Source organism: Equus przewalskii, chromosome 9 (genome assembly GCF_037783145.1).
Source record: "Equus przewalskii isolate Varuska chromosome 9, EquPr2, whole genome shotgun sequence".
NCBI lineage: Eukaryota > Metazoa > Chordata > Mammalia > Perissodactyla > Equidae > Equus > Equus przewalskii.
This window is the reverse complement of record NC_091839.1, coordinates 14,362,957-14,427,977: the sequence shown is the minus strand read 5'-3', so window position 1 is coordinate 14,427,977 and position 65,021 is coordinate 14,362,957. Positions and strand designations below refer to the sequence as shown.

General features: G+C 41.7%; 2 protein-coding genes and 1 long non-coding RNA gene across 42 annotated transcripts; 1 reads left to right on the top strand and 2 right to left on the bottom strand.

Moving 5' to 3' along the window:
• Window positions 1-4,541: 4,541 nt before the first annotated feature.
• LOC103550916 (zinc finger protein 234-like) lies at window positions 4,542-17,810 on the bottom strand. Of its 3 annotated transcripts, XM_070632887.1 has the most exons (5): window positions 17,426-17,810; window positions 14,103-14,194; window positions 11,955-12,081; window positions 11,328-11,420; window positions 4,542-6,352 (listed from the first exon to the last, which is right to left on the bottom strand). In XM_070632887.1, the coding sequence occupies exons 2-5, from the start codon at window positions 14,115-14,117 to the stop codon at window positions 4,962-4,964; spliced, it is 1,626 nt and encodes a 541-aa protein (XP_070488988.1). In that variant the 5' UTR covers window positions 14,118-14,194; window positions 17,426-17,810; the 3' UTR covers window positions 4,542-4,961. The 3 variants fall into 3 exon arrangements, with proteins under 3 accessions (XP_070488988.1, XP_008518334.2, XP_070488989.1); XM_008520112.2 differs by lacking the exon at window positions 14,103-14,194 and having other exon boundaries at window positions 17,426-17,501; XM_070632888.1 differs by lacking the exons at window positions 14,103-14,194; window positions 17,426-17,810 and having other exon boundaries at window positions 11,938-12,057.
• LOC139085473 (uncharacterized) lies at window positions 17,547-24,261 on the top strand. The gene is made up of 3 exons (XR_011543790.1): window positions 17,547-17,778; window positions 20,562-20,655; window positions 23,859-24,261. It is a non-coding gene; the product is annotated as an uncharacterized lncRNA (long non-coding RNA).
• Window positions 24,262-24,634: 373 nt separating this feature from the next.
• Window positions 24,635-47,425, bottom strand: LOC103550906 (zinc finger protein 45). 38 transcript variants are annotated; one of them, XM_070632840.1, is made up of 12 exons: window positions 47,337-47,415; window positions 46,533-46,703; window positions 45,236-45,459; window positions 44,678-44,763; window positions 42,100-42,286; window positions 41,948-42,012; window positions 37,649-37,805; window positions 37,490-37,559; window positions 36,245-36,291; window positions 33,692-33,818; window positions 32,468-32,587; window positions 24,635-29,108 (listed from the first exon to the last, which is right to left on the bottom strand). In XM_070632840.1, exons 9-12 carry the CDS (start codon window positions 36,257-36,259, stop codon window positions 27,280-27,282), a joined length of 2,091 nt encoding a protein of 696 aa, XP_070488941.1. In that variant the 5' UTR covers window positions 36,260-36,291; window positions 37,490-37,559; window positions 37,649-37,805; window positions 41,948-42,012; window positions 42,100-42,286; window positions 44,678-44,763; window positions 45,236-45,459; window positions 46,533-46,703; window positions 47,337-47,415; the 3' UTR covers window positions 24,635-27,279. The 38 variants fall into 38 exon arrangements, with proteins under 38 accessions (XP_070488941.1, XP_070488948.1, XP_070488952.1 ...); XM_070632847.1 differs by lacking the exon at window positions 41,948-42,012 and having other exon boundaries at window positions 32,468-32,563; XM_070632851.1 differs by lacking the exon at window positions 41,948-42,012 and having other exon boundaries at window positions 32,468-32,563; window positions 45,246-45,459.
• Window positions 47,426-65,021: the final 17,596 nt, after the last annotated feature.

Sequence of the window (65,021 nt, the reverse complement as noted above, 5' to 3'; positions counted from 1 at the left end):
ATGCATAAATACACTGAAGCATGCTCACCAAAATATGAATAGTGGTGAGCTCCTACTATCTTCCACCTTCTCCTTTGGCCTTTCCTGTACTGTTGTCAATGTCCAGGCATTATTCTTCTAAGTAAAAGAATACCAAACTTATACTTTGAAAATTTTAAAAAACTCTCAAGAATTAAATATTTGTACTAAGACACGACATATGTAACAAAATGTCAAATCTCTAGATGAGTAAGACAGAGTTCTGAGACTGATTACTTTAGAATCAGTGTGTCAAAAAAAGGAGACAACGTGGTATTGAACTCAAATCTTTACACAGATATCCTATCAACATGGTTAGACTTTAATAACTTGGGAAGACTCTCTCCTTTTGCAGAGAAAGGACGATGGTCTTTAACAGTCCCCACCATATGTAGCCAAGTTCAAAACTAAGATAGGGAAATCCCCAGGGTCCACAAAAGAAAAGGAAGTGAAGTTGATGGCGACAAGTGGGAGCTGAACCTGAAAGGTCCCACAAAGGCTTAGGGAACTGGATCCAGAGCTCGAGCTTTAATATTGAGGGTGGTTGGGAGTCTAGGCCTTGTGCACACTGGGAGACATAATCGTGAACACAAGCCAGCTCATCGCAAGTGTTACCATTATCTTGGGACCACCTTGAGGACCCACGCCATGCACGTTAGGTGTAAGCCACACTTGTGGTCTTTTCAATTTTAGGAGACTAGTACTTTTGGTTTAATCTGCTGAGGTTTGTTAGTTACCTTGGAGATGACTTAATCCAGTCTTTGGTGACAGTTTAAAAGAAAAAAAAAAAAGACAAGTCCTAGATTTCTGATACTAAGTGTGCAGAAAAGTTAATATAGCAGTCCCGAGACCACGATCCTCAGAATGGTCTGCTGGCAAGGCTGGACTTTGGCGGGTGTCAAGCAACATGAATTTGGGAAGAGTTTCCACCATTCCCTAACTGTTTAAGAGCTGTTCACTGTGCCTAAACTGCACAACGTGACTTATTCTGAACACCTGCTCTCCTTATTGAAGACTGGAATTTCCTTACGTGGTAAGCAGATGGTACCTACATGACCAGCCCCCAGCAAGAACCTTAGGTACTGGTCTCTAACAAGGTTCTATCATAGACACTTTGCACGTGTGGTCATAATCCAGTGCTTGTGGAGTTTAAATGGGTCCTATGGAACACCATGGGGAGAGGACTCTCAGAAGCTCGTGCCTGGTTTCCCCTTCATTGGTTTTGCTTTGTTTCCTTTCCCTGTAATACAGTCCTCAATCCAATTATATTCTGAGTCCTCCAAGCAAATCACAGAGTGTGAAGGTGGTCTTAGGGACCCCCAAACCACTATGCAAACTGAGACAGCATGGATCTTAACAAGCACCCAGTATCGTGTGGAGATATAGCCCAGGAAGCAATTATGAAAATGAATCTATTAGATATACTTTGCTAAGTCCTTTAACCTAATACACTTAAAATATCAACTTTTGGCTTTTTAATTTGATGCACTCTGATTTATTTTTTCTTTTGTTCCCCTTGCCAGAGTAGAAAGGTATTCAAAAAGATGCTGCTAAGACTGATATCAAAGAGGGTACTGCCAATATTTTCCTCTAAGAGTTTTATGGTTTCAAGTCTTACATTCAAGTCTTTAATCCATTTTGAGTTAATTTTTGTATATGGTGTAAGATATGGTCTACTTTCATTCTTTTGCACATAGCAGTCCAGTTTCCCCAACAGAACTTATTAAAGAGAATCTCCTTTCTCCATTCTAGGTTCCTGGCTCCTTTGTCAGAGATTAGCTGTCCACAATGTGTGGTTTTATTTCTTGGCTTTCAATTCTGACCATTGACGTATGTGTCTGTTTTTGTGCTAGTACCATGCTCTTTTGATTATTATAGCTTTGTAGTGTATTTTCAAGTCATGGATTGTGATACCTCCAGCTTTGTTCTTTTTTTCTCAGGACTGCTTTGGCTATTTGGAGTCTTTTGTTTTTCCACATAAATTTTAGGATATTTTGTTCTAGTTCTGTGAAGAATGTCATTGGGGTTCTGATTGGGATTGCAATGAATCTGTTGATTGCTTTAGGTAATATGGACAAAATGAAAAGACAACCCATCACCTGGGGAGAAAATATTTGCAAATCATATATCCGAAAAGGGGTTCATTTACAAAATAAAGAACTCATACAACTCAACAACAAAAAACAAACAACCCAATCAAAAAATGGGCAGAGGACATGAACAGACATTTTTCCAAAGATGATACACAGATGGCCAACAGGCACATGAAAAAATGTTCAGCATCACTCATTATTAGGGAAATACAAATCAAAACTATGAGATATCACCTTACACCTGTCAGAATGGCTATAATTAACAAGATAAAAAAACAAATGTTGAAGAGGATGCAGAGAAAAGGGACCCCAGACTCTCATGCTGGCGGGAATGCAAATTAGTGCAGCCATTATGGAAAATAGTACGGAGATTTCTCAAAAAATTAAAAATAGACATACTATATGATTCAGCTAACCCACTATTGGGTATTTATCCAAACAACTTGAAATCAACAATTCAAAGAGACTTATGCACCCCTATGTTCATTGCAGCATTATTCACAATAGTCAAGATGTGGAAGCAACCCAAGTGCCCATCAATGGATGAATGGATAAAGAAGATTTGGTATATATACACAATGGAATACTACTCAGCCATAAAAAAGACAAAAATCATGTCATTTGCAACAACGTGGATAGACCTTGAGGGTATTATGCTAAGTGAAATAAGCCAAAGACAAACACCATATGATTTCACTCATATGTGGAAGATAAACAAACACATGGATAAGCAGAACAGATCAGTGGTTACCAGAGGGGAAGAGGGTTGGGGGAGGGCAAAAGGGGTAAAGGGGCACATGTGTATGCTGACGGATAAAAACTAAACTATTGGTAGCAAATGTGACGCAGTCTATACAGAAACTGATACATAACAATGTACACCTGAAATTACAGTGTTATAATCCAATATGACCTCAATAAAACAAAAACTTTTTTAAAATAAATAATTTTTTAAAAAAGATATCACCACAGTGTCCAAGAAGTGTGGAATGGCATCCAAAGCTGCTTTCTCCTTAGAGGCACTGCTGCTATCATGCTATGTTCCCTACCCACACACACGTTTTCTTCAGTCTTTTTGATAACTCCATGACATATGTATACCCACTTTATTTCTATCTCCAGTATTTGCCTCTCCTCGGCTGACACCTAAAGACGCATCAGATGCACTAACAGCAAAGATAGCTGATCACACTCATTAATTTATCTGTGATTCAAACAGAGAATTTTTTGTTTTTGAATATTGTTGAGTCCTATTTCTTAACTTTGATCTTATATGTCATAAGATAATGTAGTGCAACCTTACTAGGAGCCCTTAACTGTAAAGGATTCATATTAATTAACAATTTTTCAAGTTCTATTGTATATAATTTACCAGTTTGATCAAATTGATGCTCACTGGGAAATTAAAACACATAATTAATGGAATTACAAAATGGAAAATGCCACCAAATACTCCTTGCCAGAGATCCTTAATAAGACTATCTCCTTCCACACTATGTATGTGTACACACAAAACATACACACACACACACACACACATGGAGATTTATGAATTTGATTATACTACGAAGGCCACAGTCTGATTTCACAAACCCCAAATTATGTTCTTCTGTTATTACATATCCTTGTCATCACTTTAATGGTCCCACGTTACTATGGGAATATATAAAATTTAAACAAATTCCTATTGATGGACACTTGTTATTTCCATTTTAAAAGTTACGTGGCGTTATCGAGGTAGTATTCACCTTTTCTTTGTCTGAATCTCATAATCCTACATTCCTATACCATGATTTCCAGACCAGAGTTGCACCTTACATATTCTGCTATATATTGCTTTTCAAAAGATGTTTTTACCAAAAAAGAAAAGCATGTAAATGTCATTCCCACACCAGTATAATGAATACATTTGATGAAATTATCAAATCCCAACAAGTATTCCTGGTATTTATTTCATGGGGATAAGGGACGAATATAGAAGTTGACAAACTAAATGCCCTTCAAATTTGGCATAGCCTCTACCAGAGACGTTAGATAAAAAGAAACACTACAACAATTAGAAGGCAGTCATATCAAAGCCTACATGGAAACTTAAAAATTAATAATGAATTCAAGATTAACTAAGAAAATTTTCATCACTGGTAACAAAATTTGACACCTTGAATGTGTTACTCTGAACCCTTGCCTTAAGTGTTGAAAAATTCCAATTTTGATATGTGCAGACCCGGTTAGTGCAAAGTCAAAACTGTTTCGGTCTGTACTGTGAGAAAAATGACAAAAGAGTTGAAGTTATACTGTATATATCAATGGAACCTTGATAGAGACCCAAATAATAAGAACCCAACCTCAGAACAGATGCTGGGGTAGGCCAGGAGCCAACGGCAGTACAATACTACCAAAATAATGCTGTAGAATGCAGTGCCCAGTGTCTTTTTGCATTTCAACTCATGTTTATTTCTCTGAATTAAGTTTATTTTTTGCAGGTTTCCTCTTCCAGATACAATTTTTAAATATTGTACATTTTCTCCCTTTGGTTCACTTAACAAACAAGTACTAAGCACACATATAAAGTGCTGATCAATGTTAATGTGTAACAATGCGTAAATTCAGCAGCAAATTCCTTGCCCTCATGGAGCTTACATTCTAGTGGACATCAAATTTAATGCCCATCATTAGTTTTCTAAGTACCTGAACAAATTATTCTTTCTAAGGCCTGCGTCTTGAGTGATGACTATAATTGTGAAGGTTCTGATGAAACCCTTACTGCTCCACTTGTGTCGTCTTGGGATCACCAGGATATGCTGAGCTACAGTCGAAACACTCACTTTAATGAAACCAACATTTTCCCTCCTATGAGGCTGGATGAAATTTATCACCAACATGGATTCTGTGATGAATTTTAAGATATGAACTTGAACTGAAGTGCTTACCACATATCGCACACTTGTACGGTTTCTCTCCTGTGTGAACTCTCTGATGAGACTGTAGATGTGCACACTGACTGAAGACCTTGCCACACACCTCACATTTGTATGGTTTCTCTCCGGTGTGGACTCTCTGATGAAGTTTAAGATTTGAGGCCTTACTGAGGTGCTTACCACACTCCCTACATGTATATGGTTTCTCTCCTGTGTGGACAGTCTGGTGTATGTCAAGATCCAAGCTCGTCTTGTAGCCCATCCCACACTCCTCACATTTGTATGGTTTTTCTCCAATATGGACTTTTTGATGAGCTTGCAGGTGTGCTTTCTGACCAAATTTCTTCCCACACTCCTCACATTTGAATGGCTTTTCTCCACTGTGGACTCGCTCATGTGTCAAAAGATGTGAAACCCATCTGAAGCTCTTGCCACATTCCTTACAATTATAGGGTTTTTCTTCTGTGTGAATCCTCTGATGGCAATAAAGATTTGCCCTAGAAAAGAAGCTCTTTCCACACTCCTCACATTTGTATAGCTTCTGTCCCATGTGGACTTTCTTATGGATATGAAGACGTGAGCTCCAAGTGAAGCACTTCCCACACTCGTCACATTTGTACGGTTTTTCACCTGTGTGGACCACGCAATGACTATTAAGTGCTGATCTACGACGGAAGTTCTTACCACATATATCGCATTTGAATGGTTTCTCCCCAGTGTGGACTCTCTGATGGTCCTGAAGATGGTAAGCGTGAATGAAGGCCTTCCCACATTCCTCACACTTATAAGGTTTCTCTCCTGAGTGTAACTTGCAATGAACAGTAAGTGTTGGTCTGCGACTGAAGCCTTTCCCACATTGCTCACATTTGAATGGCTTCTCTATGGTGTGGACTTTCTGATGAGTTTGCAGACGTGAGCTCTGACTGAATTCCTTACCACACTCACCACACTTATAGCGTTTCTCTCCCATGTGAACTCTCTGATGAATACAAAGTGCTGAGTTATGAAAGAAGCTTTTTCCACACTCACTACATGTATGAGACTTCTCTCCTGAGGTTAACGGTTGATGAAAATCAAAGTTGGAGACATCACTGAAGAATTTTTTAGACTCATTTCCCTGGTAAGTTTTCTGGCCTGTGTGAGTTATAGATAGTCCTACCCCAAGCTGGCCGGGTGAATCTTTTTTGGGGAACTGAGAACTCTTTATCATGGAATCTTGACACCTGGTTAAGTCACTTGCAATTTGTTGCCAGATTTTCCAGCAGGAAAGTTCTTCGTGTGGTCCTGCTTCTGGAACAGTCTCCAGCTCATGTTGGATCTTGCCTACAAGAACAGAGAATGCAGAGATGTGGACAAGTAAAGGTTTTGTTCAGTGTCTTCAAGATTTCACATTTAGGAAAGGGCATGACACTTTAATGAATCCAGGGAATGGCCACTATGTCCTTCAGGTACATCATGATCTCTGGTTTACATGCCTACAGAAACCAAGAGGTAGTCCAGTAGGCTCCTATCCACTAAGCATCAATGAAACCAATTTAGAACCACACCAAGTCTCATATGTGAGGCACATGTTAGAAATCAAAGACTTAATAATAAAAATGATAATATGATACATAATGTTAATCTGTTGCTATTTCGACTGAAGTTCATAATCAGTGTAAACTCTTGGGTGGTAAATTATGCACCAAAAAAATTATATACACAATGAAGTATGAATCAACACAAACTTTAAGAAAAAGCAGTAACACAATCAATACTTTGTATATTTGGGTTTATGCTAGCTATCCTTAGGGAGTAAAGAGTTTAATCTTACCAAACAAGGGGGCTGGCTTGGCCTTTGCTCTTGACATCTGAGAGATAAGTTCCAAGCCTGCAGAATGTCATGTGTGAACAGAGCACATGAGGGTCTTGGGTCACACTGGATATGTAATAACAATATGGTTTAGGGAGGAGACTGACCACATTGGAAAGACCGAGACTATGATTCCAAGTGGGGTTTTCAGTTACCCAATGGTGTAGACCAGAAGACTGAGAATAACCATATGAAACTATTCAATCTACACTGGCCATGTGATGGAGCTCCGGTAATTACTCTGGACACAGAGGCTCAGGTGAGCTTCCCTGACTGGCAATACCCTGTGTACAATTTTACATCTTCACGTTGTAAAGTAACACAGTAACACGTCCTTGATTCTATGGAGAGAAGACAATGGAAGCTCTGCGTCTGGTTCTTCCCTAGACTCCCTCTTGTGTGCTTTTTCTCTTGGTGATGTGAGGTGTATCCTTCCCTGTAATAAACACTAACCCTGAGTATAACAGCACTCAGTGAGTTCCATCAGTCCTTCCAGAGAATTATTCAAACTGAAGGTAGTTTTGGGAAGTCCCCAAACTTGCAGTTGGTGCCAAGTGCGGGAGGTCTGTATAAACTGTCCATCTAAACTTTGTAGTTGGCTAAACTCTTTGTAATCTTATATATCAAGCACCTAGAATTGTTTATATCTATATATTCAAAGTATTCCTGCAAATTCTACACGATACATGTAGTTCATCTTATTTTTCTATGTTGATACACACAGTAACTTAGAAGATATCTGAAATAGAAAAGGGACTGGAAACTGCAGTTTTGCTGTGAAGCTGAAAGTCTGTACCCCACAGGAGTACACAAAGGGTGATACTCCTGACGAAAAAATTAAAGAAGGAAAGACTCACTAGGGGTGGAAAGAACATACGAGGGCCTCAGTAATGGTTTCTTCTGAGGGTTCTGGACTGTCTCTGTTAAAACAGAGTGTGGGAAAACTTTGGATGGAAATAAATTGGGCTTTCACATCAGTTTTCAGATTGAAAACTGCAGCCTTTTAGTTAGCTATAAAATAAATTTAAAATCATGCAATAAGCATTCGGAAAAAAGAGTCTAGATAGAAACTCTCAGAGCATCATCACTAACAGGAATGAGGTCATTGCATGAATCGTCCTGCAAAGTCATACATATAAATCTACACACGTGAAATATTTCTTTTGGTTACACTGAAAGATGCATCTCTTAGTATGGCTTGTGCTCTAAAACGTTTGAAAACTCGGTTCAGGAACTTAGCAAGTCCTTAATTAAATAAATTGCTCAAATGAAAAATAAGTTCCAAGGCTGGAACCTTGAAAAAATACTACTAGGTGAGTGTGCATTTCTTGGCAGGTACTGTAGTTTATGGTTATATTTAATAAATTATCACCTTTTTTTTTAAAGGTTGGCACCTGAGCTAACATCTGTTGCCAATCTTCTTTTTTCTTCTTCTTCTTCTCCCCAAAGCCCCCCAATACATAGTTGTATATCCTAGTTGTGGGTCCTTCTGGTTGTGCTATGTGGGACGCCGCCTCAGCATGGCCTGATGAGTGGTGCTAGGTCGGCACCCAGGATCCAAACCAGTGAAACCCTGGGCCGCCAAAGTGGAGCACGCAAACTTAACCACTTGGCCGGCCCCAAAGTGTCACTTTTTAAAATGTTTTTTTTCTGGGAGGACAGAGAAGTCTCTCTGAGGATGTGACAATCTTGAGTTGGCAGTTTTCTGATACTTTCCAGGTTATAATTTTCACCAATTGAAAATGGAACAATAAGTCTCTATAAAAATAAAAGGAAATTATGTGAATCATTATTCTTTAACATTTGTTTAATGGCCAAATCTGTAGAAAATAAAGGCACAGAAATATACACCATATTTTCGACCAAAGATGATCAGGAAGAGACAACATTCAGCTGTGGGACTGGTGTTACTTTCATCCTCATTCTCCCACTTCTAGCACATGAAGGGGAAACCTGGCAACAATGATGTGGGTGTAGACTTTGTAAGGAGCAAATGGGCTGCAAAACGAAAGGCAACTTGCACAGTGATTACTGCCTGAGAGCTCAGGAAATACAGATTTTTTTTCCATTTGTAGGGGAGCTGTTTAGGAGTAGACATCAGAATCCCCATTAAAAGAAGGTATTTCTTTAGAAATACCAGATGATCCAGCTATTCTACTTCTGGGTATTCATCCAAAGAACATGAAATCAATAATTCAAAAAGATTTATGCACCCCTATGTTTACTGAGCATTATTCACAATAGCCATGATGTGGAAGCAACCCAAGTGCCCATCAACAGAACAGATAAAGAGAAGATGAGGTATATATACACATACAACATAATACTACTCAGCCATAAAAAAACCCACAAAATTGTGCCATTTACAACAACGTGGATGGACCTGGACGGTATTATGCTAAGTGAAATGAGTCAGAGGGAGAAAGACAAATACCATATGATTTCACTCATATGTGGAAGATAAACAAACAAGCATGGAGATAAGGAGAACAGATTGGTGGTTACCAGAGGGAAAGGGAGTCGGGGGGAAGGTGAAAGGGGTAAAGGGCACATATGTATGGTGATGGGTTAAAATTAGGTGGTGAACACGATGCAGTCTATACAGAAATATATTAAGGTACATCTGAAATTCACACGATGTTCTAAGCCAATATGACCTCAATAAAATAATTTTTAAAAAACCAAGTACTTCTCCCCAAAAACGAATATGCTGCCAATGGACAGTTCCAGGAGAACCACAGGGAAGGCATGTTCCTCAGTGTGGTCACAGCCACAATACTTAGAAGTTTCCCTGGGATATGGATCAAGTGCACACAAACACACAATCACACTAACAGCATCTAAGCAAGTAGAAACTGGATAGGCAGCCATTTGAAGACAAAAATATTCTGCACTATCTTTAATTCACTCTGGTTTATTTATCACTTACTAGCCGTCTCCATGAGTCATGGAGTGACCTGGGGTAAAAAGAAGCTTGAAGGCCTATGCACTGGTTTCTTAAGAGAGTTCTGGATCATCTCTTTGAAGACTTTCTTTTTGAAAAGTGTGGAAAAGCTGTGGATTTAGACAAAATGATCTTTCACATCAGTTTTTCAAATTGAAAACTACACGCCTTTTGTGAGCCGTGAAATAAATTTAAAAGCTTGTAATAAACACTTAGAAAAATAAACAGGATAGAAACTATCAAAGCATCACCACCAGCAGGAAAGACAGTAAGATCTGCCTAGCCATTAACTCAGTAAATATTTACAGATATCTGCCATGTCCCAGGCCTATTCTGGGCACTGAGGATACAGCAATAAACAAAACAATTAAAATTCTTCTGCAGATTATATTTCACTGGGGGGAGAGAAGTGATGGACAAACAAAAATAAATGAGATACGATATAAGGAAAGTAGAGTAAAAATAGAATGGTATTTTAAATAGGGTGGTCAGAAGGCCTGTCATGATGTTAAAAGTGAGCAGAGAAGGAATGAAGGGGAGGGCCAGTAGGCTCTTAGGTGAAAGAGTATTCCAGGCAGAGAGGAGAAGTAAAGGACCCTGAGGGAGCAGCTTCCCTAGTAAACTTGATCGTGGTTCCCGAAAGATGCCCAGGTCCAATCCCCAGCACCTGTGAACATGTATGTTACACAGCAAAGGAACTGGGTTGCCAGTGCAATTAAGGTTGCTAATCAGCTGATTCTAAAAATAGGAAGATCGTCCTGTATGGTCTGAGAGGGACAAATGGAATCAGAAGGGTCCTGAAAATCGGAAGACAGAGGCAGAAGAGCAGTACAGGAAGAGTGTGGAAGAATGGTCAGAGAGCGCACCACTGCTGGCTTCGAAGACGGAAGAGCGGGAACAAGCGCCAAGGAACTGGACAGGCCCTAGACACTGGGAACCCCAGGAAAAGGATGCTCCCCTAGAGCTCAGAAAGAACACAGCCCTGCAGACACCTTGATTTAGCCCAGTGAGATATGTCTGACTTCATGCCTAAAGAACTAAAATGTAATAAAATTTTGTTGTTTACAGTAATTTGTTACAGCAGCAATAGGCAGTATACAGTATCGTTGGCAGGTCTGAAAAACAGCAGGGAGGACAATGTGGCTGGAAAAATGGACCGAGAGGGAAAGGATAAAAGATGTACTCAGAAAGAGTGGGGGATGCCGAGCAGACCACAGGGGACTCCAGGAACCACTTTAAGTGGTTTTAACTTTAGGGAAAAAAGAAGCCATAAAAGATTCTGAGCGGAGGAGTGGCAATCACACTCCCTAAGGATCGCTTTGGCTGCTGTGCGGTGAACAAAGGTAGGATGGGAAGGGTGGAAGCAGGGCAACCAGCATGAGGTGGCTGTAACAATCCAGGAAAGAGGTCGGGCAAGCTAGAACAAGGCGATGGGACTAAGGACGGAGAGAAGTAAAACAGGTGGGGGAGCGGCTCCAGGACTCGCAGCTGCCTGTTCTTACCTGAAGTCTCTTTTCTTTGCATTGCTATCTTCATCACACATAGCCTTTCTTCCATGACTAAGTGGACCACATCGTGTTTGAATGGTTGATGCCCTGTGAACAGGCAAAGTCACATACTTAAAACCAAGACATTCTAGGTAAAACTTACCGGAAGATTAGGTTCCCACTGCATACTTTTCAAGTAATCAGAAGCAGCATTTTTCAGACTTTTTTTTCATGACCCATTTAAAGAAATAGCCTTCATCAAGACCCATACGTATATGTAAAATCAGGTAGGCAATATTTTCTCCTCAGTTTTTTGGAGTGTGAGAAGGACTGATGTTATCTAATACATTTTATTTCATTAAAAATTGATAGTAAGGTTCAATAAATTGGTTTTATAACTCATGACTGGGTCAAAAAGAGCTAAGTTATAACAGCATACTCTCCATTTACAGTTCTTTAACAAAACACAAACTTGCCTGTTGAAAAAACCCAAAATAACTCCCACTCTGTGTCCCCCATCTATTGGGAAAGTCAGATCCCCAAAGTCAGGGAACGATTTCAAGGGCCCCAAAGCCTTGAAAACCCCAAGATACAAAGCCACTCCTGGGGGCTGATGTTCACGCACAGAGCGGCTGTCCTCACCCACAGACAGCAGGTTCCGGAAGTTCTCCAGCATCACGTCCCGGTACAGCTGCCTCTGGGTGGAGTCCAGCAGCCCCAGCTCCTCCTCATTGAAGGTCACAGCCACATCCCTGAATGTCACTGCCTCCTACAACACCAAACACATGTAACCTCAATCTTACAACCAGCCTCCTCTGGGAGAGCCACAGCGCTGAGCAGGCTCTACCTTCTCGTCTGTCACTTTCACTCAAACAGAATGGCTAACGTTCCTGAGTCTTGCTTGGTTTCCTGTGTGAACCTGAGCAGGCTTCTTCTACTTTACATATTTACGTGGAAAATGAAATCAAGAACCTCCTTTTCTAGCAGCTCTAAGGAGTAAAGGCCGAGACAGAACTGAGTGCTGGCAAATCCAGCAAGATTGGACATTTTAAACTAACGTTAGACCTCAGTGAATAACTGGAGGCAACCAAGGGGTCCTTCAGGTGGTGAATGGATAGACTGTGGCCCATCCAGATTGGAGCATAATGTGGCGCTAGAAAGAAATGAGCTATCAAGTCATGAAAAGACATGGAGTTATCCTAAATGCAGATTAGTAAGTAGAAGCCAGTCTGAAAAGCTACACATGGTACGATTCCAACTGTAGGACGCTCTGGAAAAGGTAAAATGACGGAGACTGTAAAAACCTCAGTAGTTGCCAGGGGCTGGGGGAAGGGAGGGATACACAGGTGGAGCACAGAGGATGTCTGGAGCAGTGAAACTACTGTGTATGATACTATAATGCCGGGGACATGTCACTATACATTTGTCCAAACCCACAAAATGTACATCATCAAGAGTGAACCTAATGTAAACTATGGACGCTGAGTGATAATGTGATGAGAGAGGTTCCTTGATTTTAACAAATGTCCCACTCTGGTGGGGAGGTTGATAATGGGGGCGGCAATGCATGTGTGGGGGCAGAGGGGATATGAGAACTCTCTGTACCTTCTGCTGAATGCAAAACTGCCCTAAAAAATACAGTCTACTATTAAAATAGACACACAAACCTAAGGTTATATATTACTCCAAAAAAACCTAGTTAATGCACGAAGGAATAAAAGCAGATCAGTAAAAGACATGTAGGGTAGGACTCAGACACAGGAAAGACAGAATCTAGCTCTTCCTGTGTGAAAATCTCCAATAATATTTGTGTAAAGCAGCATTTAACAGTCAACTGTGCTGTGCTGTATTTAAATATTCTACCCTCAAATCTACTTTTCCAGTATTGAGCCTCTAGTACATTGAGGACAAAAACTAGGCAGATTGTTTGGAGAAGCGATTTTTTTGGAGAAAAAGGCCGCAGGTAAGAAAACTGTCACTGCATTATTGATTAAAACAACAGAACTCCTAAACCACCTTCAAGTCTGTGAGTGGCAAGTAGTTAAAAATAAAAAAGCATATCAATTTAATAAGAGTATGATGTAACTATAAACAAAAACTGTTACATAATATTAAATGAAAAAACCCAATTTAATATTAGATGTATATCATAAGTATTAATAAAGCTATACATGCACAAGAGAAAAAGAGTATGAGAAAATAAAAATAGTTAATGTAGGCGCTGGCCCAGTGGTGTAGTGGTTAAGTTCACACTCTCTGCTTCAGTGGCCCAGGGTTTGCCGGTTTGGATCCTGGGTGCAGATCTATGCACCGCTTATCAAGCCATGCTGTGGCAGGCGTCCCACATATAAAATAGAGGAAGATGGGCACAGATGTTAGCCCAGGGCCAATCTTCCTCAGCAAAAAAGAGGAATGGCGGCAGATGTTAGCTCAGGGCCAATCTTCCTCAAAAAAAAAAGAAAGAAAGAAAAAAAGAGAAAGGGCTCCCATTGACCTGAGTTGGGTAATTGGAGCATCAAACAAATAAATTAATTAATTAAATAATTAATGTGTCAGCAATGAAGTAATAAAGTGGGGGATTGGTGATGGTCATTCCTATTAATTTGTCCACACTTATTTTTGAAATAAAATAAATAATGACAATAAAACAAACACTAAAAACAAATACAAGGTAAACAGGTCTTTAAATGCCTCGTGTTCTCTTTGAGTCACCCCAAGAAAGAAAAAAAACACATGGCATTCTGAGCAGTGAGATGGATTTTATCAGCAAGAAAGGCAAGCCATATGCACCTTGAATGTGGTCATTTTTTCTTCCTACTTCTGGAGACGTACAGGCTCCTGAGACACAGAGTCCTGCAGGGCAGAACTGTGCCTGGTAGTATCTGGAAAGGCAGAAAAAGGACATGAAAGGGCGACCACGGATGCTGCTTACCTACATGAACGCTTACGTGAATTAGCCAAGGAGCCCTTCCTTGCGGTGGCTGCTGCTGTACCAGCCTGAACAGCAGATCGTGACATGGGTCCTGGACTCCTGCACAACACACGCTGGCACCATCTCCAGGGCTGCCCTGTGTCTCCCAAGGTGGCAATTCAGATTCGGAGGTGATGGAAATTGAGACAACAGAACGTGCCCAGCATCTCTGGGGCACCGATGTCTGGGTTCAAATCCTAGCTTGGCTTCTCACTGGCTTGTCATCTTGGGGCAAATTAATGTCTTCTCCTCAATGTCATCTCCACATGAGATATAATACTTTCAACTCATGGCACTGCTGAGGGCTGGACAGCACTCTGACTACCATCTGGGTCTCTCATTTTTGTACTGTAGTAACAAAGATGACACTCTCTAACATGAAACTGCTCTTAGAAATGTGATTTCTACCAAGACATCGCATGACAGCGGGACTTCTGATGTGACTGCTCTGTTGTGTGAAGGCCCCTCATAATCTCTGAAAAAACTGTTAACTCTGCCTCATTGTCTTCCCTAATAATGTGTTACCTTAGGCAAGGACTTTCAAATCACTGTGGACAACTGTTTCCTTTTAAAAAATATCAGTTTCTAGGTTTTTTAGGAAACACAAGATTCTGGAAAAAGAAATTTGGAAAACGGTTTGGGCAGTTTCTCAGAAAGTTAAACCTAAAGTGACCAATCAACAAAGCAATTCCACTCCCGGGTATGTATGCAAGGGAACAAAAGGCGCTCCACACCAAAAACTGCACCTAAGTGTCCATGAAACTGTTACTCATTAGAACCTCAAACGGGAAACCACTGACATGGCCACCTCTGGGTGAATGGATAGAGAAAGTGTGGTATGGCCACAATGAAATATTAACAGGCAACAGGAATGAAATTATAATATATACTACAACACGGATGAAGCTTGAAAACAATTGTAAGTGAAAGAAGTGAGTCAAAAAAGACCACATCTTGTATGATCCCATATAAATAAAAGATTCACAACATAGAGACAGAAAGTAAGTCAGTGGTTACCTGGGTAGGGGGTGAGAACAGGGATTAACTATAAATGGGAAGGGGGGGGGTCTCATTGCAGGGATAAAAATGTTCTCAACTGAGTTACGGTGATAGCTGCAACACTCAATGTTACAAAAATCACTGAACTGTGCACATGCAAAGAGAAAATTCTGATCTGTAAAATATATGCCAATTACGTTGTTTATAAGAATCGTTTGATAAGCTCTATCTCATTTAAACTTACCAGACTGGATTCTGAGTCCCTATTGCATGTATATTTGAGTGCATGAATAAACAACTGGGAGAAAAGGGAAGCTCATCTTTAGAGTAGAAAGCCCACTAATAAGTCTGTCTCCCCGTAGGAAGCTTTAATTACAAAAAGAAAACTAGTACCTTCATTAGAGAAATGGACAGACAGCTCCTTCGGCAAGTGAACACAGCCGTCATCACCAATACAAAGCCAAAACATCCTTTGGCTCCTTTATGGTGAGTGACAGGGCAGCTCACCACTCCTGTGGATCCCTGCCAAGGATGCACAATCGGGATCCAATCGTGAAATGTATCAGTAAACTCAAATGATGGACTTTCTCCAAATTAACTTGCCTACACTCTTCAAAAACATCATGTGTGAACAAAATAATGAAGGCTGAGAAATCATTCTGGGTTGAAGGAGACTATGGATTAAAGGAGAAACATGACAGCAGAAGGCAATCCACAAAATTGGCCTTAATTGGGGGGAAAAACAGTTACAAGGATTTTAAATGAAAAACAGAACAAATTTATTATGGTCTGTGGACTAGGAACAATGTATTAACAATACGATTAATTTTCTTGTTTTGATCATGAAACTGTGATTATGGAAAAGAATGCCCTTGTTCTTAAAAAACATACACAAATATTTAGGGGCAAAGAGGTACCATGTCTACAGCACAATTCAAATTCTTCAGGAAAAAAGAGAGATGATAAAAGTGTGAAGAAAAAAATGACAGCTGATAGCTGACCAACAGCTAGGAACTGGTGTTTTCGACTCATCATAATAATTTTGAGGATATCAACAGATCTCAGATACAACCACTCAGTGACAAGGATGCAACGAGAAATGCAGTGCTTTTTGAGAAGACCAGAGAAGGAAAGGAGGCTCTGAAATACCAAATTATGTCTCTGCTAAAAAACCAAATTCAACTGAGTAAATTTTAAAGATCTCATTGGCTTTATTCAACAATTCATGAATCGGGAACCACCCAATCCAGCAGGTAGAAAGGAGTTCCCAGCAGCTGTACAAAATGAAAGATTTCTATAGGCAAAGGGGAGCAGGAACAAGGAAGCTGTACCGGCCAAAAAAGCAGCTTGGTCACCGCAAGGTCACTTTCCTTTATGGGATGGCAGCGTCCATTGGGCAGATTGCTCAACTAGTGCTGTTCAGACCATTCCTGCTAAGAGTCCATTTCTGGCGGAGCCAAAATTGTCTTTGTGGTAAACCCCAGTTTGGTGACATGGGGCTTAGGATAAGTGCCCCCACTATGAGCCTGTAGTCTTGGTTTTAACATCTCTGTCCCTGAGAAATCAGAAATATTCAGTCCTCCCCCGCCCCCGTCCCTTCCAGCCAGAAATGGTTTGGGAGCAAGCCTAGCTTCCTACAGAGATCAAAGAGAAGTGCGGGCAGCGCGGCTGGAGCTCTTCCCCCTCCGGATTCCCGGCTTTCAGGGAACCGAGCACTTCCCCAAACTAAACAGAACTCGTAACGAGAGGCACCCTTCGCCACGTGACAGCAGCTGTCTGGAGACTTTTCTTTACGCTATCTCATCTATTCTCAAGCCACCGTGCTAGAACGGTAGCAATGCCATCTCGATTCTACAGAAAAACACCGGAGGCAGAGAAATGCAGCGAGCTTGTCCGGCGTCCCACTGCGGGAAACGGCAGAGCCGGAGGGAGTCGCGCGGCGCGGGGAGCGCGGGAGACTCCAGCCAGGCGATGAGGGACCCACAGCCCTAACGCCAAGAGGCTCCGCCCAGGGGAACGCCGCCCGCCGCCCCCGCCCTCAAACCGCCGACTCGGACGCAGCTTCTGTCCCCTATGTCGATGTCCGGGTCCTCTGGGACCTAGGGACGTTCGGGAAGGGCAGCGAAACGCAGGACCTACTCACCGCGGCGAGGGGAAAGATGCCGGCGACCTGGCCGCCGAGAGCGGAAGTGCACGAAACCCCAGGCTACTCTGGGAATGCACTTCCCAGAATTCCCCTGTCCCAGCTGCCTGTGCGGAAGTGTGCGGAGCTCAAGGGGCCGGTGGACTACACTTCCCAGAAAGCCAGAGGAGAGCACCGTCCGCATTCTCTCCCACCTCAGGCGGAAGTGGTTGACTCCTCGGAGATGTTGGACTACAGTTCCCACAATACCAGTGGGGGCAAAGTTCACTTTGTTGGCTTCATGGCCGTAATATGGATATCTACACGGAGGGCTAGCGTTACTCTCTCCTGAATCCGTGAGCGGAAAATTTTCGGTAGACACAGACTTCCTGAAATCTAAGTGTCTGCCGTTATTACAGTATTGTTGGAAGAGTAAACAATGAGCCACGAGATAGAAAGTTAAAGCAAGGAACTGGGAAATAATTTAGGGGCAATAGGGGAGCTCAAAGACGGAGGGTAATGTTTAGTATAAGCAGACTGTATGAGAATTAAAACTGGGAATTTTAAGAAAGAGCGAGGTAGAATGGTTTTGGACAGGCAATGATGTGCAAAGAAGGTGTTAACCTCTACTCTTGACGTACTGGTCTCCAGAAATGGACCAGCTTAGGATCCCTATTGCATTAGCTGGGAGCATCCAATGGGACATTGGCCTCTGAACAATGTTGTTTTAGAGCAAAGCAGCTGGGACTTTTGGTCGATGGTGCTGCCTGTAATTGGATATTTGTCTTGGATGCCACTGTGGACCAAACTGAATCCCAGAGTAGCCCAAATAAAACTCAAAATTATTGTGGTGGTTACAAAAATAAAAATTGGTTCCCTAAAACAAGGCTCCCCCACCAAGATCCCATTCAAAAGTTTTTTGTTTTGTTTTTTTGGTACTGGAGATTCACAGCTTTAGACTCCCCAGTCATTTGAACTATGGAAAAGTCCACCTCAAAGACGCAAGCCTTACTTCTGATAGGCCATTCAATTGCTACTCAGTCCTAACACCATCCTAGTATCTCTCTACCTCCCCCAGCTGCCATGCCACCCATTGATCTACCCAAGGCCCTCCTTCCGTAGCCTCACTGAACCCTGTATCTGTGAGAAACCCCTTTAGCAACGCCCATCAATGGCAAGTCCTAGCAGTCTTTGATGCTCGCTCACTTCCTGGAAATACATCCTGATATACTTCATTGGTGGTATTTTGATCCCCATAAAATACTTAATAAAATTTTAAGTATTTTACTAATATGGAATACCATATTAATGGTATTCCAGGTCACATTGGTGCCTGGTAACCCTTCAAATTATGAAAAGGGAAAACTCTTCACTTTTAGGAATGTCGCTGTACACCAAGTGCATGGAATTCAAACACCTCTCTCTTATAGGCAGTAATAAACTTTTTGTGGCCCCAATGAAATTGCCCAACTCCATCTTAGATTAGATGCTCTAACTAATGGACATTTATATTAGTTTAAGCCCTGTGATATTGTGATATAATAAGAAATATGTTTGGTCTTCAACCCTAGTTCCTGGCACAGAGCTCCTGAATCCTTTGGAATTTCCTGAGCAATAGGAGCCTCTTTTGTTCTAATGAGGCAACTCTTGATGGGTCCCTAGATAGCTTCACAATGGGGCTGGTCACCAGAAAGACCAAGGCATGATGAGAGGGTTGCAACTTTCAGTCCCACACCCCCTGACCTCCAGGGAGGGGAGACGGGCTGGAGATTGAGTTCGATCACTAATGGCCAACGATTTAATCAATCAGGCCTACACAAGGAAACCTCTGTAAAAACCCTAAATGACAGGGTTTGGAGAACTTCCTAGTTGGGAACCACATCTAAGTGCTAGGAGGGTGACATGCCCGGAGAGGGCATGGAAGCTCTGAGTCCGCCACCCACACCTTGCTTTATGCATCTCTTCTATTTGGCTGTTCCTGAATTGTATCCTTTATAACATCCTGTAAGTATTAAGTAAACGGTCTTCCTGAGTTCTGTGAGTTGTTCTTGCAAACTAGCAAACCCACGGAGGGGATAGCGGGAACCTCCCATTTGTAGCTGGTCTGTCAGAAGCACAGGAGGCCTAGGACTTGTGATGGAAGGCTGAGGTGGGGGCAGTCTTGTGGGACCGAGCCCTTAACTTGTGGAGTCTGATGCCAACTCTGGGTAGTTAGCGTCAGAACTGAATTGAACCACTGGATATCCAGGTGGTGTCAGAGAGTTGGAGAAAGTGGTGAGGAAAACTCCCACGCATTTGGTGTCAGAAATGTTGGGAGTAAAAAAAACAGAAGCTCAAATCCAATGCCCTTATCACTGGCCATCCTAAATGGACCTCAGCGAATCTGCCACTCCCTATTAAACTTGTAGACACCCCACAATGTCCCATTAAAGAAGATCTGAAGGAATTAAGACCCATTTTTAATGATTGGTGGCAAAAGGAGTCCTCATTCCCATCATTTCTCCCTTCAACAGCACTATTTGGCCCATCCTTAAGCCTAAGAAAAATGAATGGCACTTCAGGCAGACTACCACAACCTCAATGCAGCACTACCTCCAATTAAGACCCTACACCAAATATCATTGAAATTGCGTCCCAGTCATTGATCTAGCTAATATGTTTTGTTCTGTCCCATTTCGCCAGCATCACAGCCACAATTTGCATTTACCTTTGAAGGTCCTCAGTATACATTTACTCATTTGCCTATGGGCTATCTCAGCAGCTCCCCATGGTTCACAATTTATGCAGCCAGGACTTGCGAGGGTTTGCACTGTCCCCAGGCGCTCATGGATGATACTGGTCTAAAGGAAGGCATTGCCCCAGGCATTTTAAATGTTTGCCAGACTTTGATCATGGCTGTGCCATCATCACTGAAAAGATCCAGAGTTTTACCACCTCTGTCAAATTTCGCGGCATAATTTGGCCCATGGAAAGCGGCTCTATGTCAGCTCCTGTCAAGCAATAAGTATTGACTGTTTCTGCTTCCACCTCTTAAACAAGCTCAATATCTACTTGTCCCATGTGGCTTTTGGCAGCAACAATTCTCCCTTTACAATAGATGTGTGTTTTTTTAAAACCTATTTATAAAAGTCACTAAAAATCATTTTGATTTGAATAGGGGCCACCCCAACAACAGACCCACCCAAAAAGCCATCCAACAAGTGATGCCACTCCTCCATCTGGTGACTCCTTTATGGCGGAAGTCCTAGCACGTAAGTCTCAGGCCTCTTGGACTCTCTAGACCATACAGGACAGCCAACAACTCTGTTTGTGTTTCTGATACAAAGAACTCCCCTCAGCAGCTGAGAGTTATGGTCCTCTTAAGAGATAACTCCTAGTGTTATCTCCTACTTAAGAACCCTTAAGTTCTTAAGCTCTGGGCCCTACTTAAGAATGAAACCATCACAGGCCCTGAGCCCATGCCCCTTTAACAGCAGCTGCCTAGAAGTTCTAGGGTCATAGAAGTAACATTCCACAAGCTTCAACCAGCCACTGAAGCCTCCTTGCTAAATAAAAATAGTACCTAGCGGCTACAGCTTGAACTGAACCCGCAGGCATATCCAAACTACAAGCAAATGTGGCTTCTCCTGCCCTCTGTCCTTTGCCCAAGTCCATGGGTCCAGGAGAACTCACCCCCTCGCAGCCCCATTGGCCATTTGTGGGGCCCCTTGTGGGATAAGCTGAGTCCAGTATAAAGGGAGTCCGCTTATTTCACAGACAGCAACACCACATCATTCATGATGGAGCCCAGTGGAGAGCTACCATTTTCCATCTCATGGCTGGGACATCCCCGATAAATGATGAATCCAAGGCTTGGCTCAACTCACAGAGCTGACTGTAGTCACTTTGGCACTGAAGGACACTCTCAACAAAATTATGTCAATTTTTCTTATTTTTACAGACTGCTAGGCTGTTTGGTCCAGTTGATGGGCTCAAAACAGATGTCACACATAGGCCCATCCCCTATGGGTCCTTCCACATTGGGAATATACTGCCTCTCAAACCTCATGTATTACAATTCTCTCATCTTGACTCCTACCAAGACCCTGGCTGAGGCTCTATTAAATGCCATAGCTGTCCAACTTGTTCCCATTTTTCAAATAAACTTAAGTATTACCCTCATCATGGGCCCCAGGCCTCCATACTGTGAGCCAAAATGTATGATAACATGCCACTGGCCCTAACACCAACCCTACCCTCTCAATGTGGCAACTGATGTCATGGCCAATGAAGGTCTGTACCAAGAGGTAAATGACCCTTCTCTGTCAAATTAATTTTACTGGGTCATTGTGCCAATGTGCTGACACAAATAATTTTGCCTTCACAATGACTGATATTTATACCTGTCTACTCTTGGCTTATCCACAGAAAGGACAGAAGACAAAATGTGGACTTGCATGGGCAGAGCTCTTAAGGCTACTTATATCCAACATATCATGCATATGCGGCCACCCAAAATATAGCCAAATGTGCCCCAGGGCATCCATCAGTCTTCAGTCACTCTCAAAATAATCCTCCAATGTAGAACTTTGCCTTGAGGTCTTGGAGTTAGCTAATGACTCAAATTAGGAGTCTCCATCCTCCACTATACAAAGGCCCTTACAGGTATCGTCCCCGGGCTACCATAGATGACAGAACAATCATCAGCTCAGGAATAAGGATCTCAGCCCAGGAGAACAAAGGACCCCCCAAAAGATGACTTCAGCAGAGCCAACAGTTCCAACCTTGATCCTGACACTCTAAGATGTCCTCTCACCACACTTTCATGCCAGAGCCCATCGAATAAAGATTCTGACACCCCCTCTGCTCCAAGCCCAACACCTGGTTCTTCCACTCAACTCATATCCCCTCCTACATCCCTTATGACTTCTCCAACTGCCCTTTCTTCTCACTCATCTTCTGGCTTATCCCCAAAGTTTCAATCTATGCAGCTTTGCTTACACTTTGCTCCCAACCTAGCCAATATCAACATGACTGTAGACTGCTTAACTGAAGCTCCAACCCTCCCTGCTTATGTAAGTCTCTGCAACCTCCATATTCCCTGCTCCTACACAATGTAAACACACTCTGCAAGAAGCTAGAGCTTGTTTGCAGACCCTTACTTACCTAAACTTAACCAAGCCCTGGTGAATGACAGCACACAGGAACCTACCGTTGCCTGTTACCCATTCCACTGCATCAAGGAACACCCAGCAGGTTTAGATTTGTGCTTGACCCTTTCTATTCCCTCCTCTTGTGTTGTCCTTTTGGTGCAAGCTAATACCCTGCAAATTAGCCAACTTAAACCCTAACCACCACTTAATTTCACCCAAAGGTGAAATTATACCTGCACAAAGGTCTAAAACCCCAACTCCTTCCATGACCAACAGTTGGGACCTGGACATAATTGCCTCTTTAGCTGCCTCCACACCAATTTTCACCGTGACCCCCACAACCACATCAGCTCCAATCCCCTTGTCCAACAATCTCTGCTTCACTCTCCACCATTCCCTCATCACTACACCACTTCCTCCTTTCCTCAACTTGCCAGATAAGAACTATAAAACAGTAACAGAAACGTCACCCAAAAGACAAACCAATGCTGGGCCTGAGACCAGGAACCCCAGCCTGGGAACCACTTATCCAATTAATCCCCACATCCTTGGAGGTCTTTGCTATCCATATTAACTACTTACCATCCTCTCTGGTCACCTTGCAGCTCCTTAACTTCCCCTGGCACTTCAACCTCACCAGGTTCTTCCTCATTAACTTTCCCTTCACAATTCCCATGCCCTTCCTGGCTTCTACCTACAATTGACATTATATAGAACTACTGAAACTAAATGGCCCCAACATATATGCACTGATGTATGCCTTTCCCATAAAAGGGTACACACAGGCTATCTTTTTATTTATTATAAATTGGGCCTCATCACAATCTTTGGTATAACAGGTACAATTCTAAGTCTTTTCAATTCTACAGCACAGACTTGGCACTTAGAAGCCAGCCAAACAATGTCACAACTCCTGGAAGACCACATATACCAAACACCCCAAGATTTAGAAGCCCTTAATGAGAGAAAACTCTGTAGATGCTATGGTAGCTGATAACATATGCATTAGACTACCTACTGGCATCCCAAGGTGGACCTTAAAGGGAACCTCTGGCTGTATGTAGGTCACTAATAGAGGAAAGGTCTCCAGAATAGTTCAACAGATAAAACAACAAACCAAAGTAGTCAATGATTTTACTAATTACTAAAATACTCCAAGAGATTTCCTGAACCCCCATTGATGTCTTCTGGCTCCTTCTGCCCAGATTAATGTTATCTGGCCCCACATTATCTTTCAGGGAGCTAGCACAATAATTGCTGACCTAATTATTTTGGGTCAACTTTGCAAGTGTGGCCTCTCTCAAATACATGTTTATTTACAGGAAAACCTGGGAGGTGGCCAAACTAGCCCAAATGTCATGGGTGAATTGTGAAGACCACAGGAAAGAAACATGGACACTTGACTTAGTGCCAGCAGCCTGAGCCTCATCTCCTGCTCCTGTCTACCACCGTCTTCAGAATCCTGATGGGTCTACACACCACCTCTTTTAAACTTTGTGCAGGCAAGACTTCCCCTCTAGAAAGTGCCTGAACACTATTCTGTCTCTCTGTTCTGGACCTTCTCCTAGAAAGTCTCCCCCCCACCTCTGATGATACCAAAGGACTACTGTCTTGACTTTTTGTCATCGAAACCTAATGTTAGGGGTGGCTTCCTTGTGTCACACTGGAGTTGCTGTACCATGCACATCAATTGGCAGGGAGAAATAAAACTTTTTCTAGATGACATGACTGTCTACACAGAAAACTCCAAGAAATCTACAGAACAACTTGAACTAATAGGCAAGTTTGGCAATGTTGTAGGATACAAGGTCAATGTAAAACAATATGTTGTATATACTACCAATGAACAATTGGAAATTGAAATTTGAAAAATAGTACGATTTAAGTTAGCACCAAAAAGCACAGATTACTTAGGTATAAGTCTAATAAAATACGTGCAGGACTTATATGCTGAAAATTACAAATAACTGATGAAAGAAATAAAAGGAGTCCTAATAAGCAGATATACCATTGTCAATGGTTGAGAATAGTCAACACTGGTTAGCTGTCAATTCTCCTCAAACTCGTCCACATATATTCAATGCAATCCCAACAAAAGTCTGAGCAAGTGTTTATTTTTAAAAACCACAAAGTTGATTTGAAAAATTATGGAAAAGCAAACAAATTAGAATAGCCAAAATAATTTTGAAAAAGAAGAATGGAGTCAGAAGACTCATACTATCTGATTTCAAGACATTATATAAAGCTACACACTGGAAAGATGATAAAACACACAGACCAATGGAAACAAACAGAGGCCATAAAAAGACCCACACAGATATTTGCAAAGGGCTTTTCACAAAGGGGCAACAGAAATTCAACGTTGAACAGAGTTAATTGGATATTCATATGCAAAAAAAATGGACCTTAACCTCACACTTTATAAAGATTAACTCACATGGATCATAGACCTAAATATAAAACCTGAAACCATAAAATTTTTACATTAAAAAAGAGGAGGAAAATCTTTGTGACCTTGGTTTAGGCAGAGTTCTTATATCTGAAACCAAAAACACAATCCATGGAAGACCCAAAGTGAACTTCATCAAAAATCAAAAAAGCCCCATCTGTGAAAAACATTGTTAATAAAAACACAAACCACACACAGGGATAAAATATTTGCAAAACACATGACTGACAAAGGACATGTATCCAGAACACATAAAGAACTCTAAAAACTCAAGAACAAGGAAATACTTTACCCAAAAACAATAGGTACATGGATAGCAAACATTTATAAAGACGCTCAACACAGTCATTATGGAAATGTAAATTAAAGCCAAAATGAGACACCACTATAAACCTATTGAAATGCTAAAAACAAAACAAAACCCTGATATGCATTGATGGTGGGAATGCAAAATGGTATATCCATTTTAGAGAAGTTTTTGTTTTTCATGAAGCATAGTCTTACCATACAAGCCAGCAATCCCAGTCCTAAATATTTACTAAGAAAATATATGTTGACGTACAAACCTGTATGTGAATGTTCATAGCTGCTTTCTTCATAATTGCTAAAAACTGGAAACCCAAATATCCCTCAAATCATAAATGGATAAATGAATCCATTTATGGCATCCATCCAACAGAATGCCACTCAGCAATAAAAGGAATGACTGCTGATACATACATCAAGATGGATGAAGTCTCAGAAGCATTAAGTGCAAGAAGTCAGACTCCAAAGATTACATACTCTATGATTCCATATACATGACATTCTGGAAAAGGTAAATATACAGAGAGGAAACAGGTCGGTGGTGGCCAAGGCAGGGGGGAGGAGGTGCGATGGGTTGGCTACAAAAGGGTAGAGGACTTTCAGGGCAAGGGTGCTGGAACCATTAAGTTTCTTGATTGTGGTGGTGGTAATAACGACAGCATTTGCCAAAACACAGAATGGTACCAAAGAGTAGATTTTACTGTATATAAATTATTCCCAAATAACTTTTTTTTTGAGGAAGATTAGCCCTGAGCTAACATCTGCTGCCAATCCTCCTCATTTTGCTGAGGAAGACTGGCCCTGAGCTAACATTCATGCCCATCTTCCTCTACTTTATACATGGGATGCCTACCACAGCATGGCTTGCCAAGCGGTGCCATGTCCACGCCTGGGATCCAAACCGGCGAACCGCAGGTCACCGAAGCAGAATGTGCAAACTTAATCACTGCACCACCGGGCCAGCCCCTATTCCCTAATCATTTAAAAAGAAAGGTTAGCTTGTTGGCTTTTCACAGATGCCTTTTATCTCACTGAAGAATTTTTATCATGAATGGATGTTGAATCGTGTCCTATGTTTTCTTTGCATCTATTGAGATGATGATATATTTGATCAAAAGAATCCAGACACAAGAGTATACACTGAACCCGTATGAAACTCCAGAAGAGACCTAACTATCTGTGGTGTAGAAATCATGGTACTTATTGCCACTAGAGGTGGACTGACTAGAAACAGGCACACGGAAACATTCTGCTTTAATAGAAATATTGTACACATTGATCTTGGCAATGACTACACAGGTGTGTGCATTTGTCAAAATTCATGAAGCTGTAAACTTGAGATTTATGCATGTTACTGCATGCGAATTATACCTCAATTTTTAGCATAGAAAACTCCTGGTCACAACTTGCTGAATTATTTCTGGACCCAGTAACGCGCTACAAATTTGAGTTTGATAATCACTAGTTCACAGAAACTGCATGGTTGGGAAAATGAGCCCATGTGGTCTAACAGAAATGCCTTGCAAGGCTGGTAGAATTCCTCTTCTAAGTACAATTTTATACAATTTTCAGAGATGAACTGAATAAAAATTCCTACGATGACTGTTCTCCCTTGTATTCATTTGACAATTACTGAAGACCTACACTGTGTTAGGCACTGAAAAGGCAGAGTAGATTTGACAGTCAAGAAAGTCCCCATGCTCTTGGAGCTGAGACGCTGGTGGAATCAATTTGGGCATTCCCATCTTAGTACTTTTGGTTAACTCCAGATCAGATGCATCCTTCTTCTGTGTAACATCTGCTAAATGTCAAGGCTCTCAATGAACTCCTCATCTCCACTCTCATGAGGCTTCTCTGCTGTGTGGTCAACCAACCACCATGACATGTCAAGCTCTGGGTGACTCTTATGGAACAAATATTTTGTCTGCTATGATAGCTCTGATAATTGGACTATTTCAGCACCCATTGAGGTATGAAAACACACAATTTTATAGAGCTTCTTTCCTGTATGAATTCTCTGATGAGGCTAAGTCCTTGTCACCCTCATCATCAACATGGACTCTCTGATGAATTATAAGACTTGAGCTCCAACTGAAGCCCTTCCCACACTCCTCACATTTGTAGGGTTTTTCTCCAGTGTGGACTCTCTGATGGGCTTGCAGGTATGAGCTCCAACTGAAGACCTTCCCACACTCTTCACATTTATATGGCTTCTCTCCAGTGTGGACCCTCTGGTGGGCTTGAAGGTATGATCTCTGCCTGAAGCGCTTACCACACACATCACATCGGTATGGCTTCTCTCCTGTGTGGACTCCACGATGCGCCAGAAAATTTGAGGCCCGACAGAAGCCCTTCCCACATTCCTCACACTGGTACGGCTTCTCTCCAGTATGGCACCTCTGATGGGCCTGAAGCTGTGAACCCACGCTGAAGCCTTTCCCACACTCTGCACACTGATATGGTTTCTCTCCAGTGTGGACTCTCTGATGCACCTGAAGACTTGAGAACTGGCTGAAGGCCTTCCCACACTTCTCACATTTATAGGGTTTCTCTCCTGTGTGGATCCTACAATGAACGTTAAGATCTGAACTCCGACTGAAGCCCTTCCCACAGGTACCGCATTTATATGGTTTTTCTCCAGTGTGGCCTCTTTGATGGGCCAGGAGATTGGAGGCCTGACTGAAGCCCTTCCCACACTCCTCACATTTATAGGGTTTCTCTCCCGTGTGGACTCGAAAATGGATGTTAAAATCTGAGCTACGACTGAAGCCCTTCCCACATGCATCACACTGATATGGTTTCTCACCAGTGTGGCCTCTCTGATGGTCCAGAAGATTTGAGGCTCGACAGAAGCCCTTCCCACACTCCTCACATTTGTACGGTTTCTCTCCAGTGTGGCTTATCTGATGGGCTTGAAGGTGGGAACCCACACTGAAGCCTTTCCCACACTCCTCACATTTATAAGGTTTCTCTCCTGTGTGGATTCTACAGTGAATGTTAAGATGTGAGCTGTAACTGAAACCCTTGCCACATGCATCGCACTTGTAGGGTTTCTCTCCGGTGTGGATCCGCTGATGAGCCTGAAGTCGTGAACGCCAACTGAAGCCCTTCCCACACTCTTCACACTGATAAGGTTTCTTTCCTGTGTGGACTCTCTGATGGACTTGAAGATACGAGCGCTGACTGAAGGCCAGCCCACACTCCCCACATTTATAGGGTTTCTCTAATGAGTGGACTATCACAGGAGCCTGACAATGAGAGTTTTTCCGGACATTCCTCCCACACTCCTCAAATTCGTGTGGATCCTCTCCAGTGGGGACTCTCTGATGACGACGAAGAAATGACTTCTGACTGAAACCCTTCCATGACGTATCACATGTGGACGATCTCTCTCTACTGTGGACTCTCTGATGGGCTTGAAGACTCGAAAACCGACGGAAGGCGTTTTCACATTTGTCACATTTATAGGGTTTCTCTCCTGCATGGGCTGTTGGGTTAATTTGAAGAGGAGAGCCCTGAATGAAACCTTTCTCGCACTCCTCTTGTTTGTAGGGTTTTTCTCCAGTTTGGACTCTGCAGTGAACTTGAAGATGTGAACTCCGATTGAAGCCTTTACCAAATTTCTCATATTTAGAGGGTGCACCATGTTGTTTTTCCAAGTGAGACCCAGTTCCTTGAATATTTACTATGGAGTCTCGACATCTGGTTAACTCTTTCATAACCTGGTGCCAGATCTGTGAGTGGAAAAGCTCTTCATGGGGCAGGCTCCTCGATCCAACTTCTTGAAGGGTCTCCATGTCATTCAGATTCTTGTCTCCTAAAAGAATAAGAGAATTTGGAGATAGGGCACGTGAATGCTTTGTTCAGAAATGTCAAGGTTATAAACTTAGGTGCAGAGGCTTTATTTAACCAGGAAGAGGTTCCATTATTCTTTATCATCATGTATCATGTTCTCTGGTTGACTTGCCTCCAGAAACCAAGAAGCAGACCACCGGGCTCTCATTTACTACACATTACCGAGATCCATTCAGAACCACACTAAACTTCATAAGTGAGCTGCCAGTTAGAAATTTGGTGGCTGCAGAGCAAGAAAAATACTTCCTAGGGAACCTTTACAAAGACGAAGCTGTACTTTACCAAAAGCCCTTCTTCTTTGGCTGCAGCAGGCGTCTCACAAATAGTTCTACATCCTTCTGCCCGCTGCACGCACATCTCACCAAAATGCTCAAAACGTCTAGTAAAACCCTTACAGAGAGATTATCAGAAGACATCCCCAGGCAATGCTGCAAATCTTCACTTTGAATTATTTCCCTGGAGGTTTACTCCAATGTCAGGAGCCCTTGTGGCATTAGACTGGTTGGAAAGACACATGTTTGGGAGAAAACACCTTATCACCTAAATTCCTAAAGCTCACAGTGTGAGCAGAGTGGTCCTTCACACCCTGCTGGAAAATATCCTTCAGGAGGACAACTGGGGGAAGAGGTTTAGGGTAAGAACACACATTACTCTAAAACCCCACAGCAAGTAAAGTTCCTATAATCTCCAGGGGGAAACAAGTAAAAAATCAGAAGCTCACCTTTTATAACAGAGCGAGAACTTGTGAGGAGGAAATGAATAGGGCATAGCATTGATTCTCAAAGTCAACGCTGGACAGGAAGAATTATGTTCTCCTTGGAACTCTGTCCCACCAATTAGCCACAGAACTTGTGACTTAGTTCTTTTCAGGGCTCTCTTCAACTAACACCTTATCAGTGAGGCCTTTTATCACCCAATATCACACAGCAAATTCTCCCTATCCACTCTACAGCTCTGGCCATCTCCACTCACCTTACCCTGTGTTGTTTTCACCTAGCACATACTACCGTCTGACATACTGTATATGTCCTTCATCTTTTTTATGTCTCTTCCCACATGAAAGCAGTATCTACAAGGACAGGCATTTTATATTGTTCACTGCTTTATCACCACTCCCAGAATGCCTGCCACATCAGTGTTCAATAAATATATGTTGACTGGCGGCCGGCCCCGTGGCCGAGTGGTTAAGTTTGCAGGCTCTGCTTCAGTAGTCTGGGGTTCGCTGGTTCAGATCCTGGGCGCAGACCTACACACTATCAAGCCACGCTGTGGTGGCATCCCACCTGGAGGAACTAGAATGACTTGCAACAAGGATATACAACTATGTCCTGGGGCTTCAGGGAGAGAAAAAAAAAAAAGAGGAAGATTGGCAACAGATGTTGGCTCAGTGCCAATCTTCCTCACCACCCTCCCCCACTCCCCAAAAAAAAGCAAATAAATATATGTTGAATGGATATATGAATCCTAGTTTCACTTCTTTGTGAGAGTTTGAGCCATGTCACACAAGTAAGAGAGCTTTTTCAAGTAAGTTACCCCTAATAGGAAAAGGAGTGGAAACAGCAACTTTGCTAGGAAGTTGAAAGGCTACACCAGACACAGGGCTAAACTAAGCAGATGCTGCTGATGCGAAAATCACGCTGATCATAAAATGATGGCAAAAATCATTGGGGGGGGGGGGCAAAGATAAGGCCTAAAAGTGGCCATAGGGTCTAGGCATCAACTGCTTCTTCAATTTTTGTACTTCCTTTCTGTGTGTGTCAACTTTTGCTTTTTCAAGTAGGACTCAATATTTAAAACCTCAGGAATAACACTGTCTGGGAGAACAGACTCAAATTGCTAGATTTTCCTATATGGACCACACCACTGTCTTTCAAGCCGAAGACCGGGATTCAGTGAGTTTGAAATAAATTTAGTAGCTTGTGACAAGCATTAACAGGAACAAAAAATTTTACAGGTGCTTTTAAGCAGTAAAGGTATATGTGTATAACATGACTATTAGAATCTTCATTCTAAAAAGTAGCTCTTTACCAAAACACTATGATTCACTATTAAAGGCTACAGGAAAGCCATGGGGAAAATGATAATCAATTTGGTTGCAAGTGCAAAGCTAAGCTGTCATTAGATGTGGTTTAATGGACAAATATCTACATACATTCACAAGCATCTGATAAATTAAAATTGGACACTCGTTGGGGGGAAAACACTGTTCTAGACTATGCCTCCATCAAACTCTTTTTTTTCAAGGTATACTTTTGTGGTGAGGAAGACTGGCCCTGAGCTAACATCTCTTGCCAATCTTCCTCTTTCTTTTTTTCTCCCCAAAGCCCCAGTCCATACGTGTATATCCTAGTTGTAAGTCATTCTAGTTCCTCTATGTGGGAGGCCACCACAGCACAGCTTGATAAGCGGGGTATAGGTCTGTACCCAGGATCCGAACCTGCGAACCCTGGGCCACTGAAGAAGAACATGCGAACTTAACCACTCAGCCATGGGGCCAGCCCTAACATCACACATTTTTGATTACCACCCTTTAAGTATGTCCACGACTGATGGAAAAAAGTCCACAGAACCATTATTAACTCATTCATTCATTCAACAGATGTTTATAGCACGCCTGCCCTCTGCCAAGTCTTTTCTATACACTGAGGATACAGCAATAAAGAGAACAGAATTTCTCCTCTGTTGAGATTATATTCCAAGGGGAATATAGTGAGATAAACAAAAATATACGTTAATCTGGTAAGTGGGGGTCACTGCTTAGACACCAAGTAAGACAAGGAAGGGAAAGAAAGTGGAGGAAGAAGGAGGTATTAGGAACAGAGTGGTCATGGGAGGCCCTCTTACGGTGCTACGTTTGAGAAGAGGCCTACATTAAGTAAGGGAGGGCCAAGAGGATGACAGAGCAAAGAGCACTGACAGAAAGAACCGGCACACGGTGATGAGCGGGAGCACGCTTGGCATAGCAAAGAGGCAAAATTGGGTGGAACAGACTGACGGGGGGGAGAGTGGAAGGTCGTGTCCACAGACGGATGGGGGACAAAGGAGCAGCAGCCATGTGGACATTAGAAGCTACTTTAAGTACTTGCATTTTACTCTGAATGAGAAAAGAAGCGACTAGAGGTTTTGAGCAGAGGAGCGACAAGACCTGACAAACACTCCAAAGAACCACTTCGAGTGGAGAAGGGACTGGAAAAGAGCAAAGGCGAAGGCGGGGAGGAGCCAGGGGCTGCTGCGGCATCCGCAGACGAGGCCCCGACGTGGACCAGAGTCACCACTGCGGAGGGGACAGGCTGGACAGACTCGGAGTCACACGGCTCTCACCTGAGGAGCTCTGGCTCTGGGCTGCTGTCTTTACCAGCCAAAGCTTTTCTTCTCTCTCTAACCGGGGTATTCCATCTGGTGTGACGGACTGATGCCCTGTGAAAAGCCGGGGACCAACATCTAAAATGAATACATTAGAGGCAAAATGACTAACGACTGTAGCTCTCTGCATCATCCTCAGGACATCAAAATGGGTGTTTTCCAAACTGTTAATTATGAGCCATCAGAGGAAACACATTGTATGCAAAACTCCAGGATATGCAGGCATAAGCATAAATTACTGGAAAAAAACGTTTATTTTCATCCCATCCTCTCCATCACTTCTCACACTATCCTTTGGCAACAGGCCATAGTCTTGCTGCAATGTGCCATTACTGCCAAGGCCTCTGATATTTTCTACCCTATTTTATTTACTTATTTATTTATTTTTTAAAGATTGGCACCTGAGCTGACACTAGTTGTTAATCTCTCTTTTCTTCTCCCCAAAGCCCCCAGTACGTAGTCGTATATTCTAGTTGTAGGTCCTTCGGGTTCTGCTACGTGGGACGCCGCCTCAGCATGGCTTGATGAGCAGTGTCACGTCCACACCCAGGATCCGAACCTGCAAAATCCTGGGCCACCAAAGTGGAGCAGGTGAACTCAGCCACTCGGCCATGGGGCTGGCCCCTCTACACTATCTTATTTCATTAAAAAATGCTGGCACGGAGCTGGCCTGGTGGCACACTGGTTAAGTTCATGTGCTCCACTTTGGTTGCCTGAGGTTTGCAGGTTCGGATCTCGGGCGTGGACCTAGCACCGCTCATTAAGCCATTCTTTGGCGGTGTCCCACATAAAATAGAGGAAGATTGGCACAGATGTTAGCTCAGTGACAATCTTCCTCAAGCTAAAAGGGGAACATCTGCAACAAATGTTAGCTCAGGGCCAATCTTCCTCGCCAAAAAAAAAAAGTGCTGGCACAATTCCCTAAATGTAGGTCATGACCCACTAATTGGAGACAACAACAATTTGAGAAAGGCCAAAAACATATAGCAGCCATGCAGTCAATCAACAGCTCATTTACAAAACACACTTCAGGTTGGGAGGCAAAGACCAGAAAAATGCCATCTGTGTTCCATGCTGATTAGAAAACTGGAAACCAGGTCAAGAGCTCCAAAGCCCCGCGCACCCAAGGACACACACACCCCGCAGGGGGCCGACGTCCAGTCACACGGCGCCTGTCCTCACCCACTGAGAGCAGGTTCCTGAAGTTCTCCAGCATCACGTCCCGGTACAGCTGCCTCTGGGTGGCGTCCAGCAGCCCCAGCTCCTCCTCCGTGAAGACCACAGCCACGTCCTCGAAGGTCACCGGCTCCTGCAACACCAAGCATACATAACCTCAATCTTCCAACAAAGGTCCCCTGGAAGAAGGGAAGCACTGAGAAACGGGGACAGGAGGTGTACCAAGTGGCTCCAGATTCTAAGAGACTGGAGCCAATTTTACTACAACACAGTTAAACATCCCAAATAATGTATATTATGTTTTAGATTTCTTTCATAATAAATGCTGAAAAAAACGACTTTTTTACACAGATATTAGCTCCCTAACTGTTTTCTTAGGATAAGTCGTAAGATGTGAAGATTGCAATGTCAAAGAATGCGCAACTGCAAAATTATTAGGTACAGAGGCGGATCTTCTCAAGTTTTTCACCAGGTTAGCCCTCCCCCAGGAGGATATAAGCATTCTCGATTCTCCATACCACACACAACACTGAATATAACCAATGTTTTTAAATCTCAGGTCATCTGATCAGTAAAAAAACAACTTATTTTGATCATTTCTACTTATTTGATAATAAGCTCATCATATTTGCATATATTTACTGGCCATCTTTATTTCTTCTTCAGTACCTTCTCCGTTAATGTTCTTTGCTCATACTCTAACCAGGGTTTTATATAAGGACTGGAAAATTTCTATTAGAGATTTTTAGCTTTTGTTTTTGAGCATATACATGATAAATATTTTCACCCATATTTTGCTTTTGCTCTCGTATAGCTTCATGTACAGCATGGTTTCTCATCCTTGGCACTACTGACACTTTGGGCGAGATCCTTATCTGCTGCAGGGGCTGTCCTGTGCACTGCAGGATGCTGAGCAGCAGCCCTGGCTTCCACACGCTAGATACCAGTAGCATCCCTCAAGGTGTGACACCAAAGAAGTTTCCAGACGTTACCTGGGGCCAAAATCGCTCATGACTAAGGATCAGTGGTGTAGAGTATTGTCTCAACTTCCCATATGAAGACTGTGTTCATCACTGGAGCCCTGAACCTCCCGGGGCCCTAAATGAGCAACCGAGTCCACAGAGAGGAAGGGGCCACTGAAGACTCACCGGGCAGAGGTGGTATCATCTGTGGTGTCTACTACCGAGCAGGACAACTAGGCACCACAGACGATGGACGAGGTCCCCGACAGGAGAACTCTGTTCCCTTCCCTCGCTCTCTTTATCTAAGCCAACATCCTAGGAGTCTTTTTGGATCAGCTGAATCTTTCATTTCCTGCATGAACTTAGACAGTTTTCTGAAATTCTAGAGTCTCTTACTCTGTAATTAAAACGCAGAGAAGACTAAAGACTGCCTCATAAGGTTGGTCTGAGACTAAAAGCAGTAAGAAAAGAAAAGTATCTGGCAAGTCCTCTTGTACTGCTGGACTTTTTAAATTAAGTACATGATTACTCTGATAAAATAAATTAACACATGAGTGACAAATATAAATCAGTAAATAAAACATGGACATGATACGACGCACATACGGGTAAGAAACAGTCTAGCTTTCTAATGTGAAAATATCTAATAATATTTCATCCCTGTGAAGCAGCCGCTAGACCCGGGCACCATGCCATATCTGAATATTCTACATATAAAACACCCAGGGGGCCGCAGAGCAAATGGACTTTGTCAATTTCAAGTTCCGAAAACGTTAACAACAAAGAATGGCGAACTCTTCCAATTCCCTTTTGAAGAAAATGGTTACATTAGGAAAACTGTTATTACAATGTTCTTTCAGACAGTAAAAATTCTGCACTACCTAAATATCCAGGAATGGGGAAAAGTTTGAGACACATACACAAGCGTGATGTTGCCATTAAAAATATAGGGGATATACATTCGCAGCAACGTGGATGGACCTCGAGGGTATTATGTTAAGCGAAACAAGCCAGTCAGAGAAAGACGAACTCTATATGACTCCACTCATAGGTGGAAGTTAACATATTGACAAGGAGATCTGATCGGTGGTTACCAGGGAAAAGGGGGGGTGGGGGGAGGGCACAAAGGGGGAAGAGGTGTACCCACAACATGACTAACAATAATGTACAACTGAAATCTCACAAGGTTGTAATCTATCATAACATTAATAAAAAAAATAAATAAAAAAAATATAGGGGATATAATATTAATTAGAAAAGACACAATTTGAGAATTTTAACTAAGCAATGATTACAAACATACAGTTACGAATGCATATGAGGAAAAGAACGTAGGAAAATGAAAAGTTGTTTTGCAAGGAAAATAGTGGTAAAGTGGGAGTTGTTTTTTTCACCGCTATTGACTTTTTCTAATTTGCGGAATTATAAAAGGTGATAAAATAACAAAAATGAAACTACACTAAAATGAAAAGTAGAGATCATCTGGCGCCTAAGAGGTTTCTGAATGCCTACTGTTCTCTTTAATCCGAGAAACAGGACGTCTAATCATTGAAAATGAGAGGACAATTTAAAATGCAGAAAGGCAAGCCCCACTCACCTTGAACTTGGTCATTTTGTCCTCCTCCTTCTGGGGAAGGGCTGAGCCTAGGGAAGGCACAACAGGGGACGAAGAAAAGAGCCGTCAGAGTCTGGCCAAGGGTGTCGCTAACCTATATGGCTGCTTTACGTGAAACAGCAACTGTGCCCCTTCCTCGGGGTGGCCTGACGAGCACAGCAGGGGCTGGATTCCAGAGAGCACTGGCCCCTCCAGCCGAAAGGCCCTGCGCAACCACACACAGTGGCCTGAAACAAGTTCACGTAGCGCTTGGTATGATTCTGATTCTAGGGAGGGTAGAAATTGAGAGCAAAGGAGCCGGCTTGAGAGAGTAATCTCTGGGGCCAAATGCCTAGGCCCATGGCACTGCTACTCACTGGCTGTGAAATACTGGACAAATGATTAATATCTCTGTGCCTCGATTCTCTCATGTGTAAAATGGAGGGATTAACAATGCCCATCTCACAGGCCTGTTGTGAGGATTAAAGGAATAGGCAGAAAGACCAAAGAACACTTTCAGAGTGTGTTACGTCTCAGCAGCAGTAGAAAAGCAGGTAATATTCAGCACCATAAAACACGTCCTCATAAATGGTTTCTATCAATGGAAACTTCAGACGCTGTTGCTCTGTCATATGAAAATCACCCTTAACCTCTGAAATATCTCTTATTCTCTCTTGGTTTGTCATTCTTAATTTGATGCCTTTACATTTAAGATTACAAGGATGACTGGTTTTTTTCTGTGTAAAATATACATAACAGAATTTACCATTTTAACCCTTCTTAGGTGTTCAGTTCATTCAGTGCATTCATATTGTTGGCCAACCATCACCGCTACCCCTCTCCAGAACTTTTTCACCATCCCAAACTGAAACCCTGTCCCCATTAAACACGACCTCTCCAGTGCCCCTCCCCTCAGCTCCTCATAACTATTATTCCTTCCCTCTCTATGAATTTGACTATATGGATGACTGTTTCTTAAAAGATATAAAATCTTTCCAAATTTACTTGTTCACAGTAGGGCCTTAAAAAGACTCTACCATGGAGACGAAGAGAAATTAATAAAAACCTGTGACTCTGCAAGATTTATTTAACCATAAGTTAGGTAATCGGCATGTCATTTAAATTAACAAGTATAGTCATCATAGTAATGATAAAAACAACAAAAATGGCAATGTTTAACATTAAATAAGCACTTAGAACATTCTAGGGACCTTGTGAAGCACTTGGCATTCATTAACTCCTACGTACCTTTAAAGATGCTACTGCTGCACCAGTCGTGTGACCCTGGTCCGGTCTACACCTCTGTGCCTATCCTCAGCTATAACAAGAAGTCAAAAACAGAATGCTAGTCAGAGGATGATTGTGGGGAAGGAATGTGCTAATTTATGCGATGCCCTTGGCACGTACCTGGCATTTTAGGAACTTCTCAATAACTCATGATGACAACGATGCTGTTCCCATTTAACAGATGAGCAAGCTGAGGCTTGGTGAGGTCAAGAGGCAGGAACCTGAAGGCAGCCCTCAAGTCAGAGCCAGTATTCTAGATCTTGTCTCTCTACTGCTTCTAAAGACAAAAACAAGCAGATGGGAGTCAGGTCTCATGGACAGAGAAATGGGAGCTTAGGAGCTGGGATTAAAGACACAGAGAAACCGGGAGAAGACGCCAAAGGATCTGCTTGAGGGAGAAGAGAACAGAATTATGAGGGTGCACGCTCTGAAATCAGACCACCGGTATTCAAATGCTGGCGTCTCCAACTTGGTGGTACTTTGTGCCTCAATGTCCAATCTATAAATTGGGGATAATAAGAACAACAACAATAATAATAACCTCATAAAAGCTCACTGGAAGGTGAGTCAGTCTAGGTGACTAAAAACATCCAGAACAGTGCCGGGCCGCTTAAGCATTCAATACAAGTTACGCATCCAGCCGCCGTACCTGAGATAGTCAAGGAGCCCCTTCCTTGGGGTGGCCTGATAAGCAGAGCACGGGCTGGATTCCAGAAACCACTGACCCCTCCAGCTAAGAGCCCCTGCGCAGTGAAGGACCCGCCCCCACCACACACAGTGGCCTACTACAAGTTATCCCCTGTGGCTCTCAGGGTATGATTCTGATCGTGGGGAGGGTGAAATCGAGAGTAAAACACCCAAGTTAAGAGATTATAATGAGCTGGTTAATTATTGTTTGACTGATTTACTAGTTCATTATTATTAGTCATCTGACTTCAGACAGAAGAACCCTGGGATGGAAAAGGGCAATGCAGAAGGTCCCAATCTTAGAAGAAATGCCCCTGGAATTTGTCATTCGCTTTGTTCTGACTCCGTATTTGCCCAGCAACGTCCGCTCAGTAAGAGAGCTTTGCAGGGAGATCCTTCCATCACCTCCGGGGAACCGGACGATTAGTAAGTCAGCTGTCCGTCTTGTGATTGATACCCCTACACCTTTATATGCCAAGCACCTAAAGCAGTGCCTGTACGCCAGTAACTACTCTGCAGACTCCCGGCAGCCAGTGTCAGTGGCCGGAGGAACGAGGCCACCCTCCGGCAGAAGCACGCGGGCAGCCGAGACGCGCGGGTCTAAGGTCTCTCTGGGTTGTAAAATTCTGAGGCGGACCCCAGTTGGGAGGATTTGGGAGGAGAGCAAGGGTTTTATTTCCAAGTTTTCCCTCTAGGTCTTTCACAATATTTGCTGTCCTTGGGCAAAATCAAGGTCATCTTCGGAAGGAAAAGAGCCTCTGGATTTTTCAAAGTACCCTCTTCGGAAGATGCTCTCTGCTCTTCAAAGTCTGTGCCTACATGGACTCCTGTCACCAAAGCCACAGAATGTGTCCATCGAAATGTTGAGAGTGACGACTATTTCACTGCTGGCACAGTTAGTACCAGACAGGCTCATTTATTAATTCTTCATTAAATACATGAGTTTCTTCACTCAATGAACACTTAGGGGAATCTTACTAAGAGAGATACAACTGCCCCATCTCCAGTTGCTCACAGCCTAGTGATTAGGAAATTGACAATCAGGCCACACATTACTAAGTAGCAGAGAGGGGACGGGCTTTTCTCGAAGCACAAGGTACGGGCTCCGAGGCCCATGCTTGGTTGGAGCGGCTCCTACATCAACACGGCTTGATCCCAGCCCTGGAGGGCGGCCGAGTTCTATCAGCCAAAGAGAGGCAATCACTGGAAAGCCGCAGGAGAGCGAGAGTTCTCACCTGAGTGAAGACAAATGAGCGGCAGAAAAAGAGGGGCAGGACGGCAGGATTCAAACTATGATGATGGGCAAGGCCCAGTTCTACCTGTAAGTCAGCGGGAGGGCAGCCAAGGACTGCAGGAAGGGAGAGGAAGGAGGGAAAGAGATTACTCTCCCAGCAGACGGGAGACTTGAGGGGGAAGAGGCTGGGGCCAGAGAGCCTGTTAGGAGGGCCACACCAAGCAGCATTCCCCTCTTTATTCAAATGTCACCTCCTCAGACAGCTCCTCCCCGGCCACCCTATAGAAAATTCCACTCTCCTAATCACATTCCAACACTTCCTATCCTCCATCCGTGCTTAATTCTTTCCTCTTTAGCACACATCCCTCTGGAACATCCTGCTAGGTATTTTGCTTATTTATACGCATCACATCTGGCCCACAGGGAGTCCTGTTTCCTGCCGTGTTCCCGACCCCTGGGATGCTGTGGCAAGCTCTTGGGAGGAACTCAACCAAGATCTGCAGAATGGCCGCTGTAATGAAGGCTGACGGACACACCACGTGGATCAGGGCCTCGTATTCACCACCTTGATCATTCAGTCGACAGAGAAGTATTGACAGCCTACTCTGTGCCAGCAAAGGATCCTCAACGTGAGAGAGACAACAGCGAGCAAAGCAGGCAAAGACCTGGATCTCACGGAGCTGATGCTACGATGAGTACAAGGGCAGTACCAAGCCAGTAACGTAATGAGGGATGCTTCTGAGAACAAGAAGGCAGGGTAAAGGAGGAGAAGAGACGGAAGGAAGGCTGTTACAGACTAAGTTTTTGTCCCGGAAGGATTCTCTTACCTTTGAGCAAGACCTGCACCAGGGGAGAGGGAGCCATGCACATCTCTGATACCTGAATGATGTGTAACTTAGCCAGCGAGGAACAGAAAATATTTTTTGTTAAAAAGCCACGACTCCGTTCTCTCTCCAAGTGCCTCTCAAATTTTAATGTTCCATGAATCGACTGGGGACTCTGTGAAGATGCAGGTGCCTATATTTCACCCCCCAAAAATTCTAAATCAGAAGACCAAGGATGCAGACGGAGAATCTACATTTCTAACAACATTCCAGGTAATGTTGATGCTGTTGGTCACCTGGTCCCTGGGTCACCATTTGAGGAGCATCAGTCAAAAACAGCCCTCTGGATATTTTCAGACGGACTAAGGACTCCAGGTTTTCACCTCTAACTTTTCCACTTACTCCAACAGGTTAACCTCTGCCTAAGGGCAAAAAAAATTAAAGAAAGTAAACACGAATTGCAAGCTTCTCTTTCTCTCTGATCCTAACAAATGGGATGAGAACCAAGGTTTGTTAAGATCAGAGGGAGTACCAAGATCAACTCTCAGTACCTAATTTTACCCACAAGGCAGCCTCAGCCATAAAATACTCCCAATAATAATTACAGCAGCTGATATTGATGGCAGCTCACTTACTAGCTACCAAGGCATGAAAGCTTTGCATGTACCATCTCAAGTCATCTTCCTAACAACTCCAAAGATGGAGACGATGACTATCCCCATTTTACAGGCAAGAAAATTGAGGCACAGAGAAGTTAAGTAACCTGGTTCATGATTAACCAGAGGCCAACAGAAGAGGCAAGATTTTGACCCAGAGCCTTACCTACAAGCACAGTGGTTCTCAACTCTGGCAGCACAGGGAAACTTAAAAAAAATGCTCTTCCTCAATCCACAACTAATTAATCAGAATCTGTGGATGTGGGTTGCTGACATCTGCGTTTTTACACTCCTCCCACCGCCATGATTTCACTGTCCAGTCGGCACACTGCACTAGGCAATGAACCCAGGCCATCTGACCCCTGGGCCCATAACTTGACCAGCATGCAGTGGTTCTCAAACTGTGTGCATCTGTATGGGAAGGCCTGAAATTCCACATGCTGCCTTGACATCTTCCAGCCTCACCAGGCCTCAAAGGCCTAGACATGAGTTCATGAGATCCTCTGCTCTCTCCAGATACAGCCCTGCCCCTGGGGGAAGGACTCCCCACCGAGCTAGTTCCCTATGTATTAACCACGTTTTCAGATTCCGTATCGGCTATTAGACACGTTATTCCTAATTTCTCCATAGGTCTGTTGAATCACGGGGCCAGACGATTGAGCAAAGTTAATTACAACTTCCCTGCAAGCCCGCTTTGAGGGCACATGAGAGTCATAATATAACTCCCCCTCTACTGACCCCGACCTGCCTGTTCTCAGGAGTCAATACGGGATGCCTCCATCCAGCTACTTCCTGCCACTGTGGTCATAAAGACATAGTCCCCATTCCTCTCTCTCTGCTTCCTGACCCCTGCATGTGACAGGCTTTGTGTGACCGGCTTCGTGTGACCCTGCGCGGCATGCTGTGCCTCTCATTTCTGGGTAACCGTTAAGTATTAAAAGTCTTCTTTCTCAAAGGCATTAGCCTCTCTATGTTGTCACTCGGTCACCTTTATAAATTAAGATCCGCCACAACTCACCCTATCAGCTGGTCCAGCCGCACCCAACTCGGTCCTTAACCCAAGAGGGTCCAGCTCCCTCCAGCCTGCGAAATTATTCATGCAAACCAATCACGTCCTCCTGCGGGAACCAAGGGTCACCCTACCCTCTTGTCACTCCACAGCCCACCTACCATGGCCCCTGCTGGTTCTTCTATTCCTGAATGCATCCCCAGATGGCCCTCCACGGCGTACAGTGTTCTCCTCCCACAGGCTGTGAGTACGTGTGAGACTAAGAGATTACTGCCACTCTCGTCTGTCCAGTGTTGGGTGTCATGTGTTCAGCCATCTCATACTATTTAGGACAGGGGCTCCTCCTTCCTAAATAGGGTGAATAAGACGTGATCAGAACAGAACCAGAATCGCCCAGAGAGCTGATAAAGAACACAGAAGCCCAGGGTCTGGCCCGGTGGCAAAGTGGTTAAGTTCATGTGCTCTGCTTCAGCGGCCAGGGGTTCTTGGAATCGGATCCCAGGTGTGGACTTACATACCATTCATCAAGCCACACTGTGGCGGTGTCCCACATACAAAATAGAGGAAGAGTGGCATAGATGTTAGCTCAGGGACAGTTTTCCTCAAGCAAAAAGAGGAAGACTGGCAACAGACGTTGCCTCAGAGCCAATCTTCCTCACCAAACAAACAAACAAAAAAACAAACCCCAAACAAACAAACAAAAAAACACATACAGAAGCCCAGACTCACTGATATAATAAAATGCCTGGAACTTTTCACCAAGTTCCCTAGGCAATTCTGATATGACCAAAGTTTGAGAACCACTACGTTATTCCATTCTGCCTCTCAAGGAGTTAACTGAACTACCCAAGGACACCCGGGAAGCCAGGGGCAGGGCTGGTCAGACCTCTTTTTTTTTTTTTTTTAGATTTTTTTTATTTTCTTCCTTTTTCTCCCCAAAGCCCCCCAGGACATAGTTGTATATTCTTCGTTGTGGGTCCTTCTAGTTGTGGCATGTGGGATGCTGCCTCAGCGTGGTTTGATGAGCAGTGCCATGTCCGCGCCCAGGATTCGAACCAATGAAACACTGGGCCGCCTGCAGCGGAGCGCGTGAACTTAACCACTCGGCCACGGGGGCAGCCCCTGGTCAGGCCTCTTGATACCAACTCCATGCGTCTCTCCATCATGAGAGGCTGTTGGAGGTCTAAGAGGGAAGAACGACTTGTAAACGCCTGGAAGCAAATTCTTAGAGTAAAAAGGGAGGCTTCTGTTTAGACCAGGGCTGTCCCACAGGAGGACATATGGGCAATTTACATGTTTCTAGTAGCCACATTAAACAATGTAAAAAGAAGCAAGTGAGTTTAATTGTAACAACATTTCATTTAACCCAATGTATCCAAATTATTATCACTCCTACTTCAATCAATGTAAATATTACTGCAATATTTTACATTCTTTTTTCATACTAAGTCTTTGAAATCTGTTGTGTCGCTCACACTTACAGCACATCTCAATTAGCACTGGCCACATTTCAAGCACTTAGGAGTCACACGTGGCTAATGGCTACCATATTGGATAGTGCATAGAGACCATCTAATTATCCCCCAGGGACTCTCTAGGTTCAAAAGACAGCAAATTAGTGTTAGCTGTAAGTTTAAACAATGGTTATTACAGAAACTATTCTTTTCTTTTCTTTTTTTTTGAGGAAGATTAGCCCTGAGCTAACATTCACCACCAATCCTCTTCTTTTTGCCGAGGAAGACTGGCCCTGTGCTAACATCCGTGCCCATCTTCCTCTACTTTATACGTGGGACGCGTGCCACAGCATGGCTTGCTAAGCGGTGCGTAGGTCCACACGGGTGATCTGAACCGGCGAACCCCAGACCAACGAAGCAGCACATGCAAACTTAACCACTGTGCCACAGGGCTAGCCCCAGAAACTATTCATTTTGGTTCAAGTGTATAATAGAAGCGAAGTATCAAAAGCTGAAGGGGGCGGGGAACACCTTAAAATATCCTTTTGTTCTTTCAACAACTTGGTGCATTTCCCATGTTGCATACTCACCTGTAACAGATAAAGGACAACTCTGGTCTGCATCACAGAGAAGACTGACTATGTGTCAGGCACAGTTTCAAGCACTTTACGTATCATATCTCTTTTGATCTTCACAAAAACTTCAGGAGGTAGGTATTGACATTATTATCCCTACTTGACAGGCAAGAAAATTGAGGCACAGAGAAGTCAAGTAACTTGCCCAAGGTTATCCAGCCAGAGTGCTAGAGCTACGTTTCAAATCTAACTGCTGAGGTTTGATCCCGGCTCTGCCCCTGGCTGACGGTGCCACCAGGTCATTTATTCAATTGTCTGCGCCTGTTTCTTCACTTTAAAAATGAGAATAATAGCATTGTTATGAAAAAATAAATGAGTTAGCAGACAGAAAGCATCGGAAATTCTGAGTCATGAGAGGTGCCCAACAAATGTCAGCTATTCTCACATCCCCATTATGATCCCCAACCAAGAAACAAAAAATTGAACACTAACGCTGAATTGTTTCTAAGGGGATTTGTTTTAGATCATGACAATATGAGGCATAATGATACCTCAACTTTGGAATACTCTGAAAAAGCTGCTGGATTCTACAGCCCGCCAAAAGCAAGCAAGATAAAAGACAAGGAAGACGGACACGGACAGTATTTCTATTTTGTTCTCTACTCCCAGGCTGACACACCCTTTTGAACAGCTACACGAATCACACTTACTCACTGAGTAACTTCCCTCGGCCGACCTCGTGCTGGGCACTCCAAGGAGAAGATGACAAGGTCCATGAAGCAGCGGGCCCCAAAGCCTAAGAGGAGAGAGAGAAGAACCCAGAGTTCCATGCCAGTGGCAAGGGTGACTCCAAAGGAGCCAAAAAAAGTCAGCATCCTCCTTCTCTAACTGCGGCTCTTTCTAACCTTCTCGCGCAAGCTACATTCTCCTGGTCGCCAAGAGTGAAACCAGAGTTGCTGTTAATCTCTCTGTTATGGGCTGAATTATGACCCCCCCCACCCCCACCCAAACCCATATGTTCAGGCCCTAACTCCCCAGCACCTCAGAATGTGACCGTATTGGGAGATGGGGCCTTTAAAGAGGTGATTAAGTTAAAACGAGGTTGTTAGTGTGGACCCTACATCGATCTAACTGGTGTGCCGGTAAGAGGAAATGTGGACACAGAGAGGGACGGCGGGGGCACGTACACACACAGCGGAAAGACCACGTGAGAGCACAGGAAGGAAGCCGTCTAGAAGCCAAGGAGGGAGACTTCGAAGAAACCAAACCTGCCAACACCTTGATCTCGGACTTCTGGCTCCAGAACTGTGAGAAAACATATTCCCATTGTTGAAGACCCTCGGTCTGTGGTTTTTGTTACAATGGCCCTAGGGAACTAACACAATCTCGCCTCTCCTGGTCCTCATGGATAAACCACGGATGACAGCTAATTTTTAAGTCTGCTGGGTCAACATCAGAGTTTGCTTTAAAAAACTCAGGGGGAAGAATGTGTCTGCGGTGAGAGAAAAAAAGCAACACGATTAGCAAAGATTGTAGTGGAGTGATTGTTACGTAGGAATTCATGACACTATACTTTGGATGTGTTTGGAAATTTCCAAAGTAAAGAGTTAGGGAGTAACTACGAATAGTCTGATAACAATTTCATAAAACATAGATAAAGATTTAGCAATTGCTAAACAAAAAGGCATTAAAATGTTAATAATTATCTATATCCTATCCTAGTATTATGGTTAATTCATGTTTTTATTTTATGTATTTCTATATTTTCTGAACTCTCTACAATGAACTTGCATTTCTTCTATAATCAGAATATGAACTATAAATATTGTTTGAAATAAAATTAAGTGAGAATGTTTTCAAAAAAAAAATTTTTTTTAGGAGGATTAGCCCTGAGCTAACACCTGCCACCAATCCTCTTTTTGCTGAGGAAGACTGGTCCCGAACTAACATCCGTGCCCATCTTCCTCTATTTTATGTGGGACGCCTGCCACAGCACGGCTTGCCAAGCGCTGTGTAGGTCCGCACCCAGGATCCAAACCAGTGAACCCCAGGCCACCAAAGCGGAGCGTGCGAACTTAACTGCTGCACCACCGGGCGGCCCCTCAAAATTTTATAAAGAAGTCCAAACTCACGAACCCTGCTTTCAAAATCCTCTACCACAATATTCCAGCCTACCTCCATAACTTGATCCCAAATGATCCTCCGCAGCCAGGTTCCTATGGCTGAATATTGTTTTCCTATTTTGTCTCCTAACTCCAATTTGGGGATGTTTAAACTGTGACACCAAAGACCTAAGGAACACAAGCCCTAGACTCGAGTCCGCCTGCTCTTCCTAGCACGGTGACTGCAGGATAAGTACCTTACGCTCCCTGTCTCCATGCTGTCGCCTGTAAAATAGAGGTGATAACAGTATTCACTTCACAGGGCCTTGTGAAGGTGAACGCGCTAATTTTTATAAAGCCCTTAAACTGATACTCAGCACTCAAGGTTTAACTATTATGACTATTACTCCTGCCCTGTACACGTTCTACGTATCTTCCCAATTACTGAACAATAACTGGACACCTTTGTAGCAGAAACATTTGCTAGTGTTTCTTCCACCACTCGGAGCAGACACGGAAGACGAATGCAGAGTCCTGGGCGGCGGGGCTCCCCCCTCCTCTCTGCAGCCCTCTTTCCGAAGACAGGGCAGGGGGAGGAGAAGAGGCTGCAGAGACCACGATCGTGTCCGTGGTCCTGGAAAAACCACAGAGGCTATCTGTGAGTGACGCACTCTCTTTCAAGAGAGGTCAGAGGTAGCCCAGCACAGCCTCCTTTCCCTCAGGGATGGGAAGGAAGAGCCAGTGGCACTGCGAGGAGCTTCCAGAGAAACGGAAGCTTTTCTGATTACTATAATAGTATCAATATTAACAGCTAACATCTTTGCCACACGCCTGAGCTGTTCTAAACATTTCACTTGTCCTATACCATTAATTCCCCAACCAATGTATAAGGTAGGTACTCCTAACAGACCCTTTTACAGAAAGGGAAACTGAGGCACAGCAGGATTAAGCTCTCACTCAACGTTATACCGCTAGGAAGTGACAGAGCGAGTGGAAGGTGTCGGGGAAGGCGGGCTGGGCAGCGGAGAAGCCGGGAGACCCTCCGACGCTGCCCGATCCCCGTCCGCCTCCAACCCCGGGACTCGCGAACCGCCCCCAACGCGGAGGCTCCGGGGAGGGGAAGGCAAGCGGCTGCCCCCGCCCCTCAACCCCGCCCGCTGCCGCTGGCCGCCGCTTTCCTTCCCCGAGACCGAGCGCCGGGCCCGACCGATGCCACGACCAGGGCAGAAAAGTTAAAAAAGGCGGCGGGGTGCCCGGGCTCACTCACCTCCCCGGGAGAAACGAAGGCCGCGAGCTCAACCTCCTGCAGCGGAAGCGCCTCCGACTTCGCGGGGCTCCGGGACTACACTTCCCAGCATGCCCGAGAGGAACAAGCCCCGCGGCCCCGCCCCCTTGGGCGGAAGTGCCTGTCCCATCCCGCGGCCTGAATAGAATTTCCCAGAATCCACCAGAGAAGCGGGCTTGTATTCTTCCCGAAATGCGTCGAAACGTACGGAGCGCTCGGTTATCGTCTCCTGTTTCCTTAGCTGAACATCTAATGCGTTCGCGCTTTCCCGGAGCGGAAGTGCCCCAATCACGAGAAGCGTCTGGACTACACGTTCCAGAATTCTCTGTAGGGTTGAGTTTCCCGCCAGCCTGCAATTTTCATTTTGAAATGAAAGAAACCATGGGTTGCTTGTAAAAGTGGGCTTGCGTTTTCTTTGTTTCATTGTTCCCTTTTACACGTGACGGAAGTTGGAAATAGGAAAAAAATTGGAAAATAATTGTAAAGGAGTGGCGTATGTGAGCCAGAAGTAGAGATCGTAAAAAGACGGGCTGCGCCAGGCAAGCCTTCTTTATTACTTGGGCCTGGATTCACGTGTGTCCAAGAACCATGAAACAAAAGCAGCAAAATTCTCCGCTTTGCCTTCACCCTAGTTTTCTTGCATTGACAAAGAATTGGAGAAAATAGTGTAGTATGGAACAGGATCCACCCCATATACTATCTTGAAAACTTTTCTTCTTCGAGTTCAAATCAAGGAACGACATCATTTACTCTTGCTCTTATCAGGAATCTGTGAAAGTGTCTTAAAATTCAGCAAAGCAGTTAAAACTAAGAAATCCTTGATTATTCAGTAAGGAGAAGAGCGTGAAGTGAGGGCTCAAGTCATGAAGCTGACAAAAAAATACAGAAAGCGAAGCTATCCACTTTTATCCTAGACAGAAACGAAATGTGTTTCTAGTTTCATTATGAAAATTTTTTTAAACGGGAGCAGAAGTAGACTACAAAGGAGGAGCTATAAATATTTGAACAACTGCCGGGAGCCGTGGCTACATCATTTGATCGGCTGTTTGACAGGGTCCAGCCGATTAACGCCGAGGGGTGCAGGGTCGCCCCTTGGTGAAGAATAACCGGCCGGCCCCTCACATAGTTCTGAAACCTGTGCTGCTTCTAATTGCCCTTCATTCCTTTTACTTTCTTAACCGCCAGTTTTCACTCCTTTGGGTGGCTGCTTGGGAGGCACTACCTCCCGGGAGAATTAAATATAGTAAAAGAATGTGACCACCTGCAGGTAACTTTCAAGATAATTTTCTGAGAGCTAATTTCGTTTGATGCAGTTAATTAATGGAGGAGCACACAGTCCCTTTTGAGACCATCAGAAAGGAATCCTGCCCAGATAAGATGTCGAATTAGGTTCGTAGCCTCCATCTGGTTAATATTTCCTTCTTCCTCCAGTTCTTTGTCTAAATATATATATGCATCGTCCTTCCAAGTTTGCTGGTTAATTGGATGATCAAGAAGTATCTATATATTATTCTTGACTTGCTTTCTGTTAAAATGTTATAGAAGTTTTCTCCAAAAAGCAATAAATAATAAATAATTGCTGAGGTTATTTTTCTAAGAGAAGCTAGTCGTTAACTTCTGTACTTCAAAAAGATAATACGTGCAAAAACTGTTACGCATCTGTTCTGTGCCTCTTTATCTCACGAGAACACCTGTAAGAACTGTCTTTTCACTCTCTTTGAAAAATATATAAGCGATCCTGAAAACTCAGTAAAGCGGACTTGATTGCACTAACTCAAGTCTCACATCCCCTCCTTTCACTTCGCTGACTCCGTCTCTCCCTCAGGAACCTGGACTCCGCTGGGGCTGGACCCCGGCAAACAATGTCCAATTGAGGCCATCTCAAATCCAGGATAAGTAGTCTCTCTGTGTAGGGAAACAAAGAGAGATGACCACAAATATTTTTCTTAAGTCAGTGGCTTAAATGATAGGAACCATTGATCATGTGATTTCCTGCCCCATATTGCCCCACCCCCCCAAACAAAAACAAGTCAAAAGGTCTACATCTGAAAATTACTTCTAATACTGAAATAGACCCTCAAATTGTCCCTGAAATTGTATTATGGTGACCCTCTGTTGCTAATTCCCTCAGGAATCTGGCAGAAGAAAATTAAAATCTTAGTGGACAAAGTTAATATCATCTCAAGCATCAATTTACTTCTATACTTTTTGAATAACAGTAGAAATATTGGACAAATTTGGCTTTAGAAAAAAAGCAATACTTGAGCTATTAAGGGACACAAAAATGACTTACAAAAATTTGTTTCTTGAGGAATGTAACACAAATCTAATTTGTGTGCACCTAATAAATATCCTCAAATATTTAAAGCAAGGACAGATAGAAGTACAAAGAAAAATATGTAATCACAAAATGCGAAATTTTAACATTCGTCAGAACAAAGCAGACCAAAAATATCAGTAAGTATTTGGAAGACTTGACACACCTATCAGAAACTAAAACTAATGAACATATACAGAATGCTGTACCCAGCAACTGTTGAATACACATCTTTTCAAGAACACATAGAATGTTTACAAAAATTGAACATATCCTGGACCAAAAAAGCAATACCAACACCTTTCAAGGAACTAAAACAATTCACAGTCCATTCTCAGGGTATAATATAATTAAGCTTGAAATCAGTAATAAAAAGATAACGATTACTCCATTATGTTTAACAGTGAAGGAATTTACTTTTAAAAATCCATTAAAAAAAAGATTCCAATATAAACTAAATGTATTTTAAACTGAGTGATAATAAATATGCTATATACCAAAACTTTTGGGATGCAACTAAAGCCAAACTTTAAGGGCTAAAAATCATACGTGAATAATCTAATTTGAGGTTAGACAAAGAACAGGAAATAAAATCAAAGAAAAGTATTTTTAAAACTACAAATGAGTGAAATAAACATAAAGAAAGGATTGAAATGTTGTTCTTTGAAAAAATATATAGAACAAAAAGAATTTTGAAAAAGAAAGAATAAAAAAATAAAAATAATGCAATTGTGAAAGCCCAGTTGAGGCTGACCAAGAAAGTAGAGCATCATCTCAAATTACAAATGAAAGGATGAAAAATTGGCCATCCCTACAAATGTTTCAGACATTAAACATATCATACATCAGCAAATTATACCATTGAAATTGAAGATTTCTGTGAAATGGACAAATTTGTAGAGAATTTGACACAAGAATAGAAAATCTGAGTAGATCTAGAACTACTTAAACATTGAATTTGTAGATAAAAACCCTCATAAAAAGTGATCTGTAAGTCCATGTAACATCACAGTGAATTCTAGCATATAGTTAACAATTCTATCAGAGAATAGAAAAATAGGAAACACTAATTTATTTGATGAGGCTAATAAAAACTCAATACCAAAATCTGACTAAAAAAAACCCCTTACAATAAAAGAAAATACCAGGCCTTTCTCATCATTAATGTATGTGCATAATTCTGGAATAAAATTTTAACAAATCAAATCCAGCAAAATATAAAAAGGGTAGTACATTATGACCAAGTTGAGTTTAATCCAAGAAAGCAATCAATTTAATACATTCTGTTACCAAAATATATCTACAGAGATGCAGAAAGTTTCTTTCATAAAACAACATATGTTCCTGATAAAAATACAAAAATAGTAATAGAAGGAATCTAAAAAACATATAATATCATTCTTATTGGTGCAATGTTGAAAGCTTTTCCTCTGAGATTAGAAATGATTAAGAAAGCACACTCGCACACCTTCTCTTCAGCCATGTACTGACCCTCATATCCATCACTTGTTCATTCTAATAATTTGTTAATAGACTTTTTGAATTTCCCTGTTGCTGGTAAATTTCCAGCAAAAGGGACACTGCACAGTTGCAAGGACTTTTCCTTTTTTTTTTTTTCTTCAAAGACTGGCACCTGAGCTAACAACTGTTGCCAATCTTTTTTTTTCCTTCTGCTTTTTTCTCCCCAAATGCCCCCCGGTACATAGTTGTATATTCTTTGTTGTGGGTCCTTCTAGTTGTGGCATGTGGGACGCTGCGTCAGCGTGGTTTGATGAGCAGTGACATGTCTGCGCCCAGGATTCGAACTAACGAAACACTGGGCTGCCTTCAACGGAGCGCGCGAACTTAACCACTCGGCCACGGGGCCAGCCCCAGAAAAGATTTCTTAAACAGGACATGCAAACCACTAATCAAAAGAAAACAACTGATAAATTAGAACATATCACAATACACTAATGGAATAGAAAAGAAAATCCACAGATCCACACACATTTGTTCACTTAATCATACTAAAGATGACACTAGATGCAATGGAGAAAAGTTAGCCTGTTAAATAAATGGTACAAGGTCTGTCTGAAAGAGCCTGGGTACCTGGAACCTCCATAACATCCCTGGATTGCCTACATCTAGGCTTCTTTTATGTGAAATAGAAATGAACTATTTTATCTAAGCCACTATTAGGAGAGTCTTTGTCCATTTCAGCTAAGCCTACGCCCAACTGAAAGACAAGGAGAGTAGTTTTTACCTTCCAATCTGCACTTCTTGCAAAAAAGGAATAAGAGATATGAATAGATGCTAAATTTTACTTTCTTTGTCTCCACCCACCTAACCAGGATTCTCATACAATGAAAACCAGCAATAATACCTGTGACGCAGGCCTGTTGGGCTCCTCCAACCAAGGGGAGCTATTGGCTGTGCCGACAATGGGATGCATAGTGAGCGTGACAGATGAAATAAATTGAGTTCAAGCCTCGCAACTCCCTGTAGTCCACGGAATCTCACATCTGGAGAGCCACATCTTATCTATCTATGGGCAGGCTCCTCATCCGTCACTTGAGGGTCTTCTTGCTTTAACAAAGAAAATAATGAGATTCTGTACCTTTTGAGCCTGCTGTTTTAAGATATCATTTGGCTCTATTATTTTCACCCCCAGTTCCTGAAATCCTGCATTATCTCTATTGAATTTAGATGCCTATGAAATGAGCTCTGTGGAGCATCTTCAATTATCATCATTTAGAAAGATAACAATGGTAAGAGATCTTCCTGACACATTTTGTGGTTAGCAAACAATACCCACACTTCATTCCCCAAAGCAAACCCCAGATGCCACTGTAGTATTAGAACTGCCGAAGAGCCAGTGGCTTCTGCTATAATCTTAGCAGGCCCATGACCACCTAGGTTTGTGGGTCTGAGATATATGCCTTCTTGTGAGCAATGGATGCTTCTCTCTCCCAAAGAATGCAAATCTAAGGGCCACTACCCAATAGTATTTCTTCTATAAGTACGTCTATATGAGAGCTGAGAAATTTTATTGCCTTTCATTCAGATTTGAAAAATAGACTTGCTTATCCTAGAATTAACACTGAGGATGTCATCAAGTGTTATCAATACAAATTCCTTTGATATTAGGGCTGTTAGTACCAGTGGTATTGGTAATTTTTTTAAACCAACTTTACTGAAGTATCATTTACATAAAATAAAACACACCCATTTTAAGTATAAACTTCAGTGAGTTTGACAAATGTGTACACTTGTGTAAGCACCCCTACACTCAAGATATAGATATTTCCATCATACCACAGAGTTCCCTTCAGCCCTTTTATAGCACTTTGCCCTACTCCAAGCCCCAAACACTAATCTTCTTTCTGTCATTATAGATTAATTTTTCCCGCGAGAATTTTATACAAATGGAATTATATAATCTGTATGTACTCTGATGTGTTGGCTTTTTTGACACAGCATAATGTTTTCGAGATTGATTCATGTTGTATGTATCATTCCTTCTTATTTTTGAGTACTCTTCAATAGTGTGGATATATCACAATGTGTTAATCTACTCATTTGTTGACGACCATCAGGAGATTTTTCCAAATTTGGCTATGGTGAATAAAGCTGATGGGACCAGTCCTCCACAAGGATTTATTTGTTCATCTGTTTTCATTTCTCTAGGGTAAATAACTAGAAGTGAGCCTGCTGGGTCATATTATAATTGTATTTTATAGCATTGTTAAAGAGTAATTGATGTATGATACACTGCCCATAAAGCATATAATTTGATGAGTCTAATATATGGATACAACTGCAAAACCATACCACAGTCAAGATAACAAACATCTCTAGCATCCCCAAAAGTTTCCTCATACCCCTTTTTTAAGAACAGGGAACCCCTTCCTCTTCTTAACGTTGTAAGAAGCTTATGCTTAACTTTCTAAGAAATTCTCAAACTATTTTCCGAAGGGGCTGTCATTTTAGATTTCCACCAAAATGTATGAGAGTTCCAGTGGCTTCACATCCTCGCTGACACTTGGTATTGTCAGTCTTTTTAATTTTAGTCATTCTAGTAGGTGTGTAGTGGTAACTTATTGTGATTTTAGTTTGTATGTTGCTGATGACGAAAGATGTTGATCATCTTTTCATGTGCTTATGGACCATTTATGTATATTTTAAGATCCTATTAAAATCTTTAGCCAAATTTCTCCCAGCTTTATTGAGATACGATTGACATATAACAGTGTGTAAGTTTAAGCTGTATGATGTGTTGATTTGATACACTTATATATTGTAAAATGATCACCAGAGTAGCATTAGCTAATACCTCCATCACATCACATAATAACCATTTCCGTTTTGTGGTGAGAACATTTGAGATCTACTCTCTTAACAACTGTCGAGTATATACCACATTATTCTTAACTATAATCACAATGCTGTGCATTAGACCCGCAGAACTTATTCATCTTCTAACTGGAAGTTTGTACCCTTTGACCAACATCGCCCCCATTTTCCCCACCCCTCAACCCCTGGTAACCGTCATTCTACTCTCTGCTTCTACAAGTTTGCCTTTTTTAAGATTCCACATATAAGTGATATCGCACAGTATTAGACTTTCTCCGTGTGAGTTATTTCACTTAGCATAATGCCTTCAAGCTCCATCCATGTTGTCGCAAATGGCAGGATTTCCTTCTTTATCTTGGCTGAATAATATTCCAGTGTGTGTGTGTGTGTGTGTGTACACACATCAATTACATCTTCTTTATCCATTCATCCATTGATGGACACTTAGGTTGTTTCCATATCTTAGTTACTGTGAACAATGCTGCAATAAACAGGGAGTGCAGATATGACTTCGATATCCTGTTTTTATTTCCTTTGCATGTATAACCAGAAGTAGGATTGCTGGATCACATGATAGTTCTAGTTTTAATTAAATTTTTTTTTTTTTGGTGAAAAAAATTGGCCCTAAGCTAACATCTGTGTCAATCTTCCTCTATTTTGTATGTGGGATGTGACCACAGCGTGGCTTAATGAGCAGTGTGTAGGTCGGCACCCAGGGTCTGAATGCATGAACCCTGGGTCACTGAAGTGGAGTGCATGAACTTAACCATTATGCCACCAGGCCGACCCCGTATTTTTAATTTTTTGAGGAACCTCCATACTGTTTTCCATAGTAGCTACCAATTTACTCTCCCATCAACAGTGTACAGGGTTCCCCTTTTTCCACATCCTCACCAACACATGTTATCTCTCATCTTTTTGATATAGCCATTCTAACAGGTGTGAGGTGATATGTCATTGTGGTTTTGATTTGTATTTCGTTGATGATTAGTGATGTTGAGTATCTTTTCACATACCTTTAGCCATTTCTAAGTCTTCTTTGGAAAAATGTCTATACAATTACTCTGCCCATTTTTTTAACCAGATATTTTTTTTTTTTTTGCTATTGAGTTGTGTGAACTTCCTTATATATTTTAGATATTAACCCCTTATCAGATATATGTTTTGCAAATATTTTCTCCTATTCTGTAGGTTGTCTTTTCATTTTGTTGAATGTTTTCTTTTGCTGTGCAGAAGCTTTTTAGTTTGATGTAGTCCCACTTATTGATTTTTGGTTTTGTTCCTTGTGCTTTTGGTATCATGTCCAAAACATTGTTGCCAAGGCTAACGTCAAGGAGCTTTTCCTCTGTTTTCTACTAGGAGTTTTACCATTTCGGGTCTTACGTTTAAGTCTTTAATTCATTTCAAGCTAATTTTTGTGAGTGGTGTAAGATAGGCATCCAATTTCATTTTCATTCATGTGATTATCCAGTTTTCCCAACACTATTTATTGAAGAGACTATCCTTTCCCCATTGTCTGTTCTTGGCTCTTTTGTCCTAAATCAACTGACCATATATATGTGAATTTCTGGGTTCCCTACTCAGTTCCATTCATCTGTGTCTGTTTTTATGATGTTATCACACTGCTTTGATTACTATCGATTTGTAACCTAGATTGGAATCAGGAAGTATGATCCCTCCAGCTTGTCTTTCTCAAGATTGCTTTGGCTACACAGGGTCTTTTGTGGTTCTACACAAATGTTAGGATTGTTTTTCCTATTTCTGTGAAAAATGCATTTGGAATTTTGATAGGGATTGCATTGAATTTAGAGATGGCTTTGGGTAATGTGGACATTTTCACATTATTAATTCTGTTGATTTATGAACATGAGATATCGTTCCATTTGTTTCTGTTTTCCTTAATTTCTTTCACCAAAATCTTGTAGTTTTCAACGTACAGATCTTTCACTTCCTTGGTTAAATTATTCCTAAGTATTTTATTGGTTGTTTTTTTTTTTTTTTGGCTATTGTGAATGGGATGATTTTCTTTATTTCTTCTCAGGTATATAATTTTTACAACTGCTTTCTCTATGGTAATTTTGTATCCTGCAACTTTACTGAATTTGTTAATTAGCTCTAACAGTTTTTGTTAGAAACTGGAGTAGAATCTTTAGGATTTTCTATATAAAAGATCATATCATCTGCAAACACAGAGCGTTTTACTTCTTCTCTGACTCGGATGTCTTTTATTTCTTTTTCTCACCTGATTGTTCTGGCTAGGACTTCCAGTACCATGTTAAATAGGAGTGGTGAGAGTGGGCACCCTTGGCTTCTTCCTGATCTTAGAGGAAAAGGTTTCAACCTTTCACCATTCAGTATGATGTTAGCTGTGGGTTTGCCATACGTGGCCTTTATTTTGTTGAATTATTTATCTCCTATACCTGATTAGGTGAGAGTTTTTATCATGAAACGATGTTGGATTTTTGTCAAATGCTTTTTCTGCCTCTATTGAAATGATCATGTGATTTTTACTTTTCATTCTATTGGTGTGGTTTATCATTTTTATTGATTTACATATGTTGAACCATCCTTGCATCCCAGGGATAAATCCCTCTTGGTGATGGAGTATTTTTAAAGTGAGGTTGTTGGGGCCGGTCCCATGGCTGAGTGGTTTAAGTTCGCGCGTGCACTGTGCTTTGGCAGCACAGGGTTTTGCCGGCTCGGATCCTAGGTGCAGACATGGCACCACTCATCAAGCCATGCTGAGGTGGCATCCCACATGCCACAACTAGAAGAACCCACAACTTAAAAAAAATACACAACTATGTGCTGGGGGGCTTGGGGAGAAAAAGGAAAAATAAAAAATAATAATAAAGTGCTATGAATTCAGTTTGCTAATATTTTGTTGAGAATTTTTGCATTAATACTCATCAGGGATATTGGTCTGTAGTCTTCTTTTCTTGTAGTATCCTTACCTGGTTTTGGTATCAGGGTAATGCTGGTCTCATAAAATGAGCTTGGGAGTGTTCCCTCCTCTTCAGTTTTTGGGAGAGTTTGAGAAGGGTTGACGTAAACTCTTTAAATGTTTCATAGACTTCACCAGTGAAACTGTCTGGTCCTGAGATTTTCTGTGTTGAGAGGTTTTTGATTACTGATTCAATCTCCTTACTCGTTATTGGTCTCTACAGATTTTCTGTTTCTTCATGATTCAGCCTTGTAGGTTGTATGTTTCTAGGAATTAATCCATTTCTTCTACATTATCCAATTTGTTGGCATATAATTGTTCTTAGTAGTCAATTATAATCAGATGTATTTCTGTGATATCAGTTATAATGTCTCCTCTTTCATTTCTGATTTTATTTATTTGTGTTCTCTTTTTTTCTTAAACTAGCTAAAGTTTTTTCAGTTTTATCTTTTTGAAATAATAGCTCAGTTTCATTGATCTTTTCTTTTCTTTTTCTATTCTCTATTTCATTTATTTCTGCTCTGATCTTAGTTATTTCCTTCCTCCTGATAACTTTGGCTTAGTTTCTTCTTCTTTTTCTAGCTCCTTGAGGTGTGAATTTAGGTTGCTTATTTGAGATCTTTCTTTTTTCTTAATGTAGGCATATATCACAATAAACTTCTTAGAACTGCTTTGGCAGCATCCCATAGGTTTTGGTATGTTGTGTTTCCATTTTCATTTGTTTCAAGATATTTTTTAATTTATTCTTTGACCCATTGGTTGTTCAAGAGTATGTTGTTTAATTTCCACATATTTTTAAATTTTCCCGCTTTCCTCCTATTATTTACTTCTATTTTCATACCATTGTGGTCGAAAAAGATATGATTTGATTGATGATATGACTGATATGATTTTAGTCTTCTTAAATTTGATAAAACTTGTTTTGTGGCCTATCATATGACCTATGCTGGAGAATGTTCCAGGTGCTTTTGATTAGAATGTGTATCCTCTTGCTGTTGCATGGGTTGTTCTTTGTATGTCTGTCAGGTCCATTTGGTCTGGAGTATGGTTCCCCTCTAACATTTTCTTGTTGATTTTCTGTCTGGATGATCTATCCATTGTTGAAAGCAGGGTATTCAAGTCTATTACTATTATTATATTAACTATTACCATATTGTCTATTTCTCCTTTCGGATCTGTTAGGATTTACTTAACATATTTAGGTGTTCCAATATTGGGTGCACATATATTTATGGTTGCTAAATCTTCTTGATGACTTGACCTTCATTATATAATGACCTTCTTTGCCTCTTGTTACCATTTTGGCTTAAAATCTATTTGGTCTGATGTAAGTATAGCTATGCCTGCTCTCTTGGTTTCCACTTGCAAGGAATATCTTTTTGCATCCCTTCACTTTGAGCCTATGTTCATCCTTAAAGCTGAAGTGAGTCTCTTGTAGGCAGCATAGAGTTGGGTCTTACTTTTTAAACCTATCTTGCCAGTCTATGCCTTCTAATTGGAGAATCCAACCCATTTACATTTAGAGTAATTATTGATAGGTAAGGACTTACCAATGCTATATTATTGGTTTCTGGCTGTTTTATAGTTCCCTTCTCCCTTTCTTCTTCTCTTGCTGCCTTCCTTTGTGGATTGGTGATTTTCTGTAGTGGTATGCTCTGATTTCCTTCTATTTATCTTTTGTGAATATATGATAGGTTTTTTCCTTGTGGTTACCCTGAGGCTTACCTAAAGCACTTATAGATATAACAGCCTATTTTATGCCAATAATGGCCTAACTTGGATCACATACAAAAACTCCCCCTGCTTTTATGCTTTTGGTCACAATTTACCTCTTTTATATTGTGTATCTGTTAACAAATTATAGTAGCTGTAGTTATTTTTAATACTCTTGTCCTTTAACCTGTATACCATAGCTAAGTGGTTAACACACCACCATATTACAGTATTAGAATATTCTAAATTTGGCTGTATATTTACCTTAACCAATGTGTTGTGTATTTTCATGTTACTAACTAGCATCTTTTCACTTTAGCTTGAAGACCTCCTTTCAGCATTTCTTGTAAGTCAGGTCTAGTGGTAATGAATTCCCTCAGCTTTTGTTTGTCTGGCAAAGTCTTTATTTCTCCTTTATTTTTGAAGGATAACATTTCCAGAAAGAGTATTCTTAGTTGGCAGTTTTTTTCTTTCAGCACTTTGACTCTATCATCCCATTCTTTTCTTGCTTGTAAAGTTTCTATTGAGAAGTCCACTGAAGCCAATGGAGGTTCCTTTGTAGGTTACAATTTTCTTTTCTCTTGCTGCTTTTAGGACTCTTTCTTTTTACTTGACAGTTTTATTATAATGTGTCTTGGAGAAGATCATTTTGGGTTGAAATTATAGGGTGAAATTCAATTGAAATTCATGTTGCTGTGATGCTGAAAGCCACGTCATTGGTATTTCAAATACCAGCAGAGTTACCTGTGGTGGACAGGTTTAAGCGGAGCTTCTGGACTAAGACAGACTAGGAAGAAGGACTTGGCCACCTACTTCCAAAAAAGCTGGCCATGAAAACCATATAAAAGCAGCAAAGCATTGTCTGATATAGCACCAGAAGATGAAAGGATGGCACAAAAAGACTGAGCAGGGCTCCACTCTGCTGTACACAGGGTTGCTAGGAGTTTGAACTGACTCAACAACACTAACAACAACAAAAATTCATGAACTTGGATATCTAAATCTCTCCCCAGGTTTGAGAAGTTCTCAGCCATTATTTCTTTAAATGATTTCTGCCCCTTTCTCCTTCGCTTCTCCTTCTGAAACTCCAATAAGTCTCACACTGGTTCTTTGGATAGTGTCTCATAGTTCGCATAGGCTTTCTTCAGTCTTTTTTATTCTTTCTTCTTTGTTCTCCTCTAATTCGGTAATTTCAAAGTTCCTATCTTCTATTTCACATATTCTTTCATCTGTTTGGTTGATTCTGCTGTTGATACTCTTTATTGCATTTTTCACTTCATTCATTGAAATTTCCAGCTCCAGAATGTTTCTCTTTTATGATTTCCATCTTTTTGTTAAATTTCCCACTTTGTTTTATTGTAGCTCATTGAGTTTTCTTAAAATAGCTTTTTTGAATTATTTATCAGGTAAATCATAGATCTCTATGTTTTGGGGTTTAGTTACTGGAAAATTGTGATTCCTTTGGTGATGTTATGTTTCCTTGATTTTTCATGCTTCTTGGAGTTTTGTGTTGTTGTCTTTGCATCTGAAGTAGCAGTCGCTTCCTCCAATCTTTACTACCTGCCTTCAGGGGAGAAATACCTTCTGTCACTTATGCAAGAGATTCTAGAACTTTCTCTGACCTAGAATGGATACACCTGCTCCACACTTCTTGTGCTCTTATTGTAGAATTCTTAAGCTTGTATGTCTTCTCTTGATCATATAACACGTAAGATGGCTGCTGATAGCCTCTGTTTTGTTTTTCCAAAGGTGGCACTACCACTTAAGTTTGTGGTTTCTCCCTGGCCTGCTTTCTGTGCATGCTTCCTACTCATCTACCAGAGCTCACTCTCACCACTGCCCTCAGGAGCCCGCAGAGAGGGCTGGAAGCAGGTGGGGAGAAGGGGGTCCAGCATACTGGGCACTGTTGTTAGGCCCACATGTGGCCTGTCTCCCTGCCACCATTGTGCCACAATTAAGAAAGGGATGACAAAGACCAGATGATATTAACTGACCTTATCATTTTCTTTACCTAATTGTTTAGTGTCTCTTTCACAGTGGAGGTTCTCTGGTGGGTATTAATATGAAATACAAAGTTCTTTAAGTTCATACCTACTACCATGTGTCTCCCCACATGCTTCTACTCCAGACTTTCTTTTCCTTGATCTTCCAATCTTGTTCTTTTCAGTTATCTTACCAATTGTCAAACCATGCACCATGGCACATGAATCTACATATATTCTAACTTCGAGGTCACTCTGAATGGGGCTGTAGCATACTGGCCATCTATTTCTGGCTTGCATACTGAACAGACTCATATGTGAATCCACCTGGGGATTTTTCCTGTTTCCTTTATCAGCTGGTCATAAACGATCCCCCATGCTATATATATGTTCATAAACTGAGGGGAGGCACTGGTGCAACAGTGGTGGATGAAATGGAGCCTGGGTTACATACTCATGTAGCTTGTTTGTGCACTCTGGTCCTGATCATGCTTAATTCCAGATGTACCACTTCCATCTTACAATGGGTTGTTATGACTTAGTGAGTCTGAGAAAATTCAGCTCATGATGGACAGCTATGGCCACACAGTCATTTGATGTCCCATGATCAGAAGCTACATCTCTACCAGGTTCCACTAGCAGACCAGGAATTATTTATCGAAAGATATATGATTCTCTGCTGTGGAGGGCTTCTCCAGCACCCTAGGGGTCTGTGTTATGACTCTCCCAATGGGGTTTGCCACAAACTCCACATGGCTTCCTTTCCCACCACTGCTAGGTCTTATGCCCTAAGAAGCAGTTATGCTTGCCCCACATCATAAAATTCCTGAAGAGTCCTTTCCTGTTCTATGCCTCTCTCAAATCGGGTAACCTTTTTTATTCATCTGATATGTGTGTTGGAGCAGTGTTCCTAGGTGTGCAAAAGGCAGCTGCCAGAACACAAGCCTGAAAGGCATTGTGTTTTCTGCTTCAAAGAGAGAGTTGCAATATGCAATAATTTGTCTTTTATTTTGTGAATATATCAGAATGTCCCTTATCACTGGACCCCTAAGTATTTTACTGATTTGGTAGACTGCTGAATCACTCCCACCCTTTTGAATATATAGGTCTTACCCAGGTTTCCAAAGTGCTAAACAATTCTTGCTTCTCTGGTCTAATTAGAATGATGTAATCAACTTAGTACATTATTGTGATAATTTTCAGGATATTGAGATTATGATGACCAAAGGCAGGATAATTAACCTAGTCCTGAAGGAAAACTTTAAACGTATAGAGTTGTGCATTCCATGTGAATGTGAATTGTTTATGATCCTTTCTTTATGGAATGGAAAAGTACGCTTTCTTCAAATCAATTGCTGCATTCCATGTACCAAATAACACGTTAATCAGCTCTAGAAAGATACCACATCTGGTAGGGCAGCTGCATTTGGGGGTACAACTTGATTGAGTTTGGAGTAGGTTACTGTCCTTCAAAACCTGTTCTATTTTTTTCCAGAGGCCAGGCTGGTAAATTAAATGGAGGTAAGATGGGGAAAACAGACATAGCTTTTTTTTTTCTTTTTAAAGCTCTTTAAAAGTGACAGTAACTTCTGCCTTTACCCCTGGGAAATTATATTGTTTCACATCTACTATGTTTTCTAGGGTGGGGAGAAGTTTCAAAAGTTTCCATTTGGCTTTCTCGACTATAATAGCCAAACACCCAACGTTGGCTTCACAATACCTTCCAACTTGTTTATTTTGATTTCAGGTTTGGGACCAGAAAAATGACCACCAAGTGGGTTTGTGGACCCAATAAACTCAATGTAAGCCAGACTTCTGGTAGGACTCCATCTGTGACCTGGCTTCCACATGCCCCCACTGTAATAGGAGGAGTTCTAAGTATCAAGGTCAACTCAGACCTGTGTCCAAGGTTTGTATAATTCCTTTCTGCAGTAGGCGGTTACCAGAGGAAATGTCCATAGATCCCTTTGGAGAAGGATTTGGAAATACTTACCATCCCCATACCATCTTTTGCTGTAATGTTGTTGAGTTCCTCCCCCTTGGAAACTGGTATCTTCTTCACTCTCCAGATTTCATGTCTGAAAATTGCCTTATGTCTGGAAATTGGGCAAGGAATAATGACTTTTCAGTGGGGAGACTACCCTTAGTCTCCTTGTATTCCATTCTTAGTTTTTTTTCTTACATTTCATTATGAACATTTTCAAACACGCAAAAAAGTTGAATTTTATAATGAACATTCATATACCTGAGGCCTCGAAACTATCATTAAAATTTTACTACACTAGTTTTTTCACACATCTATCCACCTCTCTATCCATCCATCAATATATCTTATTTTTGAAGCATTTCAAAGTAATTGCAGATAGTAATTTTCCCCTAAATACTTCTACATTCATTAACTAGAGTTCAATATTTGCTTACAATAATTTTCTTTTGAGGTAAAATTTACATACAATGAAATGCACAAATCAAAAATAAACATTTACTAAGTTTTGATGAATGTTTTCACGGGTATAAGCTAAATCTCTATCAGGATATAGAATATTGTTATCAGCCCAGAAAGTTCCCTCATGCTCTTCTTATCAATCCCCACTCCAACTCTAAAAGAAATAACCACTGTTCTCTTTATTTTCTACCATAGATTACTTCTGCCTGTTCTAGAACTTCACAGAAATGGAATGATAGAGCATGTACTCTTTTTATTAGTGTATCTTTCACTTAATACAATAAAGGTTCATCCATGTTGTTGTCTAGATAGTCCAACTTCATTCCTTTTTTCTGATGAATAGCAGTCCATTGAATGAATAAACCGCAATTTGTTTATCCATTCTCCTATTAATGGACACCTGTGCTGTTTCCAGGTTTGGGCTATTATAAATAAAGGAGCTATGAGCAGCCTTGTACAGGTCTTGGAGGAACATATGGTTACTTTTCACTTAAGCAAATATTTCAATTGAATTGCTTGGTAAGGGTATGTTAGCATAGTAAGTGTTAACAGGGTTAGTTTTATAAGATATGCCAGACCTTTTTCCAAAACGATTGTAGCATTTTATACTCCACCAAAAATACATGAGATTTATAAGTGCTCCAGACATTTGGTGTTGTCAGTGTTTATAATTTTAGCCATTCTGGTGGGTATGTAGGGAAATTTCATTGTGGTTTTAATTTGGATTTCCATGATGATTAATGAACACCTTTTAATGTACCTATTGACCATTTGCATAACTTTTTGGTGAACTCATAATAACTCTATTTTTATTAGGTCATCTCTTTATTGAGTTGTAAGAGTTCTTTGTGCATTCTGATTACAAGACCTTTATCAGACATAAGGTTTGCTAATGTTAACTACAAGTCGGCGGCTTGCCTTTCCATCTTATGAAAAAAGGTTCTTTTGAAGAGTAAACGTTTATAATTTGATGAAGTCCAGTTTTTAATGGACTAATTTCTGGAGTTAAGTTACTGGGCTACTTTCTGGAGGCTGTTCTGTTCCATTGATCTATATGTCTATTTTTACACAAATACCACACTGTCTTATTTAATGTCTCTTTACATTAATTCTTGAAAGAAATGTGAATACACCAAATGTTTTCTTCTTTTTCAAAAGTATTTTGCCTTTCAACATTCTTTGCATTTCCAAGTATTTTAAAAATCACTTTATTAATCTATTTTAAAAGCCTTATGAGAGTTTGATAGGGAATGTTTGAAACTAGATAATGGGGGGGGGGTGGGGAATGGCATCTTAACAATACATAGCCTTCTAATAAATGAACATAATCTTTCTCTTTTTATTTGTCTTTAATTTTCTGAGATGTTAAATATTTTTCAGAGTACAGGTCTTGCACCTATTTTGTTATATTTATTCCTATGTATTTTGTATATTTGTTCCTATTATAAATGGTATTTTTTATCCAATTTCCAATTGAACAAATACTACCGGTAATGACAATACCATGTGTATATTAACCTGCTATCTTGTATATAGCCTTGCTAAACTAATTTATAAATTATCATAGTATTTTGTAGATTTCATTAAATCTTAGTAATAGTAATTACTATTAGCATCAGCATTTGTAATTAGTAAGTTATATGTATTTTGTAGATGATCTTTATCAAATAGTGAAGTCATTTGGGCCTAGAGGTTTTGCGGGGGGTGGGGGGGAGGTGAAGGGGGTTGGGATTTTAATTACAAATTCAATTCCTTTCATACATATTTGGATACTTGGTTTAGCTATTTCTTCTTGAATACTCTGGCAGTTTGTGTCATTTAAGGAATCAGTCCATTTTATCTGAGTTGTCAGATTATATATAACCATGAAGTTTTATGTAATATTTCCTTATTATTCTTTTAATATCTGTTCAATCTGTAATGATGTCAC

What these genes read in the sequence shown, in the direction of transcription:
- LOC103550916 (XM_070632887.1), bottom strand. An exon ending in CCGGAACCTGCTGTCTGTGG is followed by an intron (nt 11,421 to 11,954) that starts GTGAGGACAGCC and finishes GCCTGTTCACAG; the next exon opens with GGCATCAACCATTCAAACAC. An exon ending in GCAAAGAAAAGAGACTTCAG is followed by an intron (nt 6,353 to 11,327) that starts GTAAGAACAGGC and finishes CTGTTCTTGTAG; the next exon opens with GCAAGATCCAACATGAGCTG.
- LOC103550906 (XM_008520094.2), bottom strand. An exon ending in CAGGAACCTGCTCTCAGTGG is followed by an intron (nt 32,588 to 33,691) that starts GTGAGGACAGGC and finishes TATTCATTTTAG; the next exon opens with ATGTTGGTCCCCGGCTTTTC. An exon ending in CCAGAGCCAGAGCTCCTCAG is followed by an intron (nt 29,109 to 32,467) that starts GTGAGAGCCGTG and finishes TTATTCTTTTAG; the next exon opens with GAGACAAGAATCTGAATGAC.